Below are 54,561 nucleotides of genomic sequence, written 5' to 3'. Positions count from 1 at the left end.
AAGTAACCCTGTCATGTCTAATCCAGAGATAATAATGTCTGCCAATGGAGATAAATGTGTTGCTGACCTCCCCTTTTTAAGTCTGGATGATGTATGCCTTGGAACATAACATGTGAAGTGCTCAGGCTTTGCAGAGACAAGGCTCAAGAGCAAAAATCGACGGATGTGAATGCAAATACCTGAAGCGCTCAACACAGTGAGAGTCAAGGCAAAGTTCGTAGAATGAAGTTCAGGTGAGATTTCTCTGTACTTTGCCTTCATACTACTGAGGTTTGTGTGTAACCCCAGTCCTCTGTTCACAGGTTTGCATTGGTGCTAGGGTTACCACATGGTGTAACCTTTGGATGGACCATTTCTCATTATTTGTGATATCGTTGGCATATCCAATAGGCATACAGAATGCTCATGTAATTACACTGAAGGTGTCATTCCAAACTTCATTTGCCTGTTCAGCTGTGTGAAAGTACTTGGATTTCCTTCCCCCGTGCCCCCCGTCCACCACCCAGCAATATTGCCATTCGGCTGGTGGGAAAATGAAAAATCTCCAGAACAGAAGCATTGTCTTAAGGCATTATGTGCAGGTTATGTGTAACCTACAAATACATTTGGTGTTCTATAAGCTGATGTTCCTCAAACATTACCTTTCATCAAACGTATAAAACATTTGCAAGCCCATTTCACATTATAAGAATGGGAACGGAGCCTCTGCCAGTAGGCATCTAGTTTCCTCCCTGACAAATATCTTGTATGTAAAGCATCTGCAACCACTGCCTCTCAACCGTACCTTTTAGCTGGTGTTATATGGACTTGGAAATAAAGCCTGGGCAGGGGTTTACTTCAAAAGGCATCAGGATCTGATTCCTTCATGTTCTATGTTAACTAGCACTGCCAAGTCTTTTATTGGCACCTGCTCCTGCTTGTTTGCCAAACAAGAAAATACAATAACGCTAACGTTCCTGCTACCAAAAGCTTTATCTCCTGGCTTTTACAGCTACTGTTGAAGTTGCAAGAGCCGAACAAGCCATTCGTATTCAGTCAGGATACAGCCCTCCTCTCAGTTCAATGACAGATTCCAGAGTAAATCTCCACAAGGTTCCCAACTGCTTGGAAGGGGGAGAATGTCCCATCCCTTCAACAGAGTCTGGTTGGATTTTGATTTACCTCCAGGCCATGACAAGCTTCACTCTCCCATTTCCACATATTAATCCTCTATTAAAGGGTTAGAACTTTTTTTTCCTCCAAGCCATTTGTCAACCCGTTTTGTCTTCACAAAGCAACATGGTGACCATGCTGCACAATAATCCCAGAGTGGTGGCTTTTAGAGTTGCCAACTTTAAAATGGCCCCTCTAACTATCCTGTTAATAGCCATTCAATCTGCAGCCAATACCATGATGTTATCTACTCACATGTCATGAACATTTTCATCTGCCAATTTCCTTACTTCAGCACTCTAATGGAAGGTCTGGGCATTTCTCTCCTGGCCAGTTGGCAATGCTATTAGTTATGTGTTGCAGCAAAACAGTGGCAACTTGCAATGCAGCCTTTTTTAGTCAGAAGTGATCCCCGCTTTTCTTCAATGGTGCTCACTCCCAAGCAAGTGGGCATAGAACTGCAACCTTAAAGTTTGACAAGCTTTTGTTGCACCACAACCTTTCACAATGGCCCTTTCTGTACAACCAAAATAAAATGTTTTGAGGCCAGGAATTCAACATTTCTACTGTAGAGTTCCGCAAATTTTTCCCCAAAAAAATGTTTTATTTTCAGCCTGAAAACATTTTAAATGAATGCTTTTCTTTAGCGATTATTTTCTGGAAACAGTTTTCTGGAAGTGTTTCTTTTGTGGAAGAGTTTTCACTGGCTGTGTGGATTCTAAAACATTTCCTGCGCTGCTTTGCAGTACTGGACTTCCTTGTCGGCACAATTTTCTGAGCTCACACTACCCATCTTATGCTGCATTTATGTCAGTTTTCTTATTTGGGGGCGCAGGGCGTGTTTCTATAGTTTTGAAGACATGACCCATGGAGAATCACAGCACAAGACTTTGAAGCTTTGTAGGCTTGGATCTACAGATCTGTAAAAAAAGAAAGAAAGAAAGAAACCAAACTCAGAATGAACACAAAATAGTAGCCAGGAATCATTTTAAGGGGGTGAGTGCAGACAAAGGAGCGGGGAGATAGAAAACATTTTGCAATTGTTTTGCAGATTTTTTGGGGGATCTGTGTGGAAATGGTCAGGGTCTGCTTCTTCAGGTGAACATAGCTGGTCCTCACTAGGAAGACATCACTCTGGTACTTCAGTAAAGGAAGGAATCATATTGCTTCCTTGGCTCACCTCTTCTGGACTGAGAAACAACCCCACAGCACAGAAGAAATAGTGATAATAGAGCCAGAATCCCAACAGGAGACAGAAGCTAGCTAGAAGGAAAAAGAGAACGAATTCTAATAACAGATCATCATCACAGAAACTTCCTTTGCTTTTTAATAATTAAAAGACCATAACAAGCCTGTGGAGATATGGAGGCCAATAACATAACTGGCAATCTTCTTGGACCTTATCTTTGGGGGATGTAATGAGGAACTTAAGTGTTGTTTTTTTTAAGGATGAACATACAGATTCATTTTTAAACAAAAGCAAACATGGAAAAAATGTGTTCCTCTTGATTCTGTGTGGAAACAAGCTATTAGCCTAAGACAAATACCAATCATTTGTTAAGACAGGGGTGTTTATTGATGCTGCCTCAAGTGCGCTAAAGCTACTGACAATAAACACGGGCCATATTCAGTTAATCAAAACAAGCCATGATTCACTCAGTTACCATGTTCTACTGACAACAATTAAAGAGAGAATCAATACCTCCTTTGCCATTCACAGCCATTAAGACCGGGGCACAAAGAGTTTCTCTTTCAAGCTGGCTAATTTCACATGACTGAGTATCATTCCCAGTAGCTGTTGCCAAGGAAGTTCTGTATACACAGAACAACAAATACTCTAAGGTAGATTCTGTGCAGGTCAAGTATAGTGGGTGTAGAACATTATATAAACTGTTGGGGGGGGGGTGGACTTCACAAAGGTCCCATTCCCAAGACATTTTTGGCCCATTTTATTCTCCTCAACCTGGGATTTTTGAAGATTGCTAAACCAGCATTCCTTTTGCATGATCCTGGGCTGGAGGCGCTCCCACGTGAACACAACAGGGGGGAGACATTCCCCCCCCCTTCCACCTGCTCACTTTAAGTTCCATGCCATCCACTGTCAGGGAGAATTGCCCCCTTGCCATTCTGTGCAGGTCACCCAGCAGGTTCTGGGCAGATTCTCCGAGTGCCCAACAGGGTACAAAGTTCCCAAGCACATTTTCTCCTCGTGGTAGCAAATATAACCAATCTACAGCAACATGTTCATTATTGCCTAAGCGTTGCAGGAAGGTCCTTTTTTCTTTTCTTTTGTGTGTTGCACATGCGCAGCTACACAGGTACAGCCGATAGTATTCTGGGATGATCAGCATGGCTGCAGGGGTTAATTTCTTTATGCCTGTGTTGCTATGCATGTGTTGCAGGGGAAAAATTTAAAAGAGAGAAGCGTCTCCGTGGAAAGGTGCGAAAGCAACCGAGATTGTTTCCATAGGCTCCAATTGCTGCCTGAATGGGTGAAGGGCACACATGTGAATGGGAAAAAGGAAAACAGATTGCTTTATAATGTCTGCTGTGCATAATCCACCTGAGTGATACTGGTCTGAGCTAGACTTCAGATTAAGGATAGAAAATGTCCTCAGGTCAGAGTGGAAAACCACACCACCGAAAACACTGAATTTCTTGAAACCAGATACATTTCCTTGCTCAAATGGCTTAACATTGCTGCTATGAGTCAGAAACTGTTGGTAGAAAAGGGAACACTGAGGTACCATCTTCCTTGGCTAGGCTCGGCACAGAGGCAGTTGAGGGAACTGAACATGGAGATCTCAACCAACAAATAAAAGGTGCAGGTTCCTGATAAAATCACCAAGCAGTTCTTAAAATACTGCTTTTATCATTTATCCACTTTTCACATGTAAGGAACTAACAATGACATCTTAAGCCGGTCTACTCTGAATCCTACTCGGGCCTGTTCAATGGGGTTTACTCCCAGGTAAGTGCTGTTAGGACTGCACTGTAAAATAGAACATGGGGGAGGATTCAAAGGTCATATAAAATCATTAACTCTCATTGGTCCTGCCTCACGGCAGGAGACTACAATACTGCTTTGAATTCCTTGGAGATTATATAGGATGTAAATGTGACAACAAAAAGACCCCAGCACAATGAACTTATTTCATGAGCAAATTTCTACTCACAGAATAGTTTATATGTCATGCTGTTTCTAGGTAACAGCTACATGAACAGCATAGTCCTAGGCATAGTTATCCCCTTCTAGCTGCATTGACTTCCATGAAAGACAGGGAAACTGCTTAGGATTGCAGTGAAAGACACGCTGATCAGTGCTAACAATGTCCATTCTACAACTGCATCAATGTGTACAGGCCAACTCGTTTTGCATGTGCTACAGATCAGTCCAGCAAACATCAATCAGTCAGGACTGTCAAATATTGTAAGATGCTTTGTTTGGTTATGTAAGAGAAACAGATGTGATAGAAATGAAATGGGCATGATTGCTGTTCTCCAGTAGCAATACCATAGAAACTGCACTCGGCATTCTATACCTAGCCTCGGCATTCTATACTTAGCCTCAAAGACTCCCAAATGGATTCAGACATATAGCCTGTAGACTGAAGAACTAAATTCATTCATTCATTCATTCATTCATTCATTCATTCATTCATTCATTCATTCATTCATTCATTCATTCATTCATTTGATTTATATCCCACCCTACCCCATCGACTTCGGGCTCAGGGAGGCATACAGCATGTTTAAAGCAATATACGTATACATAAAAGGTTATAATTATACAAATCATCAATAAAATATTGCATAAAATATAAAATGGCAAACAACTAAAAAACTCCTTCAGTCCAGTTTGGGAATATGAACCGTATTAAAGTGTCCAGGCACAGGTAGGTTTAGGAGGAGGATCACACAAGATCACACAAGGAGGAGGATCACACAAGATGCTACTGTGTTGGGATTGTGTTGGTCCTTGTGTGGAGGCTGGTGATGGCATCGGGATGCACGAGAGGCCTTAACCACAGGTCTTGAGTAACATATCCATCCTACCAGCCTTCCAGAACTGTTTAAGATCCTGCAGGGCTTTGGTATTAGCAGACAGAGTTCTACCAGGTCAGAGTCAGGGCAGAAAAGGCCCTGGCTCTGTCTGAGACCAAATGAATGTCCCTGGACCAGGGACTACCAGGTGCTTTTTGTCTGTTCAGAATTCAGAGACCTTTATTAGGCATATGCAACAAAGGGACAGAATAGAAAAGTAAATCCAGTAAAAAAAAAACAGTAAAGGTGATGTGAACAGAAGCCAAGGATACCTATTTCATAACACGGAGTAAAAATTTGGCTATTGTTATTTCAGCCTCAGGATTGCTGAGCAAAAGAGTAATCTTTGCGTTGATGGAAAGATCCGAGAAGCCTACCAAGGTTAAGGCAGAGAAGTTGGGCCTAAAACTGTTGTATTTCAGGCAGAAGAGCAAGATGTGATCACAGGAGTCAATATAAGAAGAACAGAAAGAGCAGTATCTCTCATGCTGAGGAATGTTTGAGAACCGGCCTTGAAGTAGTGACGATAGAAAGGAATTGCATCTTGCTCTTGAAAATGTCCATCTGAGTGTATAGTTAAGGAGTTGGTTCAGATAATGGGCAACACAGAACTTTCAGGGGAAAATCCCAAAGTGCAAGGGTGAACAGGAACTCTGTGCCTTGCTGAGAAGATAATGATATTTCTGCTCAAATAATTTGTTTTTAAGTTGAAGATAAATCTCATTGGCAGTGAGCATGAGCAAGGAGTCCCAGGAAAGGCTCAGTGATTTTTGTCTTTTCACCACAGCACCCTCTGTGGGCGATATGGGGTAATGTAGCTTCGCAGATATGATGGTCCCAACCCGCTCAGGCCCTTAAAGATTATAACCAAAACCAAATCAGCTGGTAAGAGATCTAGGAGAATTACTGTAACTGTGTCCCCTTTGTCCTCCCTATGGTGAAGTTTGCCACAAGAGTACCTAAGGTGGTTTCAGTTCCAAATGGGCCCAATGAGGGCCTTTTCCACATGTACAGCTTCCCACAGATTTTCCCAGTGATCAAACCTTATGCCTTGGAAACATTTTCTGTTTCAGTAGTCATTTGGGGGGGGGGGGGTCCCCTTAGGTTCTTCAGTTGCATTTACTCCACATGCTACTGCTGAAAATGCATTATTCCTGATGATGATGGGATGTCACCCATAATGTAGAAGACCAACTCTTCCCCCCCCCCCCTTGTTTTCTTTTGCACAGACGCTCTGGTGTTACTACACAGTTACATTTTGAAGCAGCAAAATGTCTCAGCCTCCATTTCTACTGTTGAAAACTACCAACCCAAAGTGGATGACAAAACAATTCCTGGAGCAGGCACCATTAGGAACAAACTCATAGCCCCCTCCACACACAAAGAACTCAATTTGTTCGGCCAAATTGGACCCATAAACCCACAGTCATTACTGCAGTGGTCCCCAATTACATGCAGTGGTTACTTCTAGTACTTCTACTACAGGCGATATAGAAATTAAATTACCATACCATTACCATACTCTTTTCAATCACCACCAGCTTCAAAATTGCTCTTTGCCCTAATGTTATATCTGAATTTCAATATGAAATTGACAAAGCTGATCTAATCAACCAGGTTAGCATGTATCTCTGCCTCAACACAGTGGGGACATTGGGTATCCCATGCCCCGGGCGCATGTGGGGGTTTCTTGGGGAGGGCAGAAGCCTGTCTGCAGGGAGGGCAGCAGGCGGGGCTCAGCAGTGGCAGCACCCCACCATCCTGGCTTCCCTGCAGGAAGGGCAGGAGCCGGCCTGGGGAGGGCAGGAGCCGGCCTGCAGGATGGGCGGGGCTTGGCAGCGGGCTGCCACACGACGTCCGTCTGAGCTGCCTTCGATCCCTGCCCTCCCCTGGCCTCCCTGTTGGCTCCCGTAAGTGGGGTGAGGGATCCAGGCGGGGGCACGGGTGGGGAGGTGGTCATGCCCCTGGGTGCCATTTAGGCCCGGTACACCATTGTCTCAACATTATATTGCTAGTTCAATATGGAAAAGAGAAAAATACTTTTAAAATCCTTATTCCTTTTGAAAACAGAGGAAGAAAGAGGGGGAAATGCTGAAGGAGAAGCTGGGCAGTAATATAGGTCATGAGTAAGAGTCAGGTATTTACAAAAAATGGAAGCCCCCTCCAAAAAAAACTACTGGGAAAGGCACTGTTACCTGAAGGAACAGGTGTTTGGTGGAGTACAGAAATAAAGACCATTTCAACAGACTACACACTCAAGGGGTGCTGGCTCAGAGACAAAACATTGTGGTAAAAGTGCTCAGGAAAACAACAGAGGAAAAAATGAAGGGGAACATTTCCAGATCCAAATGGAGAAAAACATGTGGAATTAAAGGAGAAAAAACCCTAGCATTTGGTGGCTAGGTATGTTGTAAACAACTAGTGTGGGAAAGGCCAGGTATAGATAATCAGTATAATCCAAGAATGTCTGGAACTGTGCTGCCACCAAGTGGCCTATAACCATGCTTCAAAAAGGAGAGATTTTATACCAGCCAACAGTTGGAAAAAATAGTTTAGAAGATTTTTTTTAAAAAAGAAGCTTAATGGACTCTGCCTTTCAGTGAGCTGGGATCACTCCTTTTCTGAGTGCAGTATCTAGTAGAAGAAGAAGACTTTATTTACAGTCAATGACCAGATACATTACAAAACTCCAAAATATCTACAAACAAAAACAAGAATGCAGATCTCTCTCCCGCATTCCAGCACTATCCATCTATCCATCATTATACTTTGTAAACCCACCAAACAGCATAAGAATACTAAACAAAATAAAAATATCTAAGGGGGATACCATATTCAGATCATTTTTTCTTTTTCATAATGAATAGACAGAATTTTGCTACCCATTTAGTAATATTCTCCTTATCTTGTAATAGTTTTTCACAACAAACTTTATCAGAACAATATGTCATTTTGTGTAGTAGATGTGACAGGCATTTTTTCCTTGCCTCCTCATAAAGGGGACACTTTAATAACATATGCTCTATAGTTTCTACATACTTCAGAGAGCAAGAATTAAACCTTGCAGCATAAGGTATCTTTTGATATTTCCCTTCTAAGACAGCAGAAGGTAAACGTGCACTTCTTGCAAGAGTAAAAGCTCTCCTTAGATCTTTGTTATCCAGATAAGTTAAATAAGGAGCAGGGGCAGTGATATATTTCTGTGTATTGCATAGAGGGAAATCTGAATATCTTGCCAGTATCTAGTAGTTCCTGGAACTAACTTGGTAATACTCCCCCAGTTTGAGATTATTAGCAAAAATAGGCAAGGGTCAAGCACACATTGGTAGGTTACAACCCTCCCAGTGCAATGGCTTAGATCCTATATCTTCTTTCTACTTACCGGTACATCCCTCTTTAGCAGTTGTGGGAGGGCACGGTCATTCACTACCATTACACACTTTTCATTTCCTTGAAAGATATTGACTGTTGCATCAGCAGAAGAGCCGAGCATCAGAGAATCCCATACTCTAGGGTTGCCAACTCTGGGGTGGGAGTTTCCTGGAGATTTCTGGGTGGAGCCAGGGATGACAGAGTTTGGGAAGGGGAGGGACCTCAACGGAGAACAATGCCATCAAGTCTATCCTTCAGAGCTGCCATTTCCTCCAGGGGAACTGATTGATGTAATCTGGAGATGACTTATAATTTTGGGAGATCTCCAACCCAACCATTTTCTGCACACTTATATCTGCTTCTACAACTGCCATAGAGAATCCCAACTGGAAAGAAGGTACTGTATCTTAGCCTTTGTTGGAATCCTCAAGCTGCAATACCTGGAACGAGAGATCAGAGTGGTCCTTTGAAATCATCCTGTAGCATATCTTGGCCAAATGCAAGCTATTATCTGCATAGTGCCTTGAGAATAGGCTACAACTGAGGATTTTTGAAAAATCAAACTGCTGTCCCAAACAGAGAGGACAACAAATAGCATCTTACCATTGCTACCATTTGTTGTTATTGCATGTATATCGTTTTAAGGCTTTTCCACAATCAAAGTTCATTCCATGTCTTGGAAGGCCATAATCACAAGCTATAGAGGGGGTATGGCATTGATTTGCAAAGTAGAATATCCATACACATCACCTCTAATGTAAACATTTGAGAACTGTGTCTATTTCCATTTAGGGAAGCTGTAGAGTTAAAATGCTGCAAGAACATTCTGACAAGGTTTGGTTCAAAAACTAAATGCATCCTCATAATATGCAAGACTCGTGCACGCAAGAAAAAAGGAACTATGTTGACTTTCCTTAGTGTCGTGATTTGTTGAAAATAACAGTAATAAAAAACCTCCTTTGGTACCTTTATCTGTTGGATCTGGTGTTGGAGACTCCTAAACTGTTCTGGGAGACATCAGTATTCGTGCCAATAATACCTTGCTGAGATCAGCCCAGGATTTTATACATCCTGGGCAATCTATTGCACTGGGCCTTTCAGGAAAGGTTTGGCTTCAGGGCTACAGATTCACCCTAAACCATGGCCTGACCACTACCTACTCAAAGTCAAGGTGAATGTGGCTCCATCATCCTGTGTGAGGTGAGGTCTAGTTAAAACAGTCCACCCATGAAGGCTCATGATTTCTAATGGATTCTAGAATGATCTGGGGGATTTTAGGAATACAATCACTTGCTATATTGAGACTGAAGTGGAAGTATGGAACATAAAGCTTCTTGAAGCTATCAACTTTGTTGCCCTCGATGACCTCTCCTGCTTTTGGGAAGAAACCTAACCCTTTACCACAAAGCTGGACAAAGATTGGGAGTTATGTAGAATGCCAATGCTGGAGAAAGAGTACTGAAATGGACAGATCATGTTGTAGAACTTATTGTATGACTTGTGAGGCAGTGGTGGCCTCAGCAAAGAGATGTTTCTTTTCTGTTACTGTAGCATCAACTAGTTCACATCCATCCCAATTGTTCAAGGTAGCTCAGCTTCTGCTGATGCCTAAAACTGAGCTTTTATTGACTCAGGAACAGACAACTAGCTGTGATACTTTGCTATGGTTTTGCTGATATAACACTGAAACTATGTTCTGATCTGTATGTCAGAAGAAGTACACCAGAAGAAAGGCCTGGTATACTTCCTGGCTCCAACTCTCCTGACTTTCTCAAACTATGCAAAACTGAATTATTCCAGAGGGCTTTTCTGCACATGTAGTAAGCATGCACTGTACAAAATAGTTTACAAAGTTTTCTCTTTTAGATTTCTGGCTGGTTCTAGATTTCGAAAATCCTAATCCTATTGCTATTGTTTATTGAACGTCCCATTTTGTTGATTGAAAATCTGTCTTGAATCCCTGCGAGAAAGGCGAATAAATAAATACTCCATTTTCTTTCATGTTTCAGTGCAATTGGAATCTGTAATCTGTTTCACCATAAAATGGTGGTCTAAAACTATAAGATGAGCAGAGACCTATCACAGTAGACCTCAGACTTTTTGAACTGGAACCTATTTCCAGATTTACTGGGGAGAGAATGGAGGAATAGTGGAACAGTGAGAAAGTTAGCAGGGTATAGCAGTTACAGAGTAGGTTCTGGGAGAGCCACATTTGAATCCCGTCTCTGCTGTGGAAGCTTGCTGGCCAACATTGGGCCAGTCACACTCTCAGCTTAACTTATCTCAAAGCCCATGAGTCAAAGGGTTGTTGTTGTGACAATAAAATGGAAGAGAATGCTGTAAGCTTCCTTGAGTCTCAATTGAAGAGAAAGGTAGGGCCATAAATGAAGTAGTGAGCACAATTATAATGTATTTTTCATGTTTAGTATTAATAAGTATATAGCATTATTGAGCAGCAGTCTTTATTTCTTGGCTAGTTGGTGCCTAGGCAGATCTCGAATCTGTCATACTCATCAAGCCTCACAGGCCTTCCTCTCCTACCCTACCCGGCTCTTCCACCTCCATCCTGCCTCCAGACCCACAGCAACCCACTTCTGGGCCCTGATCCAAAGTCTGAGAACTATTGCTTTTATTGTATAAAGCCATCTTCATGGATATACTAACATTAGTTGTTCATGCCCACCCAGAATGCATACAGATCCCAGCCATAAATATGAGGTTCGTAGCTGAATGGGTGAATGAGTGAAAGGAGGCATGGCCTGTAACTCTCTACTGTGCACACTTTGCCCTATCTCAGACTCCATCCTTTAATTTAAATGTTAGGAATATTCTCTCTCTGTGTGTGTATGTGCAGATGCATATGTATTATCCATTAGCTGGACAGTCATGCTCAGGGTGAGATTTAGGCATTTTATGGGCATTTCAGCACAAACTCCCTGCTCTACTCAATTCCTATAATATGGTGTGAACTTTCAGACAGCCTGGTTCATCAGGGATGTTTCGTGTTTCTGTTGAAAAGGAAAAATGTTTTCAGAAAGGTTAAACATGAACCGTATTTTCAAAATTAAGCCAAGAGAAATCTAAAAATATTAGTTTCCTTTTGATTGATGTTTTCTTTGGAATAAGAATTAATCTTATTGAAGTGTTATCCTTTGACCCTTAGACAAAAGAGGAGAAAAGATTCACAAATCCTAGTATAATACAGTGCAGTCCTAAGGAAAGGTCCATCCTTCTCAGCCTATTGACTTCGATGGGTTTAGAAGGGTGGTATTATTAGGACTGCACTGGTAGGCCATTTATGTGTGTGTGGTCTCCTTCGCTCTCAGCAAGCATTCCTTGCAGGTTTGATTTTTACTAATGCATACTCTTCTGCCAATCCAGCACTCACCCCACCACAGATCTGAGAAGCCCTGCAGTTCCTAAGCACTGTTAAGTATGATTCTTCCAGTTGTTTTGCAGAACACAACAGGTTAAGCTTCCTTCAGGTTTTCTGGCTCCTCCACCCGCTCACACCACAGTATCTCTTCCCAGTCTTCAGAACAATCAAAAGGGCTGGGGCTGGGGGTTTGTTGTTTGTTTGAATGGTCTACCTAAACTAGGGGGGGAGGGCAGGTTTTCTCTCACCTGCCTCACATCCCCAACACCCCCACCCTCACCCAATTCTCCTCAGCCAGTTTTGCAGGATTTCGCTCCCAGCCTTCATGGCCCCCCTCCAATCCCTCAGCTGTACAGAAAAACAGAAACAGTTCATGGGCAGGGAGGAGCAGGAATGGCTGATTGACTTGGCTGGAGATGAAGGGTGAGAACAGGAAACCCCACAGCGAGGCAAACAACTGCAGAGTAAATAGGGCATGCATAAAAGGCTATAATCTTTTTAAAAGAAAGGATTCAATTATGTTGGAATTTTTATTGGGGGAATTGTATTAAGTTATAATAATCTCCCTTTTCTGGGGAAAGAAATGTATACATTAATTCACACTTGAGATATGAAATGAACAAGGCTTTTTTTCATGCAGAATTCTGTATTTTGTCCTAGAAGAAATAGTGAAACACACTTAGCCAAGCTCAATGTGTGGGAAGTACAGAGAAAATAACAGAATAGGATTTTTCATAGGATGCTGGATGAAACTCTTCCTTTTCCAGAAATTAGTATTATGCAATATTATGCAATATTACAAAACCCAAGCAAAAAAGAAATTCCTTTTGTTGCCAACTGTGTTCCAGTTGAAAAGGTCTTAAGACTTATGGTAGTAGCAAGTACTGCAGTGACAATCAGTGTGGTTCTCCATAGTTGTATTGTCCTCAAAGGGAATCTTGGGAGAAGAAAAACAAAGAATAATGTTTAATAAATAATTTTACATTATGTTGATCCCCCCCCCACCTCCCAATCCCAAAAAAGCTTGATGGAACAACACTGGAAATGTTCATCTATGTTAATTCTACATTTACTGTATATACTCGAGTATAAGCTGACTTTTTCAGCACATTTTAAAATATGAAAAAGCCCTCCTTGGCTTATACTCGAGTATATACGGTAATTCCAAGATGGCGGCTGGAGCTAGGGCTGCTGTGGGGATCCGGTAAGCATGTTGCTGCTTTTTTTTCTAATTCACCAGAGAGCCATAAAAACAAGTTGTAAGGACAGCCTGCATAGCATTACAACTAGGTTGTGTGTGTGTGTTAAAAGAAACCGAGGCCTTTCTCTCCTAAGGGTTATTGGTGCGTTGCATTCTAGATTGATACAATTCTTCATACAGTAGTTTACTGCCCAATACTGATGTTGCTGAAGACAAAGACTTTCTTTGGAGCAAAGTTTAGGCTGGCATGGCTATGAATCCCAGAATTATTCTATATTTGGAGGAAAACAGTGAATCATTTGTGTTCCTAGAGTGCTGGAAAGCTGCTCATCCCTAATGCAAACCCTGTTAAGCAACTATCTCCTTTTGCTCCCAAATCTTCTGTTTTTAGCTGCTACTGAGTCAAGTTCGAAGGGGGGTAAGCTCAGCGTATGATTCTTCTGCCTCCATCTTTACCTCACAACTCATGAGAAAAATTAAGCTGGGAGAATGGAAATTGGAACCTGATTCTTCCCATTCCTAGTCTGATATTCTAACCAATTACACAGCACTAGCAACAAAGCTCGTTGTGTGAAATAAACTAAATAATACTCCCAGTGCAAGACATGAAAAGGGCATGAAAGGGGCATATTGGCAGGAAATGGCACCTAATGTGAACTCTGAAATTGCACACACACACACCCCACATCCCAGTTTTTCCAAGGATGGGCAGTAGGGTACCTGTGAAAATGGGTTCTCCCCACCTTCATAAGCATCACCACCATATTTGCAAAGCTGGATCCTGGCACTGAATTCTCAGATTAACTGCTTTTGAGTAAAGAAGAATTTCCTTTTGTTGTTCTGAACCTATTTCCCAACAATTCCATTGGGTTCCATCAAGCTGATGGGAGAGTGTAGCCAAGCTGCTACTGCGTCACTCTTCTCCATGCCAATCTTTTTACAAGGATAAAACCTAGTGGTATCTGCCAAGGTAAGCATGCAGTCCTCATGAATATGTGGTGAATTCAAGTACTTTCTGGAGCAAAGGGGGAAATGCACAGAGCAACACGAAAGCAACCCCATGTTGCATTACCCTTGTGAAGGCTTTTGCTACACAGCATGTAGCCTCTGATGTAATGTTCTTTGGAACTCGCATTGTTTTCTTTGTCCTCATGGGAGTAGGGTAAGCCCTTGAGAAACAACATCCCACGCACTGGAAAATGCGCTGCCCATTGAGCGCTCCTGTCACACGTGTATTCAGTTTTAGTTGACATTCTGTACAGCCTATCAAAAACAACAAACAAATGTTAATCTGGTTCTAGGTTATGCTTTGTATTCCAGTACATGATACTAGGGTGTGTCCCAGTTATTTGTGCCCCTGGAAAAGTGTCAGAAAGAATTTATCTCTACAGCTGCTTTAATTAAAAAGTATTGGTAGCATAAAAATCTCCATGTATGCCATCAGTTCATAAATGAGTATCTAATTAAGAGGAAACTCTTTATAGAAAATGAGAAGAGAATCTGATATGATTTTCTGTCACTGGATTATCTGGAAATTATTAAGTGTTGCAGATATTGGTCATCACTTGTAACCTTGAAGAACCCGTGTATGTTAAGTGCTGACAAGTTGCTTCCAACTCATGGCAACCGAATGAAAGTAATGTCCTCCAAAATGATACTCCCTGAATGCTTTTTACTATGTATACCTGATTTTGACAGTATGCCCTAGGTAAGTTGGAGAGTCTGTCCAAATTAACATTTCTCTTTGCTTATGATAAGTATGTGCTGATGAAGCTTTTATAGAACACTTTTAAGGACACCTTTCACTTCAGATTAATCCCTGCCATATACCAGAATGTCATTTTGGAAAAATGTAACACCTCTGATATCTCCAGATACCATCCGCAACACTTTCTACAAGACAGATGTCACAGAAGTCAGCTCAAAAGACATGTATTTAAATTGGAATAAGCCTATGTAGCTACAGGATTCTAAAGGAATCTGATATGGAGAGTTTAAATCCAGAGCTGTAAAGATCTCTCTTTGAAAGTTAATAGTGTTTCATTGTTGCTAGGCAGTAGATTAGAGTCAATAACACTGTTTGATTTGAGGTCCCTCAAATCCACACGTATATGAACTGTCTCATGAACTTTTCTGGGTAAAACAATGGATTAGAAATATATATGGAGTTAGAAAGAAAAGTGATACTAAAATGGTACAGAACACCAAAACAATTAGCATATATGATAAAAGGTCTTAGTTCCAAATGCTGGCACTGTGGAGACCAAGAGGCATATTATAGCCATTTGTGGATAGAATGTGCAGAAGTGAAAAAAATTTAGACAAATGTATTGCTATATATCAAGAAACTGGTGAAGATTAATATTGATTTAAATAATGACTTAATGTTCATGGGTGTAATGGAGGATAGAAGGGTGGATAAAAATATAGTTATATGTATAAAATAATGATTAAAGCAGCCCATGCAACAATAGCCTTGGGCTGGAAAGAAAAGAAAAAATGGACATGACAGAAATGGCTAGAATATATCTGGGAACAAGTGACACTTGATATTTTCAATATATTAACCAAAAATAAGACGTGGCAAGATAGAATGAAATTTTGAAGATATGGATAATATACGTGGACTGGATGAAAGAAGCTCGAGTCAATGAAGAAATATGGGAGAAGAGGCTACAGAGAATGAACTTACTGCTGTTTGTGTGACAAAACTATGAGGAAGATGAAACGGGGGGAGGGAGAAAAGGGGGAAAATGTATGAGGAAGGAAATTATTATAAACTGTAAAATTCAAATGATACAATAAAAAAATTATTAAAAAACTACAATGGAATAAACCCACTCTAAGGAACTGAAAGTTTCAATTATGCATAATTTGAGAATCTCTTCCTGAAATGGTTGTCTCAGCACAATTGATACATTTCTTTGTACTGTACTGGTACTGTATTTCCTTAGAGCTTGATCCTGTGCTGGAACTTCCTGGTTGACCTATGGTCATCAGTAAAGACATATAGAAGCTGAGTAAACTTTCTCCATGTGTGAACTTTCCATAATATGCAAGACACATTCCATTTTATTAAGATCCAGAATGATTTTGAGATTGTTTTGAAGACTCCATCCCCAGATTAAAGTACCTTTGGGGTTACGTATACATTTCCATGTGCCTTACAGCCTTTGCATCAAAGACTAATAGTAAAGTAGCCTTTGATAGTAATGGAATACCTAGTATATCCTTCTAGGCCAGGGGTAGGGAACCTGCGGCTCGAGAGCCACATGCGGCTCTTCTGCCCTTGCACTGTGGCTCCACGAGCCAAGCCACAGGTCCCATCCTTGCCCGCCCTGCAGGCAGCAGGGCAGGTGCACCAACTGCCCGCGGTCGGCTGGGCCGCGCCGTGGGCTTCCCCTCTCGCCCGCCCTGTTGGAGCGGGGCGGGCGCTTACCCAGTGGCCAGCGAGGCCGAGCCGCTGGCTTCATCCTTGCCCGCCCTGCAGGTAGCAGGGCGGGTGCATCCATGCGCTTCTCAGAATGAGCAGAGTAAAAGGTAAAAAAAACCCCAATACATATAGTGTTATCTTTATTTTAAATGTCAAAAATTATTTGCGGCTCCAAGTGTTTTCTTTTCCCGTGGAAAACGGGTCCAAATGGCTCTTTGAGTGTTAAAGGTTCCCTACCCCTGTTCTAGGCATATATCTGAAATGTAGTGATGGGCAGTTAGAAGCAAGTAGTTATGTGTAGAAGCAATGAGCAACTACAATGCATAGGGAACCAAACTCTACTAGCATTTTGATTCAGAGTCATTGATTTGTACAAGGCAACATGGAGAAGGACATGCTTCAGATAACATTGAAAAACTGGTCAGAAGGATCAATGCTTCATTTCTCAGTGCCCACTCCTGACACACTGCTAGTGGCACACTTACAGACTCTTGGAAAATTGGAAAAATTTTATTGCCCTTCTTGTAAAATGTTGCCTTTGCAAGATACCCTATAAAATCTCGTTTATGGGTAGGATTGCAGCACCAGTGAATACTATCAATGAAAAGGAGATGTAATTATTAGCTGTCATTTTCTTTGAGAACATGTTGCAAACAGTTCTGTTCCATACAGTTTGAATATCCAATGGTTTGTGGTGGAAAGAACAGTTATTTACCACAATGCAGAGCACTTTCCACCCTGAGTAATTTCGATAGCTTTTGCCAAAGTCAGACACTTGATCATGAGCACTGGACTTCAGAATTCTTTGTCTTCCTGACTGTCTGGTCTCTGATTACCTCACCTGTAAAATTAGCAAATTCATGTTGCCTTTGTTCACATAAAGCCACTGTGTACTGATCAACAGCCTCATGTATTGAATGAAAGTGGTAATAGAACCCAAAACATTGGAAATGCTGAAACACAACATTTAATAAGTTAAAAGAATGTTACATAGAATGGACTGCCACCATGTGGAGTAGAGTCTTGTGGCAATTTAGTGACTAAAGAAAGATGCCTGAAGCTTTTTGGTCCTTTAGTACCCAGGCAGTATAAAAACATTGCCTTTTTCTTTTCTGGGAGAAGGTCAGTTTAAGTTATTGAAAGTCAGCAAATAATTAAGGAAATAATCCCATCGTTCCCATGGGAGCTGAGGTTCTCTGGGTGCAGATGTGAAGAAAGAAGGTACTGGAATTTTTGCCACTGCAATGCTATTGAGGACAAACTGTGAGAGTATGATCACACGTCACAAGTGGGAATACCTCCTCTCACTTGACTTCAACTTTCTGCAAAAAAACGATAATCTGACTCCTGATATATTAACTTTCATTCCACATAAAACTTTGTTGCATGAGTTGCCCCCGTGCTTGCCAAGAGAGGGGAAACATTCATTAACACTCCAATTACATTTTTAATTCATTTCATTTATACCCCGCTTTGCTACCAAATTAGAACCCAGAGTGGTTTACATCATTCTCGTTTCTCTATTTTACTTTTACAATAACCCTGCTAGATAGAGGAAAATGACATTATGTAACTGGTCCAACATTACCCGGCAAGTTTCCAAGGCAAAGTGAAGAGTTGAACCTCAAGTCTCCCAAATCCTAGTCTCGATGCCATAGCCACTACACTGCACTGTCTTTCAAAACATGCTGAATAGTCTGCAAAACCCATAGATTTCCAAATAAGTGTAATGGGATCATCAAACAGTACCGAAGTAACACTGCTACCTATCGAGAATGTATAGCTTATATGTATAGTCTAGCATTTGATTTTAATAAAGAATATTTTTAACCACAATCTATAGAAACTATATGCTGGCCATGTTTAATCAACAGTTGGCCACACTGGCAGTATAATCCTGTGCAAAGTTACATCAGTAACAGAGGATCCATCTGCATAGGATTGCGCTATCAGTTCATTGGAGCATTTTTGGGTTTTTTGGTCATCAAGTTACAGCTGACTTGTGGCAACCCTGTACAGTGTTCAAATTGAGAGACATTCAGAGGCAGTTTGCTATTGTCTGAATGAGACAACTACATTCACCAGCAATTCTGTAAAAGAGACATTTTAATAAGTTCCATTAAAGAGTATATTACAACACTGTCTAGTATTCTGGTTTCACAATTTGATATACAAGAAAATGTTACCTAGCAGATTTTTGGGCTTTTTTAAAATAATGGTACACACAGAGCACAAATTTAATTAGTATTTTTAATTTATTCTGATAATCATTTGTTCTCTGTTAATTCAAGTATTAAAGATCTCTCACCCTGCCTGACAAGCTCTCCATCTGGTAATGCATGCAGGATGTTCAGAAATACAGACAATATGGCTAAAGTGACGGCTGTGTGCTTTCCATAGAAATCCATGACCTTCCTGTAAAAAAAGTAAAGAAAGAATCAAAGACCTTTCTACTTCATTCCTAAGCAGATTCATTTTGCATGAGCCCACTGTATTTCAGGATTACTGTTGTAATTTGTTTGAATTCTATGTGTTATTAATTGCAGCTCTGGGTGAAATGCTAAAAGACAGTTTCATCCTCTCAGTTGCTTTTTTATGTTGTTTTTCAGGTGCTAAGTGGGTCTTGGTACAGATAGAAGATAGAGGCCCGTTGGAAACTCACCGTAAATGGTTCTTCTCCAATGGAGATAGGAGGGCATCTTGTATGGGTGATTCTCAACCCTTCGGGGGAGGGCGGTATACAAGTTTAATAAATAAATAAACAAACCCACCCTTACTTTAAGGAGGCAGGAACTGATATTCTTTCACTTCCTTTCTCCTGTGGTGGGAGTCACCTAACTGTAATTTTAACTTCAATGTCAACATTAGTAAATCAGATGGATGGATGTTCATGTTCCATGTAGGGAAGAGGTGAGATGGCAGAGGATCCATCTGAGATAGTCCTTTGAGGAAACATGTGGGTGTTTGATAGATGTGTCTTATCGTACCTTGGCAACGTCATGGCTAGGGTCACCACCTGTCTCTGCAGGGTCAAGCCCCAGAGACCTGAATTGTACCCCTCCTGGAGGAATTCCAATACCAAGGATAACTTTGATTTGGAGAAATGCAACTTATTTTTCCTAGACACACAGTGGAGAAGCGCTTTCCACGTGGCATTATAGACATGAATAGTGGAGGGTCTTCAGGATGCTAAGATGGTGGAGGTAACCTCAGAAGAATATTCAGCCATTAGGAATTGCTGCCACTCAATTTCCAGGCAGTGAGCCTGAGTCACTGGGGACGTGGGTGGAGGATTGGACCCTCAGCATATCCTGTGACACTGAAATAGGCAGTAGAGAGATCACCAATATCTCATGGAGAATGGAGAACCAAGGTCTCCAGGGCCAATACAAAGCCACTACAATGACTTGGGCTATCAATTCCCTGACTCTTCTCAGAAGTTTGGGCAGGACCGGAATCAGGGGGAAAGCGTACAACAGATCCAGTGGCCACCTTGCCATCAAGTGTCTGTTGTCTCTGCCCTTGAGCTGAAGAACCTGAAGAAGAATCTGTCCAACTGGTGATTTGTCTCTGAAGTGAAGAGGTTCAGGATAAGACGCCCCATCTGAAACATACCATTTTGAACAGATTATTCTTCAACAACCATTCGGCCTAATCGACTGATTGCCAATTTAGCCAATTCATCTTCATGTTCAAAACGCCCAGGGTACGTTCTGTCCTGAGCAAGCTTAGGTTGGACTACGCCCAGGTGAGGAGCCTCAAAACGACCGGGACCTCCCCCTGCTCCCGTTGTTGATGTACATCTTGGCACATACATTATACGTTCTCACTAGGAGATGTTTCCCTGTGATTTGACCTTTGAAGTGTAGGAGGGCCAGAAAGACAGATTGGATTTCCAAAATGTTTATCAGATGCTCTCTCAGCTTGGTAATGCAGGTGGGAAGGACCTTGAAGAATACATGTGGAGCTGTGGGCAGCCCAAAGGGAAGGGCTCAGAATTAATAGTGTTGTCCTTGAACCGCAAACTGCAGGAACCATTTGTGGAATTCTCTGATGGGAACGTGGAAATACACTTCTGTGAGGTCCAGTGAGATAAGGAAGTCTCCCAGTCTTCATGATGGACCAGAGGATTTCCATTCTATAATGCCTCAACTTGATCAATTTGTTCAAAAACCTGAGGTCCAGAATGGCCTTCCAGTCTCTGTTCCACTTGGGAACCATGAAGAAGACTGAGTATATGCCAGTTTGTATCTCAGTTGGGGGCACGAATGGCATAAATGTCCAACTGGTGGTGGATTGCTGATTGAGTGCAGAGGAGCTTTCTTTGTTCTTGCATGTGGGAGAGCAAACAAAACACTGAGGTGGCATCCCTGAAAATTCTAAGGTGTACCCCTTGGTCACGACCTCCTAAACTCACATGTCGGGTTGAGGACTCCTCCATTCATCCTGGAAGGAAAGAAGGAGTACCCCCCCCCCCGGAACATTGGGATAGTTGTCTCTTGTAGTTTTGTTAGGCTTGGTGGAGGATTGAAGCTCTGTTGCCTTCAAAAGGAATAGTTAGAGAACTGCCAATTGGAGGGTCTGCTATCTTTGTTAGATCTGGGTAGGGTTTTGTGAGACCTGAAGGTAGTTGAACCGGAGGGCCTTCGGTCCTGTTTGACAAACTTGAGCATGGCATTCTTCTTGTCTCATGTTTTGACAAGTAGCTTGTCCAGGGCCTCTCTGAAAAGCACATCCACTTGGAAGGGGTATGTTGCCATGATAGACTTGGAGTACAGGTCAGCATTCCATTCTCTGAGTCACAGGTTATGTCGCGGAAACTGAACACACCACAGCTCGTGAGGAAAAGATGAGGTCTAGACTAGCATAAGCAGCGAATAAAGTCACCTTGAGCACTCTGGAGGTTTTGTCCAGGATTTTCTTGTCTAAGCTTGAAATAAGTTGAAGAAGCTTCTTAGTCCAGACAATTGCTGTTCTTGGCATAATTGACACTGTTGCTGATGCCCTGATAGCCATGGCAGTGGCTTTGTGGGTTTCTTCAGCACCAATTCCAATCTTTTGTCCAGTGGGTCCAGAATGTACCCTTCACCATCCTCCGAGAGTAATCCAGAAGACTGCAATGCTGACACTGGTGCGTCTACTAATGGGACTTGCAACAGCTTATTAATGGAAGACCATAACACTTTTTTTTAATGAACTTTGGGAAATGCTTACTGGCAGATGACTTTACCCATTCCTTCTTTAGCTGGGATTCAAAAAACTCAGGAAATAGGAAAACCTTCTAAGAAAATTCAGTTTGGGGAAAGTATTCCTTGTTACCTTTGGGTCTACCCTTGATAGAAGTGGAAGGGGTATCCCCCTCCTCTTTGGAGGGAGAATCCTGTAGGTCAAGTGTTGCTTTGGACTTAATTAACACAAAAGTGATAACCCCCAGGCTTGAAAAAGTGAGAATTGTTTAGGAACACTAGTGGGCACTTCCTCCTCTTCTGAGAACAGCTTGCTCTCTTCTTTTCCACCATACTCACTGTCAGAGACCTCACTGCTACAGTGAATGGGAAAAACTTGCCTGTGTTTGCTCAGCATCTGCTCCCCCATGGCCATTTGGTAACCCAGGTAGATCTTTTCTGTCATGGCCTTGAAGGGGATCTTGTGGCAGAAGGGCTGGACAAAGAGGATCTGGCCCTATGCTTGGGCCTTAGCCTGGGCTGGTAAGACTCCATCTCCTCCCTCATGGTCTTTTTAAAGAATGCCATGGACTCTGCACTCAGTAGCTGCTTGGGATTAAGATTGCTCTTCCTCATGAGCAACACCCCCCACCCCCCATGGACTCGACCTTCCCAATATACAATGGGTGTTTGAGGTAAAGTGCAGAGGGTCGCGGATCCCAGCCTCTCTTCTTGGCCCATGTCACTTTCTCCTTCCCTCAAAATGGCCTCCATTGTCTCAGTTAGGGGTGGGGTGCTTCTTTGGCATGTTATTTCTCTTGCTGGATCCAGCCTCAGGGTAGGCGGATTTTACAGCTCCCAGGCAAACTGCAGTAAGTGTTGCATAGGCTGAAGTAGCTTCTACTTGGGCTTCTAGATCCAGAGAAAAACTGTCATCAGATTTCAGTCTCTCCATGCGAGTTTTCAGGAATCGGCTGCTGTCAGACACAAGACGCTCCAAAATTCCTAACTCCAAACAAGGGGGGATGAGCAGAGGCGGAGAGGACAGGCAAGGGTTTATAGCAAGTAAGGAAGAATTGGAATATAATAATAAAAAGAGTGATGAATTCAGAAGGGAAGGAAATAGAGCTGAAGGGTCTACATCTAACCCTGCTCTCACTGTCTGGGGCAGGAAAACAACTGAAGATGGACGACTCCCACCAGAAGAGGCAGGAAGTAAAAGAAAATCCGTTTCTGCCCCATCAGGAGAACACTGGTGTCTTGTCTTTTCATAGGTTAACACAAACGTACACAAGATATATCTGTCCAAAGCTGACCATCCTATATTCTCTCGTTTCTATTATTATTATTAACAATAGATTGTTATGGCTAGCAGTCAGCTCTACCTGATCTAATTAATGGTTTCAATTTATCTGTGGGTGTGTGACACTGAAACCACAGTCTTCAGAGATGCCAAATTACCCTAACCATTTCACTGTATACCTGTAATACTGTCCATGTTTTCCACTTAATACTGTGTGTACATGTGTGCCATCAAGTCACAGCTGACATACAACCGCCCCATATGGTTTTCAAGGCAAGAGACATTTGGAGGTGGTTTGCCATTGCCTGCCTGTGCATCATGACTCTAGTATTCCCTGAACGTCACTCACCAGGGTTGATTAATGAGATCAGGCTAGCCTGAGCTATCCAGGTAAAAAAATAATGCATATCACACTGCAAATCAGTGAAAGAGCAACTGATATTTTGGTTTATCTTGAATGACATAAAGAAAACAAACTCAGGTTTGCTACAACATATACACATTGCAATAGAGAACTGCTGCCTCTAAAAGTAGATGCACCTGTATGGCACACAGGTTTTCCAACACTTGTTTGGTGGTGGGAAAAGCTGGCAACTTGCAGCTGACTTACGGCAATGCCAAGGGGTTTTCAAGGCAAAAGACAAGGAGAGGTGGTTTACCACTGCTTGTACCTGTGTAACAATGCTCAATTCACTCTGTGGTGTCCTACCTATGTGGTCTCCTACCTATGAACTAACCAAGGCACAGTTTACTTTCTGAAATCTGATTGAATTGGCCCAGTTTATACATTCACAATTTATATTTTGAGGTACACTTTGGAAAAGCACAATAACTTGTATCCCAGCAATAATTTTGTAAACTGGATGGTTTATTTATGTAGAAGTGCAACTTGTACACCTCCCCTATTCTTGCTGCAGCCTAAAATTTCAACTGAAGCATTGCTCCCGGGTGGGGGGCGGAGGGAGAAGTGGTGTGTGGGATGCCCCAAGAATGAGGTTCCCAACTTTCAGATGGTGGCTGGAGATCTCCTGCTATTACAACTGATCTCCAGGCAACAGAGATCCGTTCACCTGGAGAAAATGGTTGCTTGGGAAGGTGGACTCTAGGGCACAATGCCCCACAAAAGACCCTCTCATCCCCTGCCCTGCTCAGGCTTCATTCTAGGATTACTGGTGCTGAGTTGAGATGTACCTGGAGATTTTGGGGGGTGGAGCCTAAGAAGAGAAGGGATTGCAATGTAGAGTACACCTTCCAAAGTGGCCATTTTCACCAGGTGAACCTTTAACTGTTGCCTGAGATTGGTCGAAATGCCAGGAGATTTCCAGCAACCACCTGGAGATTGGCAACCCTACTCCACCCCCAATCTCCAGGTATTTCCCAACCTGGGCTGGCAATCCTACCAATGAATAGTTACAGAAAAGGGGGGATTGGTGATAATCTTTCCTTTTCTGCAGGTGGAAAGTTTATACAGGATCCAACCCAGTGTGCGAAGAGGCCCCATACATGGTCCTGAGAATAAGATTTCCCTTCATCTGGGAGTGGCTTCCACTTAACCCACCTTTTGCCTAGATCAACCAGAACAATTCTAAAACAAAAGAAGAATGAATTAAAATCTCACTATGAAACCAATGTCAATGAGGGTCAGTTCACATTATAGAAATTAGTAAGGATGTACATGTCATTAAAAAAAGATCATAAGTACATATCAACTACAGACCAATTTAGCAAGTTTTTTTTGTCCCCAGCAAATAAAAGACACGTCCAGCTGCTTATCTCTCATTCCTAGCTACTGATAACTACAGACAGGCATTTACTATAGTGAAATGCTTTGGTTTACCCCTGATTTACCAGAGGTAGGTATCAAAAGATCCTAGATCAGAGAGATAGTGTCCATGCCAATTAAGGCAAGTGGAAACAACAGAACACGTCTTCTTTCATTGCTCATTCTATGAAGCTGCTAGATTCAAGCTCATCTGTCCGCTTTTAGATTTAATTCCAAAAAAGTCAGAATCTGAACAGGTCAAAAAGCTCTTGTCTGATGAAAAGCCCCAGGTCCTTCAGTAAACTGATAACTTTTGAACCTCTATGTACAAAGTTCATCACTATATATCTAAACAGAAATATCAAACGGACATGATATTTTACAAATTTAATTACCTCTTAGAGTTTTTTTCTTTTATGCTAAGCTTTATATGCCTAGTTGATGACTGTATAATAAACTTGGTTATCATGTACCTGTGGTTTGTGCACTGTACATGTACTCCTGTAACATATGAGAGCCACTCTTTCACAGTACGTTCATGTCATAAGGACCCATGGCCAGCCAGAGTTCCCTGCATCACACAGTCACTTGTTAGGGGGATTAACACATTGGGTACACTTTATATTCAACCTTGTGCCCACTATCTCTTTAGCAAGTAGACTGTATTGAAGTGCCTAAATAATAGTGTAGTCTTTGCATATACAGTTTATTTTATTATTTATAACTGTGATAAGTTATAGTCATATATTGTGTGATAACACAGCTTAGAAAGGAGAAACTTTCTTTTTCATACCCAGTCATGTTGCCATCTAGTACAGTTTTGTCAACAATCTTCACCAGAATGATCAGGAATTATAGTTATTAAAGGAACAGTCATTTAACTTTTAATTTTACACACATTACAAAACATGAAAACTGGGTAACTTTGATATGAGAACATTATGTGTGTCACTTTCTTACCCAAATGTTCTAAGGACCATATCACACATTATATGGCACTTTATCATAGCCAAACTGGGATTGATAATGAAGGTTCACTTGACATGAAACTGCAGTCAATGTCGGCTTCCTGACTGATGTATCTGTATGACATGTTTTCATTGAATTCACACATTACATGTTTAGGAATACAACTAAAAATTGAACATTTGAAGTGGCCATTAAAACATCAGAAGATGTAGACAATTGGAAACAAAGTACCAAAAGAAGACCACAGCACATGGCATAGAACTCTTTTTGTCCTCTACTGAGCTCCTCCCTCCAATTCTGGTCTTGGGATTTGGGACCCTCACAAAGAGAGTGGGTAGTCAGGGTGGTCTGCAGCAAAAGGATGAATCATCAAAACTTCCCCTCTCTTCTGCCAAATGAAATGCCTTCACAAGCTGTGTTATTGTAGATCCAACCAAAATAATTAGTCAATATACTGTTCAAGTTCTGGTCCCAAACCAATGCACCATGATCCAAAGAACCATATATTTGATCTAATGAACTATAGGAAGACTGGTGCTCCTGAGATTGAATTTTCCTGTCCACCGTCCTCCTCAAACAGCCTTTTGCACTCCAAAAAGCCACTCTTGAGCTCCAACAGATCCCACAGAATAAAATAAATCCCCTTGTAGAGAAGTTACTTCTATTCATACAAGAGGCTCTTGGGATCCAAGGCAAAGAATACAGTGTAAAACTACATACCCAGGTTACCTGGAGTAGATAGCCATATATGGTTTCAAAGGAATGGGGTGGTTTGTAGTTTCCATACATACTATCCTATCCTTGACTTCAAGTTTCCTCTCACTTCAAACAGTAACACAATACATTCCCACATCAGTACACATAAACACAGGGTTTGTGATAAAAACAAGCATATTAAAGATATTATCTGTCAGCAAGAATCGAGGGCAAAATCATGCAAAAAGTTAAAAGGCTAAAGTTACAGTGCTTAGACAGATTCTCACAAGATTCTATCTGTAGCAAGCCACCTCAGCAAGTGAATACAAGAATTTTGTTCTCTGACACAGATTTAGCGGTAAAGAAGACAAACGCTCTTCATGAATAATATTACCGTTCTGTTTTCCAGTTGAAGCCAGTTGATAAAAGATTTTGAAACTGAGCTGCACCTCGTCGCTCAATTCTGAGAGAAAACGTTGTGCTTTTCTTTTATACCAGCACCATTAGTCGACCTTCGACCGAGTCTTAAGCCATAGGATCAACTGTAATTTCTGCTCATTGGTTCATTATTGCTGGATGCAATTACTAGTCCTTCAGATTAATGTTATCTCTTCTTTTTGTGCTGTAATATCAAGGAAAGGTCAGACGGTGTGCATATGGATCAGTGATGTTTATGATCAGGATTTGTTCCCTTGCATTTTCATTTATGTTCACAGCCATTTTCCATAACTATGCCCATTACAAAACAACAACAAAAGAGTACAATGACTTCACCAGTCACTTAAGGGACAATAGCATAATTGCGTTCTTTTCTGTATCTGCAATCTGAGACATTACAGTACTAAAAACACAACTGGAAAGGACTGAACTAGTAATAACAATAAAATTGATGGCAGTCATATTAAAAATGTTGCTATCTCCCACCTTTTACTCTTCCCTAATTTCTAAAATGCCTCATTTTTCATTTGCGTTCAGACACGTTAAAGTTTCTGCATTCTGAACTGCTCCACAATGTAAAGAGTTTTGCATACTATATATGGAAAGCCAAAATGGGAATAGTGCTTAGACTGTCAGACTATGATCCGGGAGACCCAGGCAGGAATCCCCACTCTGCCATGAAAGTTGCTGGGTGACCTTTGTGCCCACAGGGATGGGCACAACATCCCTCACAGGGATGTTGTCAGGATAAAATGGAGGAGATGAGAACAATGTAGGGCAGGTTATAAATAGAGAAAATAATTATCCATCATGGACTTCCAGCCATCATTTATAGATTGGGATTGACCTGTCCATTTGCATACTGTCTTTGCCCCCACGCTCATCTCCTCATAAGCACTGATTCCCTTGCTTCTCATTTTCAAGCCTTAAATAATCATTTCAAATCAGTTACAATGAAAAACCTTATTTGTATTAACCATGTATGACCTAACAACTTCAGTCAGGAAATTATGCCAACTTGGGTCGGGGTTTAACCAGCCGTTTAGTATCAGACCTAATTCTATGACCCAATAGTACAACAGCAATGTGAAATAGGTGGGAGGAAAGAAATCTTCTAACTCTAATCAGATGGAAACTAAGGAATTTCTTCTCAGACCCAAAGTGATCAATCTTACATTGCTGCACACCAAACACAGATTAATGATTTTTGGCCCTCCGTGGTTTTGTAGCTGTGTGTCTGTGTTTATGTTTTTAGTGCATTATTTTCTATATTCAAACATGTTTTCAACATTTTAATATTCGCCACCTTGGGGACTCCATTTGGGTGTAAAAGCAGTATACAATGTTTTAAGTAACAGCAAATAACACCAAACAGCAAATAACAGCAAATGGTCAGCTGGCCCAAAAGATGAATGCCAACGCAACTTCATCAGAATACTGCATGGTGTTTTGTCACAGATGCAGAAGACAAAACACTGCAGCTTCCCAACTATCAGCTACCATGAAACTACAGGATATTTCATTAGCACCTTGTTTTGTTGAACAGTTAATATTGTACAGGTATGACTCCTTTCTATAATCCTTCCTATAAAGTTGGGCATGTGCTGAGACAGAGATCAGGGGTGTCAACCGGAAGAAAAGAAGCACAGAACTGTTCAGAACTGTGCTTGCGATTCCAGAAACGCAAAGGCAGTCAGAACATTTGTCAAGGTGAGCAAGTAGTTTAATGTATTACAAAGAGATTTATATATTAAAATCTTCACATACGAAAGCATATATCACCTCCAGCCCCCTCCAAGCGGCAGGTTGTGGCACTGTGGCCACACCGCCCTGTCGCTCCCATAGAGGCTTTCCGGCAGCGCAGGGAGGCTTGCAAAGAGAAAAAGCCTCCCCACCGCCAAGAAGCCTATATGGGGCTCTATAGACTTACACTGCCTTTTGAGTGGCTTAAGTCTCAACTAACTCCTGCTGGCATGAGGCAGCAAATGGCCGAGAGGGAGCCAACTAAAGTTCGCTACTCCCCCGGCCACGCTGGCAGCAGGGGCATAGGGATGTTGTCGCAGCTGCCTGTGCCACATTCCACTGCTGGGGAAGGCACTGGTAGGCACACGCTGGTGGTTTCACCCCTTCTCTGGGCCAAGTGCCCCACTGGTGGAATTCCCCCTCTTCCCAATATGGGGCCACTAGAGCAGTGGTGGCGAACCTGTGGCACTCCAGATGTTCATGGACTTCAATTTCCATCAGCCCCTGCCAGCATGGCCAATTGGCCATGCTGGCAGAGGCTGATGGGAATTGTAGTCCATGAACATCTGGAGTGCCACAGGTTCGCCACCACTGCGCTAGAGTATGGGATTTTTGACAGAAAGACTGGGAGGAGGATGCTGTAGGCCAGTGGTCAACACTGTAGACAGAAGTGCCCAAGAAAGCACAAGCATAACAGGAACATATAGGATAAAAAGAAAGCACACCTGAACAACTGGGGCTTTCAGGTAGAAAGGCAAGGGAGAGAAGGTAAGATTTATAAATAACAGAATAAGGCAGCAGAATCAAATTCTGATGCTACCAAAAAACAGCTGCTAAGTAGGACAACTATATAACATTCAGAAACATTACTTCAAATGTAGGATATTAAGTTGTGCTTTAAGGGTTGCCATTCCAGTCGCAGAGAACTGATTCTAATTCCAAGAATCATCTTTCAGCTCTGGCATCGACCATTCCCATCTCAGAACAGTTTGCCTACTCCCAGTGACCATTCATGCTACCACCAAGAACCATCATTCCACTCTAGGGACTGTCATTCCAGGCCCACAGCAATTTAGCAAGGCTAACTGTAATTCAGTTCCTCAGGGTGTCAGCCTAGCACCTAGAAGAAACATGCCACCTCCAGGGACAGTCATTCCATTATGGTGGCTCCAACTGATGTCCCAAAAAACTCATGCTACTCCCAAGGATTGTCACACTCCTCTGGGATCTGCCATTCCATTTCCACACCAATGATTTTAGTCCAAGGGACCACCACTCCACTCTGGGGCTGTCACTGCAGGCCAAATTCAGTTTATCTGGCTCCAGGGAATGTCAGTTCACTCTTGGAGCTATTATTCCAGGCTCAGAACACTGATTCCATTTCTAAAGACTATCATTCCACTATGGACACTGTAATTCTTTGTCCAGGGCAGGCTTCTAAAAATCCATTCCACATTTTCATTGCAACTTTTCTCTCCTGTACTATTTTTCAAGGGAACCCATGCAAGTCAGTTGGCATTCCTGACTCCCATTATGTTCTGTGTCCCACTGGTGGAATAATTGTCATAGGGATCACTGTCATTCTTTTTAGTACTCCCCACCAGAGGTGAATATTGAAACACATGACTTGTGTGCAAAACGTCTCAGCTTCAGTCTCTAGAATCGGAAGCAGCAGTCGGTTAGAAAGAAGAGTTTGGATTTATACCTGCCTTTCTCTCCTGTAAAGAGAAAGTGGCTTACAACCTCCTTCCTTTCCTCTCTCAACAGCAGATACCTTGTTAGGTAGGTAGAGCTGAGAGAGTTCTAAGAGAACTGTGAGTAGCTCAAGGTCACACAGGATGCTTCATGTGTAGGAGTGTGGAAACAAATCCGGCTCACCATATAAGAGTCCACCACTGATGTGGAGGAATGGGGGAAATCTAACCCCGTTCTCCAGATTAGAATCCACCTGTTCTTAACCACTACTACACGCTGGCCCTTCAAGACCCGAAGATCTCAACAATTGGAAGAAATGCTGGGCTGGTGGGGCCCAGTGGCCTGTCTCAGCAGGTTCCCTGAATAAAGGGCACACTGGCACAGTTTTTTTTCTGAACCAGCAACGAAACAAATCCTATGCATCTATATAGATCGCGCCAAAGAGCTGACCTTCCAATAAATAACCTTCCTCAAAATAAAACCCCACGTTAGCACGTGCCATGAAACAGCGGTTAGGGCAAACGAAGTGCAGGTCAGCATCGTGAACTGGCCTTCCGTCCGCCCGCCCGTGCCAAAAGTGGAAGAGGCACCCTGGGCGATTCCTTTTCCCTACAGCCAAAATGCGCGCCCGGCGCCACCTGCGAAACTGAAAGGCTTCCAGGTTTCGCGTTCGCTTCGCAGCCGCTGCGATTCCCCACCATACGTCACGCGGCAACAAGAGCTTCTGGGTGCGCGCCGTCCAGTCCATGTGACAGCACTGGAGGGGGGTGGTGGTGAGAGGTGCCGTTTTACCCCCGCCCTTTGCGAAAAGCGGGGGGGGGGGGAGAACGAGCGCGAACTCCCCTTTCGAACTCCCCTCCTTAATCCCGCACGTGACCCCGCCCCGGAACGTGGCATTGTGTAATCACGTGACCCGCGCGGGGAGGGGGAGGCTGGCCGTTGAGGGAGGAATAGTGGGGGGAGGGGGGCTGCGTACGCGACGGAGCGGGGTGCGAAGATGGCGGACGAGGAGGCCGAGCAGGACACCAGCGGCAGCCCCAACGGCAGCCTGGGAGCCGAGCGCGGCCTCCTGGATATGCCGCGGCTGAAGGAGCGGCTCCTGTCGCTGGAGGCGGCTCTGAGGGAGAGCGACGAGGGGACCGTAGAAGCGGCCATTGAGTACTGTCACCAGCTCTGCCAGGTCAGGACGGGCCCGGTGGCCTCTGGGGTGGGAAGGTCTCCCCTCGCGGAAGAGGCTGCCGGACGAACGAGGTGCCGTTCAACCGACCCGTGCGGCGGCCGTGGCTGCTGCTGCTGCTGCTTTTCATTGAAACTAGCTCGAGGTGAGGCAGGCGGGAGGCCCAACGCGGCCCGCCCCCCTGCGCCGGGAGGGGAGCGACTCGCGGCCTTCTAATCCCCTCCCCCGGCTGCTTTAAGAACAGCCCCCCCCCCCTTTCCGCCTCCTTCGCCAGCCTCGGGTTGTCCGTCGCGCTCCTTCTCCGTTCGGCCCCTTTGTTGTTGTGCTGCTGCCGCCTCGGCTCTGGAGGGGCCTTTGTCTGCTGTGGGTGACGGCGAGAGGAGAGTCCCCGGCCCGCAGCAGCAGCGCAAACGAGGGGAGGGGCGGGGATGGTTCTGCTGGAGTGGAGGGGAAGGGAAGGGAAGGGTTCGGTGCAGGCCCCTCTCGCGTTTGTGAGAGCCCCCTCCGTAATTGCTCTCTCAGGTGCCGTGATCGCATAGACCCCGCAGTTTACACAGCGGAGTACCTTGCACTTGCTCCTCTTGAGAGCGAGTAAGCTCCGAATTGACTGCCATGAAACTCCCGTCGTCCCCTATTCATAACACTCCGCTGATCCGGTAATCTAGCTTCCGGATTATCCTGGTGTCTATTGTTTTAGGTTCCTGGGACTCTAAACTTGGAACCATCCTTAAATCTTGTCACTTAGCTGACCTTACTTGATTTTTTCCACACCCTTTTGTTTGTTCCTCTTTTGCTTCAAATTGCCCTAAAGACTAAGAGCCACCTCGGGCAGTTGTAATGCTTTGTAGTAACCACTACACACTAACGTAGATTTGTTGATTTGCAAATGGGTACTTAGTCACCAATCAACATTAGTTCTCTCAATCATTGTGAGAATTCCAGAAGTAGTAATTCCATTATATCTTCACATACTTGAAAGTTTATAAATGCATCTGTGTGCTTCAGTACAAGTTGAGATATTCTATTTTATTTGCAGCCTTCCTTTCTCCCATCATGAAACTTGGAGCCTAGTTCTTTAATATGGTTTACCCAAATGACATAGACTTTGCAGTTAACAAGCATTGAAGGCAGCATTGAAGGCAGTACTTCTAGTTGTGTGAGAAATAATGCTTTTGGACCTTGTTTTGACCATTTGTAGTGAAAATTGTCACTACAAACGAGTCATCTAAATTCATTGGAAAAGGCAAAGAACTATAGCTATCAAGTTGGTTCTATATCTGCAAATCTTTGTATTTTAAGTATTGTGCATTATAAGCAAATTCAGCATCAAATTTCGTTTTTAGAACGATCTCTGGAACAGTATGAAGAACATTAATGAAGTGTGTCACAATTCAAGTCAACCTGTAGATTTATAAAAAGGGTGTATACTAGTTAGTAGACAGAAGGTAGATAGAAACAAGGAATTATCATTAAGTACCAAGATTTTAGATTGCTAAATGCTCTTAGAATTCTAAAATGGGTATGTATTGTACAGAATATTTTTTAGCAAATTGAAATGAATCCTCAACAAGCCACTTGTAGATGTATCCTCTTAGAGATAATTTGAAACAGTAGTTTAGTGTACCTGTAGTGTTGCTGCAATTATGTTGTTGGTGGAGACTTTGCAGTTCTGGATATCAACAATTAAAATGTAATTAATATTACATTTGAGTTGTATTAGAAATTGATGAATGATCATATAGTCAAAGCATGCAGAAATATTTTTGGAAAGTTCTGTCCTGAAATAACATATTGATTCTCTTTTTCATTGTTTTGGTAGTCACTTTTACTAAATACGGAAATGTCTTAATTGTGAAGCATTATTCTAAAAAAGTCATGGATTATTGCACAATATATGGATTGTGAGGTGTGGTATTTAGCAGGCACTCTCTGCCATGTCATTTGGTTCTTCTACTCTGTGAAGATTTGGTGTAATTAGCTACGAGAGAATGTCTTTCTGAAACAGTATAGTATTTGCTGTGAAAAATTTCCTTAAAAGTATGTAGGCAACTATAGAATTATAGTACATATTTTACAACATTTGCAGTAGTGAATGATAAAATGTAAAATCACAACATATTGAAAAGGGAATATGCAGTCCAAGCTTGTACAGTGTAAGTTCCATGGAGGTTAGTGGCACTTAATAGGAGAATTGCCCAACTCCAGGTAGGGCCTGGAGATCTTCTGGTATTACAGACTACAGAGATCCGTTCCCATGGAGACAGTGGATTCTTTGGAAGGTGAATTCTGGCATTGTGCCCTGTTGACGTCCCTCCCCATGCTCCATCCCCCAAACATCCAGGTATTTCCCAACAGAGTTCAGGCAACCCAACTCACAAGCATACATAGATTTGTAATGCAGTCTTTGAGTTACTCTAGTTCAGTGGTGGCAAACGGCACTCCAGATGTTCATGGACTACAATTCCCATCAGCCCCAGCCAGCATGGCCAATTGGAGTGCCATAGGTTCGCCACCACTGCTCTAGTTTAAGCCCAATGAAATGGATGGGTTTAGACTGGAGTTAGTGCATAAGAAGCCTAAGTAAAATGTTTCTTTCATGTTCAAATGTGTGTTGCAAGTTCACTACATATCACATGCCTGAAAGTGCTAGACTAAATGTACTTGATATCGTTTGTGTAATATAGAGAAGTTGAAGGGTAGAGTAACTGTAGAATTCTACTAGAATTCTGTTCCATATGGAATTATGTTAATATTACGCCTTTGGCTTCAGGTCTGGCAGAACTACAGAAATACCATCACCACAGCATCTGAACTAAGTTCTGGTCTCCAGTCAATCCATTCTGCTGCTGAGACGCACCTCTTCAACAAAAAATAGGCATTTAGAGGGAGACTTCTTGCAGAATGCACAGATATTTTTATGGCTTTTACAACTGGTTATGCCTTTTTCAATTTATTTTAAACATTTGTGTTCATAAAATTTCATTTTTTATTTTATTTGGCCACATTTTCTCTTACACTTTTTTATTGTGATCCCCATGGCGATAAGGCTGTGTTTGGCTATATCCTGAGGTGGATGGCCCAGGCTATCCCATTGTGTCAGATCTCAGAAATTAAGTAGGGTTGACCTTAGTAGATATGTTGATAGAAAACCACCTAGGAAGCCTAGGGTTCTGCTCAAAGACAGGTAATAGCAAACCACCTCTGTTTACCTTTTGCCTTGAAAATCCTACACGGTTGCCAGAAGTTGACTGTGATTTTATGTTATTTTCCACCACCATGTTTGACTACTTGCACTGTGTGCAATTTATTTGTGCCTTTGGTTGGAGTCCCAAAACCTGTAGCTCAACAAAAAAAGTCCTTGAAGGCTTCCAGTCAAATAACAATAAATTTACAGGTTTTATCTGCATAAACTATTCTTAATTTAGTTGTTAAATGTGCTTTTGTTAAAAACAAACTTTGCTCAAGGGGATGTAAATAAAATATAAACAACATTGGCTCGGTAAAAAAGACTAAATATAATTTATTTACTAAAGCAAAAAGTCTTCATCTGCATCATAGTTAGCTTCTTCAATAATGTCTGCACTAGGAACCCAGTTCTAATGCATAAAAATATTCTCCCTATATGCATTGTCTCTCTTACCACCTCCAACTAGGATATGGTTGCTTAGAAATCTGGAGAATAGTTACAACAGGGATATGGTAGAACTACTAATGAAGAAACTATCAATGTCTGGCACTGAACCAAGCAGTTTTTCTGACTGTATCTTTCACTTTTGTGCAGGGTTATAGCACTCACCATGAATTAAGAAGATCAAACTTTGTGCTGGCATGTAGGGTCAAGCTAAAATGTTGGTGTTGATTTATTGCAAATCATGATTCATGAACTGATGGATCACTCTGTAACTGAAGCTGCCTCAACTGCATTTTGGCTAGATGTCTGAATTACCAGCATCAGGACGAAAGCTGGTAACTTGCGTTCTGAAAACATTTTCCAATCCTGTTGCTGACATAATGTAAAATAAAGACATAATCACAAGAAAACATGGGGTGATTCCTTAATCTCTGCTGCTCCATATTCAGTTCCCAGAGTGGCGCTCTAAACATTCCTTGCCCATTATTTAATTACAAACCACTCTGAAAGAAATGATAGCCTATCATCCACTTGATGTGTGGTATTGAAGAAGAGTTTTATGGATATTGTGGACTACCAAATGACCAATAAATGGGGTTCTAGGCCAATTCAAGTCTGAATTCTCTCTAGTAGCTAAAATGACCAAAGTAAGGCTATTGTTCTCTGGTCACATGAGAAATCAAGAGTCACTGGTACGAAATAATAATGCTAGGAAAAATAGGTGGCAGCAGGAAAAGAGGAAGACCCAATCTGAGATGGATTGACTCAGGGAATCCATGGGCCTCAGTTTGCAAAACCTGATCAAGGCTATTTATGATAAGATGTTTTGGGGGTGGCTTGGTGGTACTTAACACACACATCATTTTGGTGTTATGTTGCATCATGAGGAGACTGAAAGGAAGAATCTGTTTGATGCCACATGACGTCCTTTCAATATATCATGGAGTCATCTAATAGGAAGCCAATCCTTGTCTCCATCCCAGCAGAAATCACCGTCACTGTTATATCCCTCAAATTTGGAGTGAGATCCAACTCATTGTGCTCTACCACACTCTCCTTAGAGCTACTTTTCTTTCTGATTAGTGTGATTCCGTGGTCTGTGGTTCTAATCTCATAAATTCTTGATGAATGCTTGACCTGTTAATTGACCAAATTTGATAATTTTGACCACTCAAAAATATCTCATCTGGTCAAAAATATGGAGGGGAATAAGCTGGATACTATTGCTGGTAGTAGGGAGAGAAGAATGCTCAATGCTGTTGGACTTAATTTTCGCAGTATTTTTTTTCTAAGATGGTATTTTACTGTTTCATGAAGAATTATGAAGAGTTAATTTAACATAGACTACTTTACCTAAGGCTGTATTTGATGATCAGAGGCAAGACCATCTGATGCTTGCTCACCTGAAACTAGCATGAAATACAATGTATATAACAAAATACTCTGACAATATTAATTTCAACTTAAACTTTTGAGAGATAGTATATTTTTCAGTAGTTTTCCAATAGATTGGAGAAGGAGAGAGTATTTTAAATTGATTTTATTGAATATTTGGAGTATTTTATTGCTTATAGTAGCATGAAACCAGGCTGCTTTTTAAAAAATGTAACGTAAATGTTAGTTTTAATTTTTAATATTCTTATTGATTACAATAATCCATTCTTATAAATTTTGACTTTTAATGTTTATTTCTGATCATGAGCCTTTTGTTAAATATTAGATGCTATAGAATTAATTCAGAGAACTATTGAAGCTTATTTATGCTTAGGAAACTTTTTGAGTAGCAGAATATCACTGGTCCTCATACCATATCACACATGTCTTTCAAAAGTACATTAAGTATAAAATGTGATTTACCATGTGATGTATAAGTACAAAGCCCCACTACTCAAATGAAGCTAGTCATGCTATTTGATGCTACCTATGCTTTTAAAAACAGGTGATTGGATATATTTTTATTTTAACAATTGCCCCACACAAAATGATAATTTTCCATGCATAGTGGGTAGCAGAGATGAAAACTAGAACAAGGCCTATTGAATGGTCAGTATTTCTAGAGAAATAGTTAGGTAAGTTGTAAAATAAATTAATACATAGGAACAAATTAAGGCCCATTATCTGAAAATACAGTATCAGCTATACTATAGTGAGCAAAATAGTTCTTAAACTTCCTTATAACGTCCTGAGACCTGATATTTGGCCATGGCTCTGTTTCCCAAAAAACTGTATAGTAGTCTACCATTATAAGGTAAGCCTGCCCTTTCCATGTAAAAAATTCTACTATTTTTTTCCTAAGGCCGGATGGGTATATAATGTGGATACACAGTCTCTTCATTACCTTTGTCCATGAAACCTTCTTTTGGGCATTTGTGCCAGGCCAGTATACACATTGTTGTGTTCTTCTCAGATACCTCTCATTGGGTCTTCAGTGCAGTTCTGAATGGGGACTGCACAGGCACAGGTTGGGCTCAGAGAACTGACAAGAAGCCTTCCAGAAGTTTCTGAGTTCTTAGAATGCTCTCCACCATCCAGAGCCGAGAATGCTTCTTCTGTCTTGGCAAGACTCATGATTCTGATACGTGCTTGTCTTGCTGCCTTTTCATTCAACCAGCTTTGAGATTTAAGGCTGCTCTGTAGGACATGTCTCTCACTTCACTGCAAACTCCCTCTGCTAAGTCTTCAAATAGGGCATGTATCCCCTCAGCTTCTTCAGTCCATACAATTCCATCTGGGCTGTCTTCTGATTTGGCTTTAGTGAGTACATGGACTTCTTGAGAGCTCCCTTTTAAGAAGATCAATAAGAAAGTTAAAAATACTCTTTGGCCAGGCCACTAACATCCCAACCTGGGACTTGTTGCCGATGTATCCACAGTCATATTCCCCAGTGTGTCCACTGGAGGTCTTTTCTCAGTGACAGTCATTGTCTCCTTGATGTCAAGGCTTGTTGCCGATATATCAGTCTGACTCTCTGGCTGTTTCTGCACAGGCAGAAAACAGCATCCTAGGGACAGTAAAAACACTGTCCATGGGGCATGTTGCACTGGCAGCTGCCTTGGCGCGGTGCTCAGCCCCCCCAACCAGTGAAAATGCTGCTTTCAAAGCTAGAGCTCAATGAGCAGAAGTTTTTTTTGAGAAAAGCCCAGCCTCTTCCCTGCTACTGCTTTAGTGAATGGCATCAGGTGGAAGGCGGCATTTTCCCTGCACCGCTTCCACACACACACACACCCTTACCTCCTCTCGGCTGCTGTCGCTGTAGAGAGGCCAGGGGACACACCTCTTGGCCTCCGTCCCTGGAGGCATCGCTGTGGTTACAGGGGCGTGTCCCCTGGCCTCTCTACAGCTATGGCAGCCAAGAGGAGGTAGGAGAAGGGGAGCGGCGTGCCCTGTGCGAAGGGGGCCCTGCGGGCCACTGGGGCTGTTTGCAGAACTGCGTACAAACGGCCCCATGGGGTTCACCACTGCAACACTGTCGGTGCACCCCCACTTGCTCACCTGTGCAGAAACAGCCTCTGATTCGTCAGTATGATATCTCTTCTCAATTTCAATCTCCCTTGCCTTCTCGACACAGAGATACTTTGTGTTGTCCATTCCCTCAACATCATCTGTTGAGGAAATCTCATCCCAGGAGCCTTGGTGACATAGTTAGAGGGCTCCCCACTTCTGTCACCATCTATTATTGTTGTCTCCTATCTGGGTTCTTGCTCTTGTCCTGCCAGTCTCAGCATCCTCCTCAGATAGTTAATTAAAACTGAAAAAACCGTTTCCAACCGACATAGAAAATAGAGTTTATTGGATCAGTGCATTCTCAGAACCTTATGCCAGAAGATTTTTTTGAGGAAGCCTATTAACCTCTTCCTAATGTTTTAAATCTCTTTTTCCCTGTTTGGAGTTTGTCTGATTTGGCTTTAGTGAGTACATGGACTTCTTGAGAGCTCCCTTTTAAGAAGATCAATAAGAAAGTTAAAAATACTCTTTGGCCAGGCCACTAACATCCCAACCTGGGACTTGCCCGATGTATCCCTGATCATGTCCCAGTGTGTCCACTGGAGATGTACTACTCAGTGACAGTCATTGTCTCCTTGATGTCAAGGCTTGTTGCCGATATATCAGTCTGACTCTCTGGCTGTTTCTGCACAGGCAGAAAACAGCATCCTAGGGACAGTAAAAACACTGTCCATGGGGCGCTGTTTGCACAGCGCTGCAGCAGCGCAGTGCTCAGCCCCTAAGCAGTGAAATGCTGCTAAAGCTTCGCTCAATGAGCAAGTTTTGAGAAAAGCAACCTCTTCCTACTACTGAGTGAATGGCATCGGAGTGGAAGGCTGACATTTTCCCCCCTGCCACTTCACACACACACACCCTTACCTCCTCTCGGCTGCTGTCGCTGTAGAGAGGCCAGGGGACACACCTCTTGGCCTCCGTCCCTGGAGGCATCGCTGTGGTTACAGGGGCGTGTCCCCTGGCCTCTCCCCAACTATAACTTAAGAGAAGGAAAAGGGAAGCTGGCGTGCCCTGTCTGAAGAGGGCCCTCATGAGACCTGGGGCTGTTACAGAACTCTTGTTACAAAGCTTGACCCATGGGAGTTCCTACTGCAACTTGCTAATGGGGTGCACCCACTTGCTCACCTGTGCAGAAACAGCCTCTGATTCGTCAGTATGATATCTCTTCTCAATTTCAATCTCCCTTGCCTTCTCGACACAGAGATACTTTGTGTTGTCCATTCCCTCAACATCATCTGTTGAAATCTCATCAGAGGCCTTGTTATAGTTGAGGCTCCCACTTCTGTCACCATCTATTATTATTGTCTCCTATCACAGGTTCTGCCATTCCTGCCAGTCTCCAGCTCCTCCTCAGATAGTTAATTAAAACTGAAAAAACCGTTTCCAACCGACATAGAAAATAGAGTTTATTGGATCAGTGCATTCTCAGAACCTTATGCCAGAAGATTTTTGAGAGGCCTAACTAACCTCTTCCCTGTGTTTAAATCTCTTTTCCCTGTTTGGAGTTTGTCTTTGGTCTTATTGTATATTATACATAAAGCTTTTGAGCTGTTGGCAATGTCTGATTTGTTGTTTTTATCTTCTAAGGTTTCATTTCACTTTCTTGTTGGCCAGAAGAGTAGGGGCATTATCTGCTCTCCAAGTAGACTCTCACTTCACCAGGGTTCATCCAGATAAAGTTGTCCAATGCCCTAGCTTAGAATTTAGAGCGAAGGTGATGTTCCAGTTCCATATGTCCCAAAACATTACATAACTTGTGTTTTTCCCAAGTTCTCAGTCCATGGGTGAATAATCACTCCATATATTTGATGTTAGGACGGCACTCCTTTTTTATTTAAGTCACACACATTCTTTTTGACTAGAAAATTTATTTATCTCCTTTACAAAGGCCTATAAGTCTCATCCCGCACAACAGTCAATAAATTCCAGTTTGGTTACATAATATGTGTGTCTCTTCATTAACCAGTCCCAATGGCAGCAAATTAACAGTGTACTCACAATCCAATTGAAAATGAATCAACTGTTCTGGTTGTTGTGGGTTTTCCAGGCTGTGTGGCCATGGTCTTGTAGATCAGAAAGCCTAGAAAACCCACAGCCCGGATAACCCACAACAAATTCAAGAAGTTGAATCTACAGTGAGAAGCCTTCGGCTGTCACAATCCAACTGTTCGTCCAGTTGGCATACAGTAAAATTAACCGCACAGTGTTTTTCTGTCATTGTTTTATACCAGGGGTAGGGAACCTGTGGCTCTCCAGATGTTCAGGAACTACAATTCCCATCAGCCCCTTTCAGCATGGCCAATTGGCCAAGTTCCTGAACATCTGGAGAGCCGCAGGTTCCCTACCCCTGTTTTATACAATCTTTTGGCTGGATACATGTATGATTTTGTTAGTGAAGTAAGTTCTTCTCATCCATAGCTTATAGGTGTCATTCAATTTTATTTATTACTTAACACATGTGAAAATGAATAGGAGAAAGGAAGTTGAAGGACAAGAAGTATAGAATTGATAAAAACAGGGTGATAGGAGATTAGGAATTATGCTCATTAGAGTTCAGTTATCTTTCCCCCAAGATTCAGATTGAAATTTGTAGACATAACAAATGGAAGGATGTCTGAGGCCTACTGTGCTTACCTGAAAGATTATCTTTTAACAAAAGATTATGCACAAAAAGTTTATTACTGTGCATATTAATAATTTGTTTTCCAATTTAAGACAACCTCCTATTTTTCTTGATAGCATTCCATAGCTTTCTTTTCAAGTATTTAAATGATGTACAGTGAATTGTCAGAAGTAAAAGTAGACATCACTCTGTATGTAACCAAAAGTGATATCACAGTTATGTTATTGGAGCATCCTGAATGTTTTTGCTTCATGGTACACAGCTCTTTGAGCTGTCATCATGTCTTCTATCAAAGCTGTGCACTTGAAATCGCAAATCAAATTATGTTAGTGGTGATAACTTGCATTTTAGAACTCTGTGTAGTTGAATTGGTGGGACAGGTGAAATGGATTTTCTTTGGGTGGTTTTGATAATTTATTTTTCTTGTAGAAAAAGAGGACTTGAGTTCTATATTTAATTATCAATTCATTTGTGTAATTCTTAATTTATTCAGTTTTCAGGAATTTTTTTGTTAGATTTTAATGGAAAATGTTGCCTTAAGATAGTTGTATACTTTCATTCATGCCATTGCAAGAAAGGTGACAGAGGTATATCTGTAAACCTGATCTTTCTGGTATCAGTAGCTTGGGTAAAGAATGGTACAGACAAAGGTTGAAGAAGAGCTTTTCTTTTACCTCCCTGTTTTGCTGTACTTTAAGTCACTGTTGCCATTACCATGCTAGCGGGGATAGAGACAGTCCTAATGTGAGTGACTGGAGAGGGCTTGGTATGCAACATTTCTGCCCTGTGGACCTTCATGATCACTGCCACAAGCTGCTAAAGTTTATTTCCAGTACTGGAAATTGTACCTGGTATCTAACCTGTATGCTTCCTGAAGTTATTGAATAAAAGACTTCTGTCTGAAATTGCACTCTGTATCTCTCATATTCAGGCTAAAAGTCTAGGGTTTTTTTAATAATTAATTCACCCACAGGGCTTTAGAATAAAATCCCAGAAGATGTTCCTTCCCAGTTTCCAAGATCTGCCAGGATCTGTAAGAGAGTGAGAAAGTCACACTCAGCATGCATCTGAAAGCAATTTACTTAATTTATACAGTTTAGCATGTTTTGCACAGACAGCCCTAGAGAATTGCCACAGTGCAAGTTAGCTCAAAGGAGACATAGGAACTTGGAACAGAATAAATTATTATTCTATAATTTTTCTGTTATTTTGATATAGTATGTAATTTTAACATTTGTGTTCTATTGTAACATTGACTTTTATTTACTTATTTGAGTGTCAATATACTTTAGAGTGTGCTTTTCTGCTCCAGCACTAACATGCACTTTATGACGTAATATGTATTTTATTAAGGAAGATATTGACTGATCTACTGTACAAATCACTGCTTATCATTTAGCTCCAGAAATAATCTGGGCAACTGTCAACATCTGAGAGAGCTGACAAAATGGGTCCAGCATCCCATGAAATGCTGAAATTGATTGGCGACAGCGTAATCCCACATCCATTTTTCAAGCTAGACACTACTATTTCAAGAACTGATGTTTATATGTGGTAGCGTGCCATGCCTTTTGCTTCATGGTTCTAACCTACGTGTGTATGAACTTGCTGTGCATTTTGTCATAGAATGGAAACACTGGACGTATAGCTATTTAGACTTTCTCCAGCAATAACATGTTTGACTTATCCTAGTAAATTTTGTTGCATTTCCTATATACTATTTGGGTGTATAACTGCCAAAACATTCCTGCACTTGATTGTATGTAGTGCTGTGTGTTAATATTAATCTTGCAAAAATGTTATTAAAATCTAATAATCATTAGGAAAGTACACAGAAAATCATCGGGACTTTTTGTTCTTTATTGTTTTGTATTTGTTTTTGTTGTTACCTTGCTTGGATTTTTTTTCTATGGTTACAATAGGTGACAAATTTCCTTGTGTAATTTTTGTATTGGATTTCAGATGTTTTATATTGCTCTTGGATCCCATATTTTGTATTTATTGATGCCTGTTAAAGGTTTATGTGTGTATGTTGTTCTGAGAGTTTGTGAATGGGGTAAAATCTATTAATGAAGTAGGAAAATAGTAGTTAACTACTTAATATTTATTTATTATTTAAAACTATTGTTTATTAACTATTACGAACACTATTTGTAATCCATATTTTTTCCTAAATAGACACTTCTTGAGTATGCAGAAAAGTGGAAGACATCTGAAGATCCCTTGCCCCTATTGGAGGTTTACACAGAGGCCATACGCAGTTACGTTAAAGCACGACCTTACCTTACCTCCGAATGTGAAAATGTAGCTGTTGTGCTTGAACGCTTAGCCCTGTAAGTATATGTTGCTAGTTTTTACTCTATTTGATTTTATTGGGTTTTTTTCTTAGTAGTGGTGAGTGATTTTTCTGGATAAATAATCAGAGCTTGAATTTCTGTTTGTATTATAAACAGTTAACTGACTTGTCTGCCTTGCTTGCTTTTTCAGAAGCTGTGTTGAACTTTTGCTCTGCCTTCCTTTTGAACTGCCTGAAAATCAGTGGAAAGAATTTCAGTCCTTTATACAGGTGAGAGGTTTATTGGTTAGTTTCTACACTTTTGGAATCATAGCTAAGCTCAAAGGGGCACACAAATTAGGTAAAACTTTTTCCCATTATTTATACTGCTTTGTAGACCATGTAAGACCTACAGTAAAATAGCTGTTTGTTCTTTAATGTTTCAATCCATTCCCCTTCTTGGGGTTTTATTTAGTTTTGAGGATTTCACCAAATTTTTTAGACCCCAACTGAAATAAACTGAATGAGATGTGGATAGAAATACTGCAGTAAAAGTTGTTGGAGTTAGGGACCAACATAATGTCACATGCATGTCTAACAAAATTGTACTAAAAATCACACATTTGTAACATAATAATTGTTATACTAGGTTTAAGTACCGAAGTTAAGGTCTTTGAGAATGTATTTTGATTACTCCTCCAGAAACCTACAAGTTGGCAAATAGGTTTTGCTCCCATGAAGGACTCTGCTGACAGAGGAGTTGCCATTTTCACTTATTTCTGCTCCCCACCCCCTATGCATATCTCTGACTGTCTCCACTTTCAGTCTGCTCTTGTGGGTACGTTTTTCACAGGAGCTTCATGTAGAGGGCTATTGTTCACCCTTTTTATTTCATTTTAGGGGGTATAGTTAGGCTCAAGGGAGAGGTGGGTAAGTCATGTTCCATTGCTGGAAATACTTCAGGATCTTACCCAAAATGCAAGTGTGTTCCAAATATCCATATTCTTATCCTGGTCAGTATATTAAGAACAAGGAAGCTGTCAAATATGTTCCCAGTAATTCCCTGGGAGCAGAGTTTGAAGAAGTGATGATAGTTATAGTTGGCTTCCAGTGTGTTAAAAGTCTAGTGACACTTCAAAGACTAACAATGATTTTTTCATTATGAACTTTCATGAGCATCAGCTCACTCAGATAGGGATCTGTCAGAAGAAATGAGCTGTCATTTTTGAAAGCTCATATTGAAATAAATGTTGGTGATCTTTAAAATGTAAATTTACCCTCACAAACTATATCCCGAAGTAGGGGAGAGGTTTTACATTCAGATTTATTGTGATGTTGGTTGTGGTGTTAGTAGTCATCACCGGAATCTGTTCTTACTAGAAAAAATTCTAGACATGCTACAAAAATTGGTTAAGCCCAGTGGTCCACAAAGTTTGTCTGGATTACAGTAGTCCCTGTTTTTTGGTTGATAGCAACTACTGCCACTGATTCTTCCCATCCTCATGTCCTCTAATATGTGCAGAGGCCCTAGGGAAGGTGGGTTTTTAAAAAAATTCCATTGGAGAGGGATAGTATGCAAATGAGTACTTGAGTAATGCAAGAACGAAAAAGTAAACAAGTGAAAACTGGCGGTCAGTTATGGTGTGCTGTTGGTTCTGTTTTAAAATCGGAATTACAACGTAAGTGTTCTAAATGTTTTGGAAATTTATGGTACATATCCGTTCAGCTCCCCCATATCTTCTGTGGAGCACATGCTCGATGTAGGGTGGGCCAACGTTACCTTTATTTAAATGCTTGCTTTTCAGCCTCACAGCATAACAATGGCAAAAATGCTTCTGCAATACAGAACAGAACAAAGGACCATAAGAAATGAATTTGCCAATATAAAAAATACAGCATGCATGGAAAATAACAAATGTTAACAAATAATGAGACACCAAATAAGTTCTTGTTTTGTGTCTTCATCAAATTCATTGTTTTCTTGTTCCTGATAGCACAGATTGAAAAAAAATGCAGATACCTGTTTTGGAAGAAACAAGCCTGTTTTGGTGACTCACTTTTGGGATTATTTTTCTTTGCTTCATCTTGGTTCAGTTGGTGGATTTATATGGGAGATACAATGGCTTTCCATCTTGTTTAGTTACGTACTACTTTTTGTATGAATTAGAATTTCTCATTATTTGTTAATAATCGTCATTTTCTGTGTGTGCTATACTGTTTGTTCTCATATTGGCAATTCAGTTGTTACTTCCTTGTGATACTTGTTTGTTTTGTTTTGAATTTCTTCTCTTCGTTGGTCAGTAGGGAAGCTGGAAAGTAGGGCCTTTCTTAGTTTTAAAGGAGGTAGCATAATTGTCTGTTTCATATTTCTAGGCAACATCCCAATGTACATATGGGACAAAATATTGGGCTTGCTTTAAATTTGTGACACAGTCTCCAGTTGGTGAAGCAGGGATTTCCAGTGTCAAGGAGGAACATTGTTCAGCAGACTCCCACTGCAGCCCACTGATCTCCACAAAATGCAGATGGGGGCACTAAGAAATTTCATAAGCAGAATCTAGAGTGAGAAGGGGGAATCATTGAAAATTTCCATTGTAGTCTAGATCCAATCCCATATTTATGCTTGAGGCTGCAAGCTGTATTTACTGTTATTATCCATAGAGCATGATGTATTGTCGCTTTTACTTTTATTACTGCACAACAGATATATGTATTGTGCATTTCAGTACCATAGTCCTGCAGGGTTTCATGCACCATATTTGCCAGGATACCAGAATTAGGAGTGTCAGTTTTGCAATCTAAAATGACTTTCTACTGGCCAGTCATGCACAAGTTGTTTGGTGAATAGTGTGGGCAAATGTCCATTGCAGCAAGGTTTCTTGTATGGACGTATTTCCTTGAGCCCCGCTTTTACTTTTTATTCTGTCCATGGCAAGCGAGACCACTTCTAGCATGATTTTAATTTTTGCTTCGCTGCCAAAATGGGGAGATGTGCCAGTATGCACAGCTTTGGCTCGGAGATCTTCTCTGTGCCCATGGCTAGCCTTCCCACTCCCTTGCACTTCTTTGCATGTCTTCTACCTCACCCCCACCCCCTGCCTTCATGCTGCCAGCTCCTTTCTGCTTCTCTAAAGTGTGCATATTGAGAGATGGTGATCGATTTTTCAGTATAAAATAACAACAAATAGGGCTTTTTCAAGGAACATTACAAGCAGACATCTTTGAGGCTCCACCCCACCTCCCACACTCTGCTTCTGCCCTCCCTGATGGCTGGGAGGGCTTTTAAAACTTAAATTAGGCAAGACTCTGTTTTAAAGCAAGTCATTCTCTTCTCTTGTGACGATGGCAGAGATATATATAGAGAGAGTGTGTGTGCATGGGGGGGAAGAGGGGGAAAGAATAGTAGCTCTGTGCCTTTAAGGCTGTTGATGAGCAGAGTTAAAAGAACCGGGAGAGAACCAGAGGCCCCTTTGAGACTTGCAAGCAGCTTCAGGGCACTGGGCTGCCTCCTCGCGTGTAAACACAGAAATGTGAGGAGAGCCCACTACAATCCCACTGCACAAAGAACAGGTTCAAGGTAAGTGTTCCATGTGTAATGGGCCACTGATTTGAAGTTGTATTTTCTTCCATTCATCATTGACTACAGCTTCCTTCAGAGCTAGAGCACTGTTACTGGGAATAGGGTTATATGTCCATCTGCTTATTTTTTTTTTCTGACTGTTGCTGTTTAAATGAAAGAAGAGTTTAGATAATTGACACAACTTAGAAAAGTTTATAATCAAAGTCTTATTTAGGAGTAGAGGAGATATTGTGGTCTAAGAGTTACCCCTAACCTCCTACTCCTCTAGGAGTAGAGGACATATTTTAGACCAGGTGATTTGGCCAATTCCATGGTGAGCTTGGATACCATGGTTCATGGACTACAATTCCCATCAGCCCCTGCCAGCATAGCCAATTGACCATGCTGGCAGGGGCTGATGGGAATTGTAGTCCATAAACATCTGGGGTGCCATAGGTTGGCCATCCCTGTTTTAGACTAACAGTTACCCTTAACTTCCTTTGCTGTGTTTTACAAGGGAATCCCTTTTGTATAGGCCTGAATAACAATTTCCAACTTCATCATATGCTCACTTCTCCCCCATCATAATCTTTTCTTGAGGTTTGATAGTATGAGAATTTTTCACAGTTTGAAGGAGTAGTGGGAAAAGGAAGCTATATAAACTAAATTAAGCAATTTTTGCAACATTTTAGTTTTAATTAAACTGCAGCATTCTCATGTTCAAAAAGGCAAGATCTGGAATGTGAATTGAACAAAACTGTCTTTCTTCCATTTTATATCTTTCCTCAACAGTACTCCCTAGTGATTTCAAATTGAAATATGTTGTTATCATCCATGGAAACATTCTTACACTTTCTTTAATAGCCAAGAATTTGTGATTTTATATAATTTATCATACATTTATTCAGTAATTACAGTGTGCGTTTCGTCTTCCCAGGTGGCACATACAAAGTTGATGGAGAATGGCAACTGTCAGTTACATTGTTTAGCTCTTCTTGCCCAAGAGAATGGGATATGGAAAAATCCTGTTCTTTGCAGTATTCTTTCCCAAGAACCAGTGGATCAAGATAAAGGTAAGATTGAACTGTTAGCAGGGAAGGAGTGCTGTTTCTATAATCTCTACAGGTCACATGGGGAAAATAATCTACCCTTCACAAAATAAGCAATCTAGTAGTTAACTGCCTCTTTTCAAATTGAGCCATGCAAAATTTTAGTTTATAGTGGAGTTGTGTCTAGATAAGTTATATTCCATATACTTAGATGGTTCTGACTAGTTATTTAGTACATGCTCATTTCAGGCCTTGAATTCTGGGGAACTGAAAAGGAGAACACTGTGTTGCAAATAAATATTGGTATGCAGAAGTTGTAGTATTGCCCACTTTTTCAAAATTTGGCATGAATTCTATTTCAGTTACATCTGACATTAGAGGTCTGAGAAATGAGGACATCTGTCAACTGCCTTGTTGTACAGCAGTCTGTCTGTCTGATAGGATTTCAGAAGTGATGCAAAAATGAGATGATTTCAGCATAAGCCCTAAGGCTTGATCAAGAACACTTTAAGGGAATATGGGAATTAGTAATATTTAGTTCTTGCTCTGAGGACAACTTGAATTACGAGTGATTCCTGTTGGCTTTCTCTAAGTTTCCCACTACATGTCTCTAAGTTTCTACTAATTATTTATAATGTTTTTGGTATCTATCATTCGAAGGAGAGAGACCCTTTGAAGCTGCATTTTTCTATTGTGCCTATCTCCTTCTCCCCTTCCCACCCCCCAACCCCCATGGCGGAGTTTGAGGCACAGGAGTTGGCTTTCTATCAAAGGAGGATGCAGACCGGACCTAATTTTTTTCTCTAGTGAAAGGAGATGATACAGCCAGGAACAGAAGCGTCAGAAGAGAAGGAGATGGGACGCCGGAGACATTTGTGCCAAAATGGAAGCAGCAAATCACACCAAGTAAAGATGGCGCATAACAGGCTTCAACAGAACCATCGACTCTAATGGCCACCAGTTTAGCCGTGAGCAGCTACAATGGCAGGCCAAACTCCCAAATCAAATCCCCTCAAATCAAATGGCTGAGATAGCAAAGATGGAACATCCAGGGGATGACATCGGGGTTGGGAAAGGGCAGCCATTTTGCTCAAATGAGCTTATGGAAATAGTCAGAACAGATTAATAAGACCTATAATCATTACCAAGGAAAATTTAAGCAGAGTAAGACTTTTCCAGTTTTTGATGTCTGACTGGGACTCAGATGTCACTTTAGCTGTGGCCGAGTGTTCAGCATTACTCATAAAGCAAGGGATGATTATATGTTCCAATCCGGACACTGTTTTATGAGCTTTTAAAATGATTTATATTAATTCCAAGTTTAATATATTTGACACTACCTTTTATATTTTGTTCTCTATGTACAGTATTTAACTCATGCCAATAAAAGGTTTTTGTTTGAAAAAAAATCAGATCTAGAAGTATCTTGTTTCATCCTTCACCACGTGCTCATATCGCCTCCATCCCCAAATCCTCCCACAGATTTCCATCACAAGACACAGGCAAGCCAGGTACCCCCTACAAGGAGGTTTTCCAGCAGTGGCCACTAAAGCAGCCAACAAGGCCTTTTATGCATACAATAGCACAGGCATGTCTAGGGTGGGACAGTCAGGGAGCATGCTCTGGGCATCACTTGAAGGAGGGCACTCTCAGCTGCCTGGCCCATTCACTGCCAAGAACTTCAACCCAGATAGGTCCAGTATTAAACTGTAGGGGCCTCCCTCCAGCACCCATGTTTACTTCAGAGGCAAAAACCACAGTTCAGCACTGGGCTTGTTCTAGCCGGGTCCATCTTTAAACAGTTGGGTCCACCTCTGAAGTCGAGTTGACTTTGGAGGCAGAGCCAGCAGTATAAAGCTGGACCTTACATAGACTTTGAAGGTGTTATGTGCAGTTCAACTCTGGATCCTGTCAGCAGCCTGCTGTTTGAAACTGCTTCTGTCTCCGAAGTCCATGTGACTTTAGAGACAGAGCTTCTGAGGCAAAATCAGCAGTATAAAGCTGGACCTGGCCAAGCTGAGCTCACAGTTCAATGTTGTGCTCGATCTGGCCAGATCCAGTTTTAAACTGTAGGCTCCTGGCCAGCCCAGTTCTATCTTTTAAAATATAATTCAATATTTACTAAAACTAAAAATTTCAGTACAACTGTCTTTGTTTTTACATAATTAATTAAAGATTCCCAGTCTCATACAAAATTATCTAGAGATCTTTGTTTGATTAAAGATGATAATTTATTGTTTGCTAGGTGTTCCACCATCTTGTTTATCCAGTCTCCTGTTTTGGGGAGATCTTTACTATTTTCAATTCTTCACCACCAGAATTCTCACTGCTGAAATAATATAAAGAAATAGCTTTCTATGTTCGACCTTAATTTCAGAGTCTGAGAGTCTTAACAAAAATATTTCTTTTTTAATTGAAATGAATAACCCAAAATCTCCTGAATTTTTTTAATGAATGCTATTCCAAAATTGTTTAATCTTGTTAGAGTTCCACCAAATATGATCATAATTCCCTTTTTCCTTCCTCCTTTGCATTATCTGATGATAGTGATAATGATTATCATTATCAGATGATAATCGAAAGGAGGAAGGAGAAGAACCCATAGGAGAAGAGCAGCCAACATGCCCATGTAATGGGGAGAACTATCAGTCCTAGTTTGTAAAAGCAGTCATGGCTCTTGACCTCTCAGAAGATCCTAATTCTGGAGAAGAAATGGAAGGAATCAAATAATTTCCCCAAAGTTACTATCTTCAAATGGATCCCCTTCCCAGAGTATTTCGAAAGTCTGGTTAAGGGCAGAATGGGCTAAACCCTTGTCTAAGAGGCCATTTCCTAATGCCACTAAGAAACTTTACTAATTAGCCTTGCACACTGTGGATTTGCTTCAGGTTCCACTGGAGGATGCTCCCATTTTGGCACTGCAGACCACAGACTTATTATTGGAGAATGGGATGGGATCCAGCCATAAAAGATTCACTCGACAGGAAAGTTGACTATGCCTCTTGGAAGTCCCACGGGACCTCAGCAATAAGAGCAGTAGCTATGGCAGCTGTCATCACTAGAGTCTTAATAATTCAGTCCAGGAATCTAAGCCAGTTAATCTCCAGTAATGATAGCAGACAGGCAACTGAAGGTGTGAGTCTCCTCCTCAAGATGGCAACCTTCTTAGCAGATGCCCACTGGATACTATGACCTTTGCAGCCCATTCTATGGTTGTAATTACAATAGTTGAGATTCAAACACAATGTACAGGAAAACCTATTAAAGCATATCTCATTCATAAATAATTTGAATAGAGAAGCACCTATGGCTGACCATTTCATCCAAAAGCAACATGCACCTGAATCTCTGTTCTTCAGAGTCTTGGCCACACTTGAGGAGAGTGGTGCATTCAGCAATACTGAAGAGACTGGAAACTGCCTTTATTTTTTGCCTCGATACCTTGGAGCCAATTGGTCACAACCGGAATTTGGACTTGTGCTGTCTTTGAACACTAATTACCTGCACCTGGATTCTTTGAACTTTTATGCTTAGTTTGTCTTTAAATAACCTGTATTGCGAAGGACATTTGCGGCAGCCAGAGTTTTGAGAGCATACTGCAGTCCCAGACGGTAATTAGATGCCTTCTCTGGTTTAACAGGCAATTTATGTCACTGAGTAGAGGAATTACTAAGGATTCCTGGTACATATTTTGACAGGTTGCTTGAGTTGATTTCATCACAAAGAGTTTAATACAACTCAAAAGGCCATTGGATGTTTAGCTTATGGACATTAGGTAAAAGTGTACATGGATAGTTTTGTTCTTTTATTTATCTTTTTTTCTGTGTTAACGAGATTGGTTTACATCCATATTCTGGTTAGCTCAGTGGCCGTATAAATTGTTATTTTGTTACTTTTTGTAAAGTTTTCCTGTGCATTGTTTTTGCATTTCAATGATTGTAATTACTATCACGTATTGTTGGATGTATAGAAATAACATAGAGAATCTACTTGGTTCCGTTGTTGGAATGATTTATTTAAGTTAGACAGTTATTACTGCAAGCCCTGTACAGTGTAATTTTTCTTGACTATACATTGTTATACTGACCCCAGCATATTTAGAACGATGCATTTTATGATTGTGTCACCCACCACAAGACATTCCTTATGATTGAGCGTGTTGCAGGTCAACCTTCACTCCATGTCTATAGTGATTACTTACCACCCTTTCAAGGTGGTGGACTGTCTGGAGACAGATTGGATAAGATCCTTCTCAAAACTAGAGCCAAGAAGAAGGCCATGCACAGAATTTTTCAGATGGCTCATAGGAGAACCTTCTCAAAATACTCCTTTCCTTCCCAACGCATGCTATCACAGTCCAGAACCAATGGTCCACCACTAGAAGCTTGCTTCAGAGAGGTTCCCGTACTACAACATATCGTCTCAACTGCAGCCTTATTGAATATATTGATCTGTCAGAGCAGCCAAGGGTTCTGAATTGCCAGCCTCCTACCAGTGGGAAGAGACTACAATAGTTTCTTACTCAGTGGCTACAATCATTAGATTCAACTGACCATACAGTTCAGCTAAGCCACAGAGTTTGTTAGTCTCCCTCCAGACTGTTTTCTCTTGTTGCCTAGATTCCTTCAAAAAGCCAAGCAATTAAGAACCATTACAGCCATAAATCACCTTCTGGAAATACGGGCAACAGAGCCAGTCCCTCAGTGCAAATAGCACTTGAGTCTATCCTCCATCTTTTTCACAATTCCTAAGAAAAACAGGGACTTCAGATATGTCAACAGGTTCATGGCACACAAATGCTTCCACATGGAAACTGCGATTCACTGAAGTTCTAAACTCAGGGACCTTCATGACTTCCATCAATCTGATGGAAGGTTACCCCATCTATCCAGGATATCACAGGTTCCTTCAGTGCACATGTCCAGTCCTACAGTTCCAATTGAGAACCTTCCCTTCAAGACTGGCTTCAGCACTGCAAGCATTTTCCAAGGCTCGAAGGCAGGGCATCAAAATCCATCCCTACCTGGATGACATCCTGATTTGTTCTCCCAACCAGGAATAAGCATCAGGGATACAAGCAGTACCATACAGATCCTGAAGTCCCACAGATACCTGATCAACCGGGAAAAGAACATGGAAACTACAACATCTAGGCGTTATAGACACCCAAAAGAATATGTTGTTACTTCCAGAGGACAAGGTCATCAAAATCTCAAGTCTAGTTAAGGAGATAGCCAGGACCAAATCTGCCCAATTGATTTCACTGGCACACCTCCAAGGCCTGATAATATGGTGCATAGTTTCTGTTCTGTGGGCACAGTTTCACTCCAGGCTGCATCAGTGGTTCCTTCATCCATGTCAGTTGGAGATCCAACAGAAGAGGGACAAGAAATTAGATTTACCATCATCTGTGAGATAAAGCATGATTTGGTGGACAAACGCCAGCAACCTGAGGCACGAAAAGCCCTCTGTTCAGGAGGACCTCATACAAATATTTACAAATGTGAGTTTCCAGCTGGGGAGTCTCCTTACACAATCTTCTTGCCCAAGGACACAAGTAGAAAAGAGAATGAATATCAATGCCCTGGAAATCAGGACCAACAGGACAGCACTCTCATTCTTCCAGTCCAAAATCAAGGGTTGTGACATACTCATCAGGATGGACATCATTTCTGCCAAGACCCACATAAACAGGTGGGGGGTGGGCAGATCTTTGATCCTGCATTAGAAAGCAAAAAGCATCCTATCATGGACAGAAAAGCATCTACTATCAATGACTGCAGAACACATCCATGGTTCCCTTAACACTCAAGCAAATTGGTTGAGCAGGTAGAAAATCAACAAGAACGAATAGTTCCTCAAGAGGAAGGGACCATTCCTGCAGGATGGGATTCAACAACATCTAAGGGCTTTCATCCTTCAGCATTAGGTAGCAGCCATAGCAACTGTAGTACCAAGCATAGCTTTGTGCCACTGACAAAACATCTTCAAATTGTGTGGTTTCTAAAAGAGGTGACATAGACCAACCCTCCAGTCACACACAGGTTTCCTTCATGGAGATTACACATAGTACTGTCAGCTCTCACTCCATCCCAATTCAGACGCTTAAGGGAGATTCTCCTTAGGTGACTATGCATTAAGACCTTCTTGACAGTGGTAACTTCAGCTAGAAGTATATTGGAACTTGCCTTGTCAGCCAAGAAAGGGCTATGCCTCTTCTATAAGGACAAGGTTGTGCTGCAATGAGATCCCACATTTATGCCTAAGGTTGACTCCATTTTCCACAGGAGCAAAAAAAAAAAAATCACTTGCCCTTTCCGCACATGCAAAATAATGCACTTTCAATCCACTTTCAATGCACTTTGCAGCTGGATTTTACTGTGCGGAATAGTAAAATCCA

General features: G+C 41.6%; 2 protein-coding genes across 4 annotated transcripts; one reads left to right on the top strand and one right to left on the bottom strand.

The window, feature by feature from the left end:
* Nucleotides 1–12,460: 12,460 nt before the first annotated feature.
* On the bottom strand, nt 12,461–32,199 carry CGA (glycoprotein hormones, alpha polypeptide). 3 transcript variants are annotated; one of them, XM_048494895.1, is made up of 4 exons: nt 32,092–32,199; nt 18,887–18,993; nt 14,218–14,408; nt 12,461–12,881 (listed from the first exon to the last, which is right to left on the bottom strand). In XM_048494895.1, exons 1-4 carry the CDS (start codon nt 32,163–32,165, stop codon nt 12,804–12,806), a joined length of 450 nt encoding a protein of 149 aa, XP_048350852.1. In that variant the 5' UTR covers nt 32,166–32,199; the 3' UTR covers nt 12,461–12,803. The 3 variants fall into 3 exon arrangements, with proteins under 3 accessions (XP_048350852.1, XP_048350862.1, XP_048350872.1); XM_048494905.1 differs by lacking the exon at nt 32,092–32,199 and adding an exon at nt 26,868–27,228; XM_048494915.1 differs by lacking the exon at nt 32,092–32,199 and adding an exon at nt 25,282–26,818.
* On the top strand, nt 31,328–49,537 carry LOC125431775 (zinc finger protein 292-like). Its single transcript, XM_048494884.1, has 5 exons — nt 31,328–31,529; nt 43,457–43,611; nt 43,766–43,844; nt 48,050–48,185; nt 48,969–49,537. The coding sequence occupies exons 1-5, from the start codon at nt 31,347–31,349 to the stop codon at nt 49,082–49,084; spliced, it is 669 nt and encodes a 222-aa protein (XP_048350841.1). The 5' UTR covers nt 31,328–31,346; the 3' UTR covers nt 49,085–49,537.
* The last annotated feature ends 5,024 nt before the right edge of the window (nt 49,538–54,561 follow it).

Source organism: Sphaerodactylus townsendi, linkage group LG01 (assembly GCF_021028975.2).
Source record: "Sphaerodactylus townsendi isolate TG3544 linkage group LG01, MPM_Stown_v2.3, whole genome shotgun sequence".
NCBI classification, from domain to species: Eukaryota; Metazoa; Chordata; class Lepidosauria; order Squamata; family Sphaerodactylidae; genus Sphaerodactylus; species Sphaerodactylus townsendi.
This window is presented reverse-complemented; position numbering and strand designations above follow the sequence as displayed.

Bases quoted from the DNA above. Each gene is read 5' to 3' on its own strand.
- LOC125431775 (XM_048494884.1), top strand. From the start codon at position 31,347: ATGGCGGACGAGGAGGCCGAGCAGGACACCAGCGGCAGCCCCAACGGC. The intron at 43,612-43,765 runs GTAAGTATATGT...TTGCTTTTTCAG, and splicing joins GTGCTTGAACGCTTAGCCCT to AAGCTGTGTTGAACTTTTGC. The intron at 43,845-48,049 runs GTGAGAGGTTTA...TCGTCTTCCCAG, and splicing joins AATTTCAGTCCTTTATACAG to GTGGCACATACAAAGTTGAT.
- CGA (XM_048494895.1), bottom strand. From the start codon at position 32,165: ATGAATAGGGGACGACGGGAGTTTCATGGCAGTCAATTCGGAGCTTAC. The intron at 18,994-32,091 runs GTACTCCGCTGT...CTTTTTTTACAG, and splicing joins TCAAGAGGAGCAAGTGCAAG to GAAGGTCATGGATTTCTATG. The intron at 12,882-14,217 runs GTAATGCAACAT...TCTTCTCCCAAG, and splicing joins TAGCAAAAGCCTTCACAAGG to ATTCCCTTTGAGGACAATAC.